The 72,089-nt window shown below is 48.3% G+C and overlaps 1 protein-coding gene across 1 annotated transcript; it reads right to left on the bottom strand.

Annotated features, from left to right (window-relative positions):
- Window positions 1-17,147: 17,147 nt before the first annotated feature.
- LOC123065939 (uncharacterized) lies at window positions 17,148-19,656 on the bottom strand. Its single transcript, XM_044489123.1, has 3 exons — window positions 19,220-19,656; window positions 18,993-19,119; window positions 17,148-18,169 (listed from the first exon to the last, which is right to left on the bottom strand). The coding sequence occupies exons 1-3, from the start codon at window positions 19,567-19,569 to the stop codon at window positions 17,384-17,386; spliced, it is 1,263 nt and encodes a 420-aa protein (XP_044345058.1). The 5' UTR covers window positions 19,570-19,656; the 3' UTR covers window positions 17,148-17,383.
- Window positions 19,657-72,089: the final 52,433 nt, after the last annotated feature.

Raw genomic sequence — 72,089 nt, 5'->3', positions numbered from 1 at the left:
ATATGTGAAAATCGTCTAAATACATTGTCTAAACTATCAAAAAACTGTAATTTCAGTTAAAATCATGTCAAAAGTAGCCATCTGCAGCAAGAACAGGTCTTAATCGAGTCATTGAAAGTTACAGCACCTCCACCCGTGAAATTTGCAGCCCAAACAAACACACCCTTAATGCAGCAACAAGGAACTCTTACGGCGATAGAATTGTGTGCAGTATGATGGGAAATAAGAAAGATGTTGGAACTGGTTGAGCATAGAAAATTATAGAAATGATGTTTGCCATCAGATTTAATTTCTATTGCAATTGATTAGTGAAGTGATCTGAGATTAGGTATTGCAATTAATTTCTATTGCCTGACCAATTCAACTCTTCTGTTTCAGGTTGCTTGGTGGCAAGATTTCTGCAAGTTATTAGGACTAATAGTAGTGCATTGTTTGGAACTGGGCAGAGTTTTCTTTTTTAGGGGCAGAGTTCTGTTAAGCAGGGTTCTAATTCTATTACTTGTTTGCTTTACTTGCCTTTTGGCAGAATTGTGTTGAGCAGAGTGTGATGTTGTTTTGTTTACCCAAATAGGGCGTTTGCTGCTACAATATCAAACAGGGCGTTTATACTTGCTTATCAGTGTTTCACTTCTGGTATAAAACGTCTACGTGGAGACATGGGGTGACGATGCTGACTTTGATGACTTGTAAACACTGAGGGGCTATGTGCAAAATATCATTGCAACCCAGCGGGCGTTTATTTGCAAACAGCACGTAGCAGTGATGGATGGATCTAGTCCGTACACATGGGATCCAACAGCCTGCGCTCAGGTTTTCAAGCTTACACTGAAAATTTGGTTTCCACCTGATATTGTCTCGTACCCGGCCAAGGTCGAGGAGCGGACACTTGTGCTAAGTGTGCTAAGGAGGACCAGAAGATGGAAGATCCAGTGCAAGTCATGGACATGGTGCTCTGACTGAATGAAGAATGGAAGTTGGTACAAGAGCGAGCGACGAGTTCCTCCATGCCTATACTGGTGGAGAAGTGGTGCCCACTAGACGAGGGTTTGGGTGAAGGCAAACGGCAATGGTGCAATGTCGAAAGCCCTGGACTTCGGAGCGGGGAAAGGTCCTATGGGACCATCATGGTGCGATGCGCTCCTTGCTAGGGCGCGCCATTTCTTTCCCTCTGTTGCTGACTAGGAGATGGCGGAACTAGTTGTAGAGAATGATTTGGTGCATTGATATCTTATTGATCGTGCACTAGGCATATATATATATATATATATATATATAGGTACAAGGGGTGCGACCGGTGTCTTGTGTCCCAAGATACAAGTACATACAGAGGGAGAGAGACACTACAGGTGGCATACAAAATCCGGACCTACGTATATGTACACATGGTCAACACGCCCCCCCCCCCGGCGCAGTCGAAGCGTCACCGATGATGCAAAGACTGGACCGAAAGCCCTCAAAAGTCGAGGTAGGTAGTCCCTTGTCATAACATCGGCGAACTGCTGATCGGTGGGGACATGTAGAACTCGAACACGACCAAGTGCGACATGCTCCCGGACAAAGTGAATGTCGAGCTCAATATGCTTCGTCCGTCGGTGATGAACAGGGTTGACAGTGAGGTAGACCGCGGAGACGTTGTCACAGTAGACAAGAGTGTCCTTGGGAACCTCACATAGCAACTCCTGAAGTAGTTGTCGTAGCTAGGAGCACTCCGCGATTGCGTTGGCCACAACCCTGTACTCGGCCTCGGCGCTCGATTGTGAGACCGTGGGTTGTCGTTTAGGCGACCATGAAATCAGAGAGGGCCTGAGGTAGATGCAGTAGCCGGAAGTGAAGCGCCGAGTGTCAGGACACCTAGCCCAGTCGGCGTCGGAGTAGGCGACGAGGCTGGTGTCAGGTGATGCCGTCAGGGTGAGACCCATAGCCGTGGTGCCACATATATACTGGAGAATACGTTTCACCAGAAACCAATGAGTGTCACGAGGAGCATGCATGTGGAGGCACACCTGCTGGACGGCATACTGAAATCTGGACGTGTCAGTGTGAGGTACTGAAGAGCATCGATGATGGAGTGGTAAAAGCAAGCGTCGAACGCCGGAGAGCCCTAGATGGTGGACACCTTAGCCTTCGTATCGACAGGCATGGTAGCAAGCTTGCAGTTAAGCATGTCGGCTCACTCCAGAAGCTTGAAGGCATAATTCTGCTGATGCAGGAAGAAGCCGGTGACACGGCGGACCACCTAAATGCCGAGGAAGTAGTGGAGGGCCCCCAAGTCCTTGAGGGAGAACTCAGTGCCAAGGCGAGCTATGGTCTGCTGAAGTTGCGCTGGCGAGGACGTAGTCAGGATGATGTCGTCGACGTACAGGAGAAGGTATGCGGTGGCGGTGCCCTGGTGATTAACAAACAGGGAGGCATCGGACAGTGTGGACTGGAACCCCTGTTGCAGAAGGAAGGTCGTGATCCGCTGGTACCAGGCCCGAGGCGCCTGCTTCAACCCGTAGAGAGAACGGGAGAGCAAGCACACATGGTCCGGATAGTCGGTGTCGACGAAACCAGTAGGCTCCTGACAAAACACCTGCTCGTCGAGATGGCCATGCAAGAAAGCATTGGACACATCGAGTGGGTGAACTGGCCAGGTGCGAGAGACAACAAGCTGGAGGACAGCGCAAATCGTGCCCTGTTTGACGACCGGGGCGAAGGTCTCGGTGAAGTCCACGCCGGCGCGGTGGTGGAAGCCGCGCACCACCCAACGCGCCTTTAGAGCTCAAGAGAACCGCCGGGGTGAGTCTTGTGGCGTAAGACCCACTTTCCAGTGATAACATTGGCGCATGGAGGCTACGGGAGAAGCTGCCGCGTATGGTTGCGCTGCAAGGTGTCGAACTCCTCATGCATCGCAGCAAGCCACTTCGGATCCCGAAGGGCTGTGAGGGCAGAGGTAGGGAGTGGGGACGGCGCCGAGGTAGACGCATCACATGCGTACTCATCGGAGGTGTAGCGCGTGCTAGGACGAAACATCCTAGTACGAGCCCGAGTAACCACACCAGTGAGAGGTGCGGCCGCATCCGGTGGAGCCAAGAGGGGGACCGGCGGGGAGGAAGTCGAGCCATTCTCTGAAGACTCTGAGGGGCCACCCGCGGCGGCGCTAGAGGCCTCGGTGACGGGGACGGCCGAAGGGGCTGCGGCGATGGGGGCGACCGAGGGGGCCGCGACGACAGGGGCACCCAAGGGGGCCTCGGCATCGGGGACGCCCGAGGGGGCACCAGAGCCCGCGGCGGTGGGGGCGCCCGAAGGGGCATCCACACTCGAAGCGCCACAGGAGGGGTGGCTGGCGCCAGAGGCGCGGGCAGGGCCGGGCCCAGTGCTCGGCGTGCCGACTCACCATAGGTGGTGGCAGGGGCGAGCCGCGCCGCGGGAGATGCCGAAGTGGACGGTACCTGCTGAAGTGGGAACACCAGCTCATCAAAGTACACATGCCGCAAAGTGAAGACGCGGTGTGACACTGGACCATAGCACCGGTAACCTTTGGTGTTGGGAGGATAACTGAGGAAGATGCAAGGAACCGACCGGGGAGCGAGTTTGTGAGGGGCGGTGGTCGCGGTGCTAGGATAACAGAGAAACCCGAAAATGCAAAGAACATCATAAGATCGAGCCGCACCAAAGAGGAGCCGGTGAGGAGAATAGTTGCAGCAAGGACGACACGAGCGGATGTTAATGAGAAGGCTGGCGGTCGCGAGAGCGTCCGGCCAGAACCGAGGAGGCGGGTTAGAGTGGAAGAGCAACGTGCGGACACAGTCATTAAGAGTGCAGATGACGCGCTCGGCGCAGCCATTCTGCTGTGACGTGTAGGGGCAAGTGAGCCGAAAAATAGTGCCGTGAGACGCAAGGAGATTGTGAACGGCAACATTGTCAAACTCTTTTCCGTTGTCAGTTTGCAAGGCAAGAATAGGACGATGAAACTGTGTGGTGACATATGAATAAAAAGTGTTGAGTGTGACGAGAGCATTGGACTTGCAACGGAGAGGAAATGTCCACACATAATGGGAAAAATCATCCAATATCACGAAATAGTATAGATAACCCGTGTTGCTTGCAACCGGGGACGTCCAAACATCACTATGCAATAACTGAAATGGAAAAGTGGAAATGTTTGTAGACTCACTAAAGGGAAGACGAACGTGCTTGCCAAGACGGCATGCCTCACAAGAGTGGTCGTCGACCTTATTACATGAGAATAAAAAACTCTGAAGAATCTAACGCAAAACTGTGGAGTTGGGATGACCGAGGCGGGCGTGCCAAAGATCGACACTAGTGGCGAGCGCGGTGGGACGGGTGGTGGTGCCGGCGGAAGGATTCACCGGGTAGAGCTCATCCCGGCTATCACATCGGTGGAGTACCATCCGTGTACGGGCGTCCTTCATAGAAAAGCCAACATAGTCAAATTCAACAGTGATAGGGTTCTCAGGAGCAAGGTGGAGACAAGGTTGGTAACTAAGTCAGGAGAGACAAGAACATTAGGCATATTAATAGGAGTAGAGGTTGAAGGAAACGACATATGACCGACATGTGTAATGGGTAAGGAGGAACCGTTACCAATGGTGATGCGAGTGGGAGTATGAACGGGAGTGGAATACGTGAGGTTACTAGGATGAGCAGTCATGTGAGCAGTGGCGCCCGAGTCCATGTACCAGCCACCGCCGCCACCATAGTTACTCAATGACGGAGCCGAATGCAGGGCGGCGAGGAGCACAGGATCCCACGGTGGCGGCACATGGGGCCGGTAGAACCAGCCGTAGGCAGGCGCAGGGGCGGCACCATAGCCGCCCGTAGCCAGCGATGCCGGGTAGGGGGCACCGTTGGGCGCAGCGAAGAACGCCTGGTGTCTCGTCAGGCAGGGCCCAAGAATGCCTGGGGTAGGAGCCCGAGGGACCGGCATCGAGTATGCGTGAATGACACCCGTCCACGGATTGGTGTCGTAAGTTCACGGTGGGGTGGCCTGCTGCTACTGACGAGGAGTCCCCCCCCCCCCGTGCGCCTGTGTTGCTACTTGCGGTCGCCGCCGCGGCAGTTGCCGCGCCACCCACCGCCACTACTAGGGAAAAGCCTAGCAGTAGCGTGGTTTATTGGCATATCGGTAGCGTGGGTACCCGCGCTACTGATACGGCGCTACAGCTAAAGCTTAGCAGTAGCGTTTGCTGGCACACGCTACTGCTACATCTACTTAGTAATAGCGCTTTCCTAGACAACCGCTACTGGTAATTACTAGTAGCGCTTCTCTCCGCCCGCGCTACTACTATTTTTCCGTATTCTATTTCTTTTTAATTTTAGGTCGTATTCATACACTTTTATACAATTTTTCATACAGTAGCAATTTAGAGATTGTTTTTACACTATAATGAGTTATTAAATCACTAGGTGAAAGAACTGCGGATTAGTTTCAATTAGATGGATCCTAAGTGTGGTCATGGATTATCACGATAATCCATGACTTGATCACTTAGGATCCATCCACTTAAAACTAATACGCGGTTCTTTCACCCAATGATATAATAACATACTCATCATCATCATCATCATCATCATCATATTAATATAAGAACTCTTGCATCATATCATCACGAACAACACTAGCTAATAATCATCATAGTTATTACTACCAACACTATTTAATCATCATATTCATAGCTAATCACCACCAACACTAGCTAATATTAATCATCATAGTCATCACCACTAACACTCATTTTAGCTAGCTAATCACTCGTACTGCTCTCTCTCCCTCCCTCCCTCTCTCAGGTAAAATAGCAAAGAACATGTGGAGCGCTCCTGATTCATCGTATTGAAGCATGCAGATGAACTTGTCTCCTAATTGTGGGTTGCGCTTCTGATTGCTGCCTCCAAGTACTTCTCTGTGATCCTTCATAATTTTGTTCCAATCTTTGACTATTAAGAATTGCTCGCTTCTAGAAATCCTGAATGCACTCATGTGCAATGTAAGAAGTCTTGGCCATATGCTAACCATGGACATGCGACCTTTAGCTTTGATCCACTGAGGCACAACTATCATCGGGAGTCCCTGTTGAAGAACATCGTAGTAACATACTTAGCAATGAAGTTTAGCTTAAAAAATATTGTATGCAAAAGATGCACTGAGGACAAATAGTAAAAATCTTACCATCTTTCCTAAATAGATGTGACCATAGTTCAGTACGAACACTATTGGTCGCACATTTTGAGTACTAAGATTTCTATGTCCAGGAAAATAATTTATCTTGACGGTATGAAGATCCTCAAGCCATGAAACCGAATGACTTGTCTCCTCGCAGTTTAGTTCAGCCCTGCGATAGTGGTAGGTCCCGCTGGACATGTTTGCTTGAATGGAAATAAGATGTCAATAAAAATAGTTGTCAAATATTTTTGAATAAACAATATCCAACACATAAATATGGTTGAGAAACTTACATAATGGTAGAACTGGAGGCGTCTGCACATCGACCCAGATGTCGATATTATCTTCAATATCTTCTTCCGGACGATATCAAAGGTGATAAGCATATCAGGATGAAATGCATAAGCCTTGCATAGTGTTCTCCATTATTTGCATTGAAAATGGGTGTAGGTGTCTGTATTGTATAATTTTGCGAGAAAAATATAACCATGCTCGGTCCTCAAGTTAACTCTTTTTACCTCCATAGTTTCCATAGTACTGAAACCAACCTTATCTAAGACATATATTCTTGCATGGCAGGGGATACGCTAGTAGAACAGTAAAAAAATTATAAGTTGAAGCAAAAGAAGCATAAGTCATGCTTAATTACGAAAAAAGACTTGTCGTTGTGACTTACTGTATCCACTTCGAAGGTGTCATCCAGCTTGATGCTAAAGCGCCTACCACCAACTAGGTGAGGCCTGTCGCACACACCGCTCTCGTCTTTGCAGTATTCGCACATACCGAATTTCTTTTCATCGTCAGACATTTCTTATGTTCATAGTTGAAACATTAATTAAAAATCGACCGAAGGCAACTACCAGGGAACTCAACACACATATCACTATTACTCAATATGCAACGGGTTGACTTTAGGTCTGTTGAGTCTTACTTCCTAAACTCTGATCCCACGTATATGGTGGGCACTCCCTCTCTAATATTGCGACCATTGGTGATGGTCGCTACTCCTCCTTTCCCTAGTGCATTACAAATATCTAGCACAAGTAAAAGAAGGAGAAGCGACCCCCACGACAACAGTCGGCATTCTTCTTCTCTCATATATGGTGGACACTCCGTCATTGATTTTTCGACCATCGATGATGGTTGCTAATCCTTCTTCCCCTAGTGCATAACAAAGGTCTAGCACAAAGAGAAGAAGTAAAAGTGACCCCCACGACAAAAATCGGCATTCTTCTCTCATATATGGTGGAGACTCTCCCTCATCGATTTTTGGATAGTCATGTATGGAGCCCTGACAGACTTAAAGTCAACTCGAAATGTCGTTTAGTTCTCTTTCTAGCAAATCCGGGGCACTCGATATTTCCTACATATTCTAGCACAAGTCATGCCTAAATTCACGGAAAAATCTGGCATGACCTTTGCTAAAATAGGACATATCGAGAGCCTGAAATTTGCCAGAACAGAAATGAATCAACACTCTGGCAAAACATAGGTCATTGGAAATGAATGAACACTTTGCACATGAGCATAAACTGGTGATCATTGCATTTCAATGGTTCAATATTGACAAAAACATTTTAGTATATCTTATAACTAAATACCCTAGTTCGGAAGTAGAAGAAGGTGGAGAAGGAGGAGGTGGACTTTTATCTCACCGACTCGGGTGTAGAGGAAGTGGAGGTAGCTCGGATGATGATCACTCCAAGGAGACACGACTAAGCCTGCATATTCCACCGAGTAAAATTTTAATTAGATCATCAAATCTCATATAGCATTCTTTGATGACAAAGTGATAATGACATAAAAAACAAACTAGTTTTATTAATTTTCTTACTAAATATAAACTAGTTCTATAGTAAAATTTTAATTAGATCATCAAATCTCATATACCTAAATTTTCTTACTAAAAATAAACTAGTTATATTAATTCAACTAGTTCAACTTAACACTTACTATAAGTAAAAATAAACTAGTTCTTACTAAACATAAATTAGTTCTTACTAAAAATAAACTAGTTCTACTAATTTAACTTGTTCAACTAAGCAATTAATAAAAATAAAAATAAACTACTTCTTACTAAAAATAAACTAGTTCAACTAGTTCTATTAATTTAACTAATCAATTACTGTAAATAAAAATAAACTAATTCTTAACAGTGGGCGGCCGGAGGAGGAGGGAGGAGGGGGCGGCTGGTGGAGGAGGGAGGAGGGGGCGGCCGGAGGAGGAGGGCAGTGGAGGAGGGAGGAGGGGTGCCCGATGGAGGAGGGAGGAGGGGGCGAACGGAGGAGGAGGGCGGTGGAGGAAGGAGGAGGGGCGCCCGATGGAGGAGGAAGGAGGGGCGGATGGAGAAGGAGGGAGGAGGGAGGAAGAGCGAGGAAGGAGTACCTCAGTGGATGTGAAGCACCAGATCTCTAGCGGTGGTGGCGGCGAACAACGGGGGCGCAGGGGAGAGAGTACTGAGTGAGAGGGAGAGTGAGGGGGTCTCTGTCACATGGGGGACGATAAGGTAGGAATAGTAGTAGCGAGTGTCTAAGAAAAGCGCTACTACTACGGAGAATAGCAGTAGCGCGCTATCTTTGTACGCGCTGCTACTAGGTGGGGCTAGCCATTATGCCCGAGTTCAAACTTAGCAGCAGCGCGTTTCGCTATTACATGCTGCTACTGAAAGGATTTTGTGTAGCAGCAGTGCCTCATTTTACCCAGCGCTACTGCTAAGATTATGTGTATAAGCTTTTCCCTAGTAGTGCACCCTACGGCTGCAGCTAGGGGGCAACGGGGGGCGCGGGCGGGAGGGAAAAAATCCCGGGGGCGGTGGCTGTTTCCGTGGCACGGGCGGGGTGGCCGTTGGCGGGGCGCTTCGTGAGTTGCCGAAGGCGAGGGCATGGTGCTGCACGCGCTTCTTGACCCCCTTCATCCGGCACTCCTCTAACCGCAAGTACGCCACAAACTTGGGAAGGAGGGCTCCGGCATCAAGGTGAGGTTGGAAGCGGCATTTCTGAAGTCCTCGTTGAGGCCGGCGGTGAGCATGCTGAGGAGGAGGTCGTCATCAACTTTGGCGCCGATCTCATGGAGTTCATCCGCCAACGTCTTCAGGCGGCGGCAGTAGTCTTTGATAGACTTGTCATCCTGATGACAGTCAAAAAAATCCTGCTGCAAAAAAATGCGGCACTGAATCTTGTTGTCTGTGAAGAGGCCGTTGAGCTTGACCCACACGACACGGGCGTCATCACCATCGCTCATGACCGTATGAAACAGGTCCTTCAAGATGGTGGTGAAGAACCACCAGATGAGCGTGGCGTCAATCGCGGTCCACTCGGAGTCGCCTGCCATGGCGCGGGAGTCGACGGTGCCCTCAACATGATCCATGAGATTGTTCCCGCAGAAGAGCAGCGAAAAGTACGTCTTCCATGCGAAGTACATGGAGTCGGTGGCATCGAGGACGACGGGGACGCGTTCGTGGATGTTGATGTCGCGGATGTCAGTGGGGTCCGGCCCGACGAAGGGATTGGAGTAGGTGGAGGCGTTGGATGACATGGCGGCAGCGTAGTGATGAGGAGGAGAGGCGGGGCTAGGGTTGGGTGAGGGTGCAGCGCGGCAGGAGGAGCGGCACGGCAAGGGGAGCGGTGCGGCGGGAGAGCGGCGCCGCAGGGGAGGGAGGGTGCGACTCGGAGGGGAGGCGCACGCGGGGAGAGGGAGGTAGCGGCGGCGTGGGGCGGGGGCGGCGGCTGTAGATGGCGGCGGTGGCGGCCCAAGGCGGCGGCAGCTAGGGTAGGCGGAAGCGGTTTTGGGAGAGGATCGTGATGCTATCTGATACCATGTAGAGAATGATTTGGTGCATCAATATCTCATTGATCGTGCACTAGGCACATATATATAGGTACAAGGTGTGCGACCGGTATCTTTTCTCCGAAGATACAAGTACATACAAAGGGAGAGAGACACTACATGTTAGGAGATGGATCTCGATCTAGTTTCTCACACTCACCAGTAGATTACAAAGTTTCACTTTGTCTTGGGGGAAGGCAAAGGAGACAGCAAAATCAAAAAGAAAAGTCGTGTCGTGCCGATGCCTGATCCTCCTGGATGCCAAACCAGCCTCGCCGAGCAGCTTAAGTAGTGTTCGCCCATTCAGGGCCCACGAACCTGCGGTTCGGGTGCCTGATCCGAGGTGGCCTGCAGATGACGTGCCCATACCCCTGATTGGTGGAGACGAGCCTTTCCGCTGCCACATCATTCCTTCGTGCTGACTTGACGGCGTTTGTGTGTGATGGGGCCGCATCTGAGATTGGATCGCTGACATCCCCTACTCCTTGAGAGCATGCTTGTCCCCAAGCTGCTACAGCCGGATACCTACCCTTGAGCGCGAGGGCATCTTCCCACGAAGCATTGAGCTGGTCTGAATCCGACCATCGCACCAGGTACTGTTCGTGGCGGCCAGCGGGGGTTTGCCTGCAACGTTTGTCCAGGAGCTCCACTGGAAAGAGTTATGCAGAAGGAAGAACCGGTAGTGTAGATGATGCAGCCGTACATGGTGCAAGTGCTTGGCGAAGCTAAGAAACATGGAAGGCGAGGTGGATGCGCGACTCCTGCGGCAAAGCGAGTTCATACGCCACTGGGTTGATCCTGCGCAACACCTGAAACGGCCCAAAGTATCTGAACAAAAGCTTATGATTGGCTCGGTGATGCACCGACGACTGTACGTAAGGTTGTAGCTTGATGAAGACGGCATCTCCCACTTGGAATTCTCTGACAGAGCGTTTTTTGTCTGCCTGAACTTTCATGATGTGGCGTGCCCGGTGGAGATGTTGTTTGAGAACTTGTTGCATGGTCTTTCGCTCCTCAACCCACTCTTTCAGCGCTGGAACTTTGCACACTGAAGCTGCCTCAATCCCCCAATGTCTTGGCTCATGGCCGTACAAAGCTTGAAATGGTGACATCTCCAGTGCCGAGTGATAGCTGGTATTGTACCAAAACTTAGCTAGGGAAAGAAACTAACTCAAGTGATTTCGACAGGCATGGATGAAGCATCTCAGATAAATCTCGAGGCACTGATTCACTCTTTCTGATTGTCCATCCGTCTGTGGATGATACAGGGTGCTCATCTTCAGTTCCGAGCCTATGCAGGTAAACAGCTCACACCAGAACTTGCTTGTAAACACTGGATCCCTGTCCGAGATGATGGCCTTGGGCAGACCGTGCAGCCTATACACATTGTCCAAGTAAGAGCGAGCTACCCTGGCTGCTGTGAATGGATGTTGGAGAGCTAGAAAATGTGCATATCGCGTGAACTTGTCCACCACGACGAGGATGCAATTCGCTCTGCCTGATTGTGGGAGGCCATCGATGAAGTCCATTGTCATAACTTGCCAGGCCCCTCTTCCGGAATTGGGATAGGTTCGAGCAGACCAGGGTATTTAACCCTCTCCGGTTTTGCTTGCTGGCAAACTATGCACTGCTGCACGTACTCTCTGATGATCTGCTTCATCTTCGGCCACGCAAAGAGCCTGCGTGTCAGGTCCCCGACTCGATGTCACATCGATCTAGCTGGTAACACCTCATATCACTTTGCGGCCTCACGCACGGTATCCCCACGGGTGTCGTCTTACCTTTTCCCGGGACCGTTTGCGCCTTTTGGCTCACGTATATGATAGTGTCGCTAGCATCCATATGATAAAGAGCCCGGGCTGACATGACTAGTCGTAAACCCAAAGTGGCACAGACTTACAGGGACAGGCATCCATGACCCAGCTTCGAACGTGTCGGTCATCAGCAAGTGGGTCCGGGCTGTAGCACTGGGCTAGCAGGACTCCGGTAAACCGGGCTGTAGCGGGCTAACAGGACTCCGGTACTCAAAGCGTGACATTTCCCCGAAGGGACAGACACAGGAACGAAGAAGGACACATGCCGGCCAGCCTAAGTGTTCCAGAGCAGTAGCAAGCTACCATGGCTCAGCGGTAACACTAGGAGACATTTCCCGGTAAGAGAGGCTACTAAAGATAAACAACTAGATAGTCAGATCCCACACATACCAAGCATTTCAATCATACACACAATATGCTCGATATGTGCAAATACAACGAAGCATCACAACATGACTCTACGACACAAGTACTTTATTTAGGGCTCAGAGAGCCATACATAACATACACACAAAGGTACGGGTCTCACGACGCAACATACAAGTCATACAATCATACAAGCCAACAGCGGAAGTAACTTGTCTGAGTACAGACAACTAGTAAAATAAAAGAGGCTTGGAAAGCCTGGCTATACTATGTGGTTCTTCACAAGCTCAGGGTCACCACCTGGGTCTTTTAGCCTACTCGTTGATGTCCACGTCTACATAAAACCCATCAGAAGGGGTTGCAGCGTCTTCTGTAAAAATGTAGAATATAGCAACATGAGTACAAAGGTACTCAGCAAGACTTACATCAGATCCTACATACATGCACAGTATCAAGAAGGGTTGGTGGAGTTATTGCAGCAAGCCAGCTTTGACTCTTGGCTAGACTATCCTACGATACTCCATTTGAAACAGTTTTGCGCACACGAGTCCACTACTCACCACTTCAATACACTACCGAGGATCCACCTCCGTCTTCCTACGGAAGAGCCATCCTCGGCACTCACACTTATCTTGAGGCTTTTAGTAGTTTCCATTTACTTGTCTATGAACTGTATAGGCAACCAAGTAGTCCTTTACCGCGGACGCGGCTATTCGAATAGATCATGTTAACCCTGCAGGGGGTACTTCTTCATACACGCTCTCACCACTTACCGTCGTTTACACGACATGTACTCGGCAACCTTCAAGCGGAAGCCCAACGTGGGTGTCGGCCACGACCTACCTAATCACCTAAGCCTCCAGTCCAGGTTTATCGCCTATTCAGGTTCCATCCGCAGGGAGTCCGGCCGAGGTTTCCCATACGGCCCCGAACGATGTGAACAGGGTTCCCGAGATACCTAACGGGTATTCGGTACACCCGGCCACGTACCTACCGCATCACAGCCCACCCCTACGGTCAGCGCTGTCCACGGCCTCCAGTAGGCTACAAACACCAGAAACTACTTGCAACTCCTGGACGGAGAACTAGGGTGAATAAGAAGTCGAGAGGGTCCATTGGTTTCGGGCCCAATGCATGGTAGTAGCTGATTCTTAAATCACACATACAGATCTCAGTGCTTAAGGTCGGCTTCAATGAAACAACCCACCATGTACTCCTACATGGCCTCTCATCGATACCTTTACCAAATCGTGTTCACCACACCACTCTCATTACCGACATAATCATTTCACTCTAGCCCATCACCCAGATGAACCAGACCTGACACGACTCTAAGCATAGCAGGCATAGCAAGGTAGGAACAACACATACATAGGGCTCAATCAACTCCTACACATGCTAGTGGGTTTCATCTAGTTACTGTGGCAATGACAGGTCATGCAGAGGAAATGGGTTCAACTACCGTAGCACACAGCAGTTTGAATCGCGTTGTCTTAATGCAGTAAAAGAGAGCAGGAGCGAGAACATGGGATTGTATCGATATGATCAAATGGTTGGCTGCTTGCCTGATGGTTCGTTGCACGGATACGGTTCTTCGTTAGGGTAGTCACGGTACTCCTCGGGGACAGATCCTGTCGCAAAGGATAACGATACACAGGCATCACCAAACAATGTGCAACAATATGATGCATGCATGAAACATGGCAATATGAGTGTGTTGGGCTAATGCAACTAAAGCCAGAAGGGTTTGAGCAAATTTGAATCAAAGATTCAAATTTCAAATTCAAATATGGCCTTTTAAAGTGCCTTTCCTTGTTCTGATTAAAACATCAATTTAACTTGTTTGATCATGCATGAAAATAGTACAGATGGATAGATTGGATTTTTCTGATCATTTTTCATATATAATTTGTCCAATTTGGAGTTACAGAATAAAAGTTATGAATTTTTGAAGTTTAAATAATATTCTGGAATTTCCTGATTTAATTTAAATCCAGAAATATCATTTACTGCGTCAGCCTGACATCACAGTGACATCAGCAGGTCAACAGAGCTGGCTCGGGTCAAACCTGACGTGTGGGGTCCACACGTCAGTGTCACTGGGGCTAATCCCGCGTTGACCCCGGGCTGGTTAGCTTTGACTAAGCCCTGGGCCCACTTGTCAGCGTCAGTAGGTGGTGGATTAGTGGTTAATCAACTAGGCCACGTCAGCTCGCCGGAGTTCTGGCCGGCGGCGACCATCAGTGCGGCGGCGATAGTGGTTTTGGTCGTTTCGGCCACCAAATGAACCGCGGAGGCCACCGGAGTGAAGCCGAGGACGACCCGCGGCTCTTGGCGGAGTCCGTTGGGGTCGGGGTGGCCGGAGTTGACGGCGGTGAGCTCGGCTGCGGCCGCCGGGGTTCGGTCGTGCACGGGAGTGGTGCTGGAGCTCGAAGTCGAGCAAAGTGAGGCGCTAGGGATGCTCTACTAGGTTCTGTGAACGCGTTGGACTCGCCGGGGTGACCAAATGGTCACCGGAGCTGCGTCGACGGCGAGCTCGGCGACGGCGGAGGTTCGGCCGTGGTGGAGATGAAGCTACGGTGAGGGAACGAGGGGGAGAAGAGGGGGAAACGGTGGCGTAGCTCACCGCGGTTGCAGTGGGCGTCGAAGCGGGCTCGGGGACGCGCTGGAGACGGCGAATTCGTCGGCGACGGTGGTCGGAGCCCGAAGAGGGGAACGGCGACGTGGCGGCGATGCAGGGCTTCCGGGGACTCGTGGAGCGGTGGGGAGGAAGAGGGAGTTGAGGCGGAGCTTCTGAGCTACTCGGGGGAGCAAGGGGTGGCCGGAGACAGTGGCTACGGCGAACGGCGGCGACGGTGTGCTTCGGCCGAGAGCGAGAGAGAGCGAGGGAGAAACGGGGGAGAGTGAGAGAGAGCAGGGGGGATCGGGACGGGCTGCGGACGTCGTCCACGCGGCCAGGAGGGCGTCGGCAAGCAGGAGGTGGCCGCGCGGCCGCGCGCGCGCGAGCACGCAGCAGCTTCGGGGCGTGGGGAGGAAGACGACGGGGAGCTACAGTGTTGGGCTGGGTCGGCTGCTAGCTGGGCCGGCCAGCTGGCTGGGCCGCACAGGTAAGTCTTTCCCCTTTCTTTTCTGTTTTCTGTTTTATTTAATATATCTGCAACTTTGTTGAATTAAATAAAATACCTAGGCAACTCCAAAATTCACCAAACTACTCCTGGTCCATAGTTGGATTATTTCCAACATGAAACATTTTAGTTTGGAGATATTTGAGCATTTAAATATTTTATATTATTTTAAATGCCCAAATTCAAATATCTATGATTTAATTCAAAGACCCTATGATGGCCTAGAAAAATGTGCACCACTTTTGTCAGAGGTTCTGAACCAAGGCTAAAATGATGGACATTTTAGAAGGGCATTTCAGGTTCATTGAAAAATTATTTTAGTAACCCTAGTTGGTTTCAGAGGGGACTGGGGGTTCTGTCATCCCCATTTCAAGTTTCTGATGAAAAAGTAAACATGATGCAACACTCTAATGCATGACTAGCTAGGGTGTGACACTGCGGAGGCGCCGATAAGTCACAGGAAAGTCGGAATGACCTCCAACTATGTTGTCATGAAAAGCACGTAGCATGGATTGCTGTAGCGCTGGAGATCCTCCTAGCCACAGCCGTTGTCGGAAATACAACAGTCCATGACAACCGAGAAACGGCCCTTCGGGTCTGCCTGTTGCGTGAACTGTTCCAGCAATTTCTTTGCATGAGGATTATCCAAGTAGCTGGTCCTGATCTCTTCAATCCATGAAGGTTGACAGACCGATATCGCCATGGATTGCCCTTGCTCGTGGTGACGACGGGACAAGGCGTCAGCTGCGCTGTTTGTGGTTCCATGCCTATAGCAAATTTTGTAACGCAGCTCCAAAAGTTTGGTGAATGCTTTTTGTTGCCAAACTGTCGACGATCGCGCTGATCGTCGAGGTGCACCAAACTCCGCTGATCCGTTCTTATCAGGAACTCATCATGATGCAAGTAAGGTCGCCATTGCTCTACTGCCATTAAAATCGCCAAACATTCCTTTTCATAGGTAGAGAGGCCTATGTGCTTGGGAGCTAGTGGTTTGTCTTGTGGGAAGGGAAAGGAGAAAGAAAAATCAAAAAGGAAAGTCGTGTCGTACTGATGCCTAATACTCCTGGATGCCGAACCAGCCTCGCCGAGCGGCTTAACTAGCGTTCGCCCATTAAGGGCCCACGAACCTGCGGTTCGGGTGCCTGATCCGAGGTGGCTGGAGATGACGCGCCCCTGCCCCTGATTGGTGGAGACGAGCCTTTGTCTTGTGGGAAGGGAAAGGAGAAAGCAAAATCAAAAAGAAAAGCCGTGCCGTGCCGATACCTGATTCTCCTGGATGCTGAACCAGCCTCGCCGAGCGGCTTAAGTAGGGTTCGCCCATTCAGGGCCCACGAACCTGTGGTTCGGGTGCCTGATCCGAGGTGGCCTGGAGATGACATGCCCCTGCCCCTGATTGGTGGAGACGAGCCTTTCCGCTGCCACGTCATTCCTTCGTGCTGACTCTGCGGCGTTCGTGTGTGCTGGGGCCGCGTCTGAGATTGGATCGCTGACATTACAGGTGCGGTATACAAAACCCGGACCACATGTACACATGTTCAACACTACTGGCCCGCCTGCCGCAGGGTAATCCGGCTGGCGATGGAAATAAACGTGTGGAAGCTCTTCCACGAGACTGATTCTCAGTCCGTGGTGAGCAAAATCAAAGACAAGGCGAAAGATTTCTCGCTTAATGGCCACCTGGTCAATGAGATGAAGTCCCTGCTCCATTCGTAGAAACTAACACAGGGACACCTGCGCACCCCTGCGCGTTGCTCTGATCCCCATCCTAGCTCAACACACAACACAACAGCAACGATGGAGTATAGTCGGAAACAGAAATCCATAGGGTGAATCGCTAGAAACAAACACAGGTACAGCAAAGGTTCTCCAACAAATTGTTCGGCAGAAGGAACTTTTACACAGTACTCATAATACGGAAATTAAAGATACATGCATGCCACGCCGCACAAACACACAAGTGTGTTCTTCGGGCAACAGTATACAACAGCAGCAGATTGAAACAACCACAAACTAAAATGTTCGGAAAGGTAAAAAACGACAAACTGAATTAATGGATAGGGTACTTGGATCGATCCGGCGGACGGACCGCCTCAGTTGAAGCCAGTGAGGTCCAGTGTGGCCTCGTCCTCGGACGTCTGGAACTCCCTGGAGGCCATCTGGGCCACGTCTTCGTCCTGATCACTGCTGCCACCGGCGCTGCTGCGGCCCGTCTCGCTGCCGTAGTAGCCGCCACCGGCGCTTCTGCGGCCCGTCTCGCTGCCGTAGTAGCCGCCACCGGGGTGCTGGGGGAGCGGGAACAAGTTAAGGTTCGTGCATGCAGCATGCATGCGTCCCTGGGCACTAAACATCTGCGGAAATGCCGGCTCTGGTCCATAGGGCAGCAGGTTGTTGCTGTAGGTCGGGTAGTAGTATCGCTCCAGCATCTCGCCGCTGTAGGCGTTGAGGTCCGGCAACGGCACGCTCAGGTTCATCATCCCTGCTTGCGATGATGACCCGGCCGCGTTGGCTGGGTGGAGGTACTGACCCATCCCCGGTGGGGTGGAGACGGCCAGCATTGCAGCGGCACCTGGAACGACCTGGCCGTCATACGCGACGCCGGCCAATGGAGACGATGGCGCCAGGTTCTCGTCAGCCATCATTTTGTCGCGGATGTACTCCTCGAGGAGGGTGAACTGGCCCGGGGCGGCCTGTTGGCTCGTCTTCTTCTTGAACCGGCGCTTGGACTTGAGGCTCCGCCTTGTCGCGTTCCAGTGATTCTTGACGGCGTTCTCCGACCGGCCGGGCAGGCACCTCGCGATCGACGACCAACGGTTTCCGTGGATCTTGTGCGCGTCGATCAGCACTATGTCATCCGCCTCAGTCCAGATGTGCTCCTTCTGGAATGTGATTATGTCAATCAAAAGTTAATGTCTCCAGATGATTGGCACAAGCAAGTGTAGTTGAATTGCATATCATATTGGACATATTAGTACTACGATAGTATATTCATTCTGAAACGGAAACGTGGTAGTTTTTCAAATTCGCCTTATTTTGGTAGAAATAAATTGCGTCGCTGAATCCTCGCAACAAAGCTCAATAATATATAGACATCTGAAGCTTGGCCTGGCCGAATGGCCTGGCTGAAACTCAGGAAATAGTAACAAATAATCATTAGAAATTGAATGGTTTTTTTCGAACGTCTTCAGACGGCAAGGTCCTCCAGCAATTCATATGCGTATAGAGATGAATTGATCCTGCCTACAAGGGAAACTGAGCTAAAACCCCATATGGTGCTTGGGGTTAATTAAAAAGATTGGTCGAAAACAAAGACAATAGGCGGCCACGCCGCTAAACATACACGATTTTGAGACGCTTGTGCATCTGCAATTCTGCAAAAAAAGATGTAGAACTAATGTGCTTCACCATTTTCTCCCTCCAATCTCTTCTCAAGGGCCACGGACAAAATTACTCACGCGAACAATTAGTGGCCTTGATGAAGAAATTGGCGCAGTTAATGATTAAAATAAAGTCATGCAGCATGACGAACTATTCATTCCTCACTTAATACCCACTCCCGAATTGTACGACCAAAAGTTCAGCATGCTTCGAACGTAGTAAAAACTAAACTAAGACAATTTAGATTTCCGAATCATATAGATCTATGAAAGATTTCCCATAATTAAAATCAGATCAAGACTATAAGCTGCGATGGTGCATCACCTTGATGCCGGGGCGCACGTGATTCGTCCATCGCTCACGGCACTGCTTGCCGATCCGTCCCGGGAGGTGCTCTGAAATGGTCGCCCACTTATGTTCGCCATGCTCATCGACCAATCTCCTGAGAAGTCTGCAAACAAGAAAGCAAATTGATCAATCAAGCAGAACAGCTTGCATGCCGCGAGATCAAGCTGCTCAAAAAATGACTCAGATTCAGCTGTTTCACGTACTCGTCCTCTTCCTCCGTCCACGGTCCTCTGAACGGTGTCGCCCCATCGTTCCTGGCGGCAGGTCTCTGTCGCCGGACCACGGGGATCTCCACCGGGACGACCTCAGCACCATAACCGGCGGCCGCGTGGGTCCCCTCCGGCATGATGAAGGTGGAGGGAGGCATGCCGAAGCCGGAAATGAGCAATCCCGTGTCGGGGAATCCTGTCGGAGCGCTGCCAGCTTGCTGGAAGTGGGAAAACCCATGGGCAGGGCTCAGGGTGTACCTTCCGAACCTGCCGTGCGCGTCCGCCGACATGGCTGCCACCGCCGCCAGCTCCTGGTTCAAAAGCATGTCCCCCAACGACGCCATCGCCGGAGGTCGGAACTCGGAAACAAGGGAGGAGGTCGGCGAAGGAGGGTGGAATTTCGCGGAATCGAGCGAGAGAGAGAGGGGAAGAGTCTGGCACAGGGAAGAAGGCAAGTCGATGTCGAGATGAAGATCCAGGGACCCGCATCATATAGAGCAGGAGGTGCCGCCTCAGCCTTTAATCTCCGGGCCCACGTTCATCCGACGGCAAGAAACCTTCCTAGAATATGACGTTCCAAGTACACACATTACACAGACCAGGCGAAGATGGGCCCTTGGATCCCATCTCTGTCTCTGGCGCCCCATGTAGACCAGGAGTAGCCAGCTTTCTCAGGAGGTCAGCTGTTGCGCAGTGGGCCCGGGCTGTCGGTGCATCTCACTCGAGCAAGCAAGAGCCAGTGATGACAAGTTTGTTACAGCTGACAGGGAGGCGCTGCTCCATACAAACTTCCAAATATAGGTATGTCCGTATGCGCATAAAGGGCTTTTGCCACTGAGATCCCAATGGCAACTCTTTTCAGTGGAATTCGATCGGTGTTGTGCACGTAAAAATTAGTAGATTTGCTGAGAATTAATTTCCTTACAATTAATATTCGACAAACATTAGCTCATTTTTATTTGCATTGTTACTGGTCCAGTGCCATAGAAAAGCCCATTCCGTACAAATAATTACTCCCTCTGTAAAGAAATATAAGAGTGTTTGGTATATCTTTACGGAGGGAGTACTTATGTGGAATTCCAATCAATTTCTATTTTAATCAATTCTTTGGTTTTCAAGTAAAACAATTTAATTATTGTTTAGTCCAGTTCCAATCAACTTCATGAACATTCCACACAAATAAATATTCCTGGTTTTTTATAAAAAAAATTATTTCAGAAATAAAAGCTCATGTACTTCATAGATAAGTAAAAAAATGAGTGTTAAACCTTTACAATGTCGATTTTGTATGATAAGCACCACAAAACGGATATTTTGCTTAGATTCCTACTAAAGAGTCATGTGAAAAGTGGTGTGTTGATCCTGTTGATTCTATGACCAATACAATTATATGTATCGAAAAAAGAGTGGATCATTATAGGCCCTCGGGATTTATGAAAACGACGAGTCAGAATATGCAACTTGTTCTTTTCGTGTCAACGACATCGCAATCACAATCCACGAAAGTGAAAAATATGTGTGACTTTTTCTTATCAATTATTGTTGAGTATCTATAGACTGATGCATATACAATTGTTATGACATTGCATATCGAAAAGAGCAATAAAATGGTATGATGAGCATTTTCGCTTGCTAATGAGAATGCAACCTACAAACATTTAAGGTATGCAGGTTTGTGGTTAGGAATTATTGCAAAGGTCTTTAGGTTACATATATTTTGGAACAAGTAATGGTAAACTGTATTGGTATGTCATTAATCTATTATATAGGCGCAACGGTAAATGTTATTGGTCTGTCGTTACTCTATGATATAGGCGCAACGCTAAACGGTATTGGTCTGTCATTACTATTGGATATAGGCGCAATGGTAAATGGTACCGGTCTGTCGTTACTCTATGATCTAGGTGCAACGATAAGCAGTATTGGTATGTCTTTACCCTATGATAGGCCCTGCCATGTTAACTGTCGTCTGGTAGGGAATAATGATGGTCATACTCGTGGTCGTGGCCCATGCTTCTTTCAGTTTTTCTTCAAGGACCTATATATGTATTTCGGTGGCTCACAATGTACTAATCGCTTCGCTCCCCCTGGTCATAGAAAAATGGCGATCAAGGAGACAATCAACTCCTCCCTCTTTGTGCCAGTGAGGCTATGGGTTATCTCCCCCTCCGGTCGCCACTCTGGATGGATGGCTGGGGAAACCCTGGCTTTCTGTTTTGGTTGTAGTTAGGGTTAGTATTAGTGTGTCCTACGTCGATGTTTGCATGGAGGTGACGTCTGTGCTTGGAACAAATTTTCCCCGATCTCAGCCTCATCTCGACGACGCCCCTGGTGGTGAACTCTGGGGAGCTGTGGGTACCTTATTCCACTGTTTTCTTTGTGTTATAGATGTGGTGGTGTTTATTATGTCTGTGGCGGATTCCATCTCGTGCGGTGTCGTCTTTGTTTGTGGGAAGCTGAAGATCCAAGTACAAAGTTGGAGGTTGGTGGGTGGCGGTTCCAGCATTCTGCTCCGACGACATGCGGCGCATCTGGTTTCAAGGAGTACATGGATGATCCCCAGCCAACGTGCCACAACGACAATGTCCTTGCCGGCAGCAAGCCTCTTCTTCAGCTCACAAAGCCCTCATGGTACGATGGTCCTTTGTCGCCTCTGAAGACGGCAAGTGGCGAGGATGGTGGTTGCTGAAATCCGCTTCGGTGGAGTTCTGTTGCAAATGTTTCTGGACATGCGTCCTCTCTCATTTCCTCTCATGGTTTTCGCGAGTTTGTGTTGTAATTTGATATTTGTTTAATGATATGCGGAAATTCTTAAAAAAATAGAAAAAACCTAGCACTATCAATGCTTGATCCCATATTTTCATGCAATATAGCAGGATGACGAAAGATGTGTCTACGGTCACACATAATTTCATATTTAAATTCGATCCACACATATAGAAAAGAGGGAAACCTAACTATAAATGACGTCCAAATTTGTGTCTTTTGTGTGTCTTTTACACTGTCCATAAACGAATGTTTCTTTTTTCCTTATATATTCGAAGTTTGGTATCATGTTTGTGGCACTGGAATTCTTGCCACGTCGCTGTGTAGGAAGTGAGGGGGGACGCGAGTGATGTTGACAAACACAATGATAAATTAATGTTATATGGATGCATGCATCGTCCTCATGCAGAAGCCGGAGGTAAATGCTCCTTTCTGGAAAAAAGAAAAATGACAGATTAATGTTTGCAGAAAAGAATTGGTTTTTTATTACATAATTTCAGTCAGTTAATCTTATCGCATCTTAACCGTAACTGCGACCGCATTACCAGGACAGTAAAACTGTATGGCTGACAGCCAGGCACCTTCGTGACGTGGTTGTGCAAAGCATGTGTGACGGGAGCGGGGCACGCTGCGTGAGTGAGACAAGGAGGAAACGCAAGGCGCATACGAGGCGAGATGCCGGTCACATAAAGAACTCAAAAAGGCGAAACGTCACACTGGAATCTGCCAAAAAGCACGCAGTGAGGCGCGGAGTATAACTAATGCAAAATGTCCTCAAGCAAACGCTCGAGCAGCCCGAAGGAGGAAGGAAGCTTCCTTCTCGTCTTTCTTCGGGACGGCACGCAACCCTCGGTTTGGGCCAAATGCGGTTATGGATGACATGTCCGGAAATAGGCCGAATGCATGTGTGCTCTGTTTTCCTCGGGGCCTATGCATGCAACCTTTTTTTACAAAAATAATCAGATCTATTATAAAAGCTTATCAAAAGTATAAAATATCTCAAACATAATAGAAATTACGTCGAGGATTCGAGACCACCGAACGACCACTACTGCCGCCAGAATGAGGCGCTGACGCTGCATTGTCATCCTTGTCGATGATAGACGGTAAGTCTTGGTGCCCGTGCCCAAGGACCAACGCCCTTAAGTTGCATTTGTCGCCGTTGAACTCTTGCATAGATGTGAAGCACCTGACATCAAATCTCGCCACATGGCGAGAAAAACCCTAACCTCACCAACAAAAGGAGACAGTAGGAATCTATGTCGGAGCTTCGTCAACTAACGAACTCTATGAGAAGCAGAGCCAAGACAAAATTGAAGAAGAAGCGTCGCCATCTGCCCGAGCGCCGCACCTACGAGGACTAAAAATACCTAACCTAAACTACTAAGCGGAGCGAACACACCGAGATTCCCTGTGACGCCCCCGACTTAATCGGCAGGGCGATTCCGTCGGGGATACTTCCCTCTGGGAGGGGGAAATCGAAGAAATCGTCATCGACAACAACCCTCTCATTATGGGAGGACCAATCTTCATCAACATTTTCAACAGCACCATCTCATCTCAAAATCCTAGTTCATCTCTTGTGTTCAATCTTTGTATCAAATCCTCAGATTGATACCTGTGGGTGACTATTAGTGTTGATTATATCTTGTAGTTGATGCTAGTTGGTTTATTTGGTCGAAGATTATATGTTCAGATCTATTATGCTATTCAGTACACCTTTGATCTTGAGCATGAATATGTCTCCTGAGTAGTTACTTTTGTTCTTGAGGACATGTGAGAAGTCTTCTCATAAGTAATCATGTGAATTTGGTATTTTTTCGATATTTTGATGATATGTACGTTGTGATTCCCTTAGTGGTATTATGTGAACATCCAATACATGACACTTCACCATCTTTGCGCCAAAGGAAATGCGTCAAAGCTTAAACTCTAGTTTATGTGCTATTCTGTAAGGGGCTGATTTGGATCCATATGTCTAATGTTATGATTAGATTTTATCTTAATTCTTCTTTCGTTGTTGCGGATGCTTGCGGGAGGGGTTAATTATAAGTGGGAGGCTTGTTCAAGTAAGGACATCACCCAAGCACCCCGGTCCACCCACATATCAAATTATCCAAGTAGCAAACGCGAATCAAACAAATATGATGAAAATAACTAGATGAAATTTCCGTGCATCCTCAAGAATGCTTTGCTTATTATAAGAGATTGTTCCGGCCTGTCCTTTGCTACAAAAGGATTGGACTACCTTGCTGCACTTATGTTACCTTTACTATTACTTGCTCGTTACAAATTATCTTGCTATCAAACTACCTGTTACCGACAATTTCAATGCCTGCAGAAATTACCTTGCTGAAACAGCTTGTCATTTCTTTCTGCTTCTCGTTGGGTTCGACACTCTTATATACCAGAAGGACTACGATTGATCCCCTATACTTGTGGGTCATCGCCTTTCCCAGAATCTACACTCAGTAAAGGTCAAAACCTAGATCTAGGTTTGAAGACCTTTTTCAAGAGCCCCACTGATAGACGGTCAGTAAAACCTGCGCGGGACACTTAAGTCAATTTCCTCTCTCTCTCTCTCTCTCTCTCTCTCTCTCTCTCTCTCTATATATATATATATATATATATATATATATATATATATATATATATATATATATATATATATTCCAGTCTGCATAGCCGCCGCCCCCCTTCGGTGCTCTCACACCCCCCGCTGACTCCCCCCTCCGGCTGCTCCCCCTCACCTGCGCTCCTCCCCCCTCCGGCCACCCCCATCGTCGTGCCCTGGACTGCGGTGACCCCCAACCCCATTGTCGGTGTCAAAACCGGTGGATCTCGGGTAGGGGGTCCCGAGCTGTGCGTCTAAGGTAATGGTAACAGGAGGCGGGGGACACAATGTTTACCCAGGTTATGTACCTCTCTATGGAGGTAATACCCTACTTCCTGATTGATTGATCTTGATGAATATGAGTATTACAAGAGTTGATCTACCACGAGATCGTAATGGCTAAACCCTATAAGTCTAGCCTATGATGATGATTGTTTCTTGTCTCTACAGACTAAACCCTCCAGTTTATATAGACACCGGAGGGGGCTAGGGTTATACAAAGTTGGTTACAGAGAAAAGGAATCTACATATCCGGATCGCCAAGCTTGCCTTCCACACAAAGGAGAGTCCCATCCGGACACGGGAAGAAGTCTTCTATCTTGTATCTTCATAGCCCAACAGTCTGTACCACGTATATAGTACGGTTGTCCGAGGACCCCTTAATCCGGGACTCCCTCAGTAGCCCCTGAACGAGGCTTCAATGGCGATGAGTCCGACACGCAGATTGTCTTCGGCATTGCAAGGCGGGTTCCTCCTCTGAATACTTCAAAGTAGATTTCAAACACAAGAATCGTGTCCGGCTCTGCAAAACAAGTTCCACACACAACCGCAGAGAGTATAATATTTCACGAGTCCAATCCACTGACAACTTTTTGTAGTGAGACATTATGTCATCACCCGGCCATTATTTTGAATCATTTTCTAGCCTGCCACCCCATGTTTTGAGAGGCGGTTTTTATTGGCACATCTTGTCAAAGCAGAGATCGTGTCCCCTTGTTATGGGATTTTCATCAACACGGGCGTGGGTAACCCAACCGTTCTGTTGGCATGATTCCTCGGGAATAGGCATGTTTTAAGGCTACGGAGGGGACGTTTGATATCCATCGCATAAAGGGGCTAAGGCCTGTCCTTTTCCTTCCACGCTAATCCTTTCCTCCACCTCCCCCCTCAAGTTCCAACACCCAAGGGTCAATCTAGTCGCTTCGAGCTTCCAGCCATGTGCGGACCCATCCTTCAAGGCTAGTGGATGGCCTCTTCTGTCATAGAGGAGGATATCTCGAAGCTCAGGGAGGCAAGATACTTGACTGCGGAAATCCTCCAGAGGCTTCCTGCTCAAGGGCAGGTTATTTCTTCTCCCAGATCCAATGAGAGGGTTGTGTTTATCTCTCACTTCCTCCGAGGGATTGGGTTTGCTCTTCATCGCTTCGTTCGAGGGCTCATGTTTTATTACGGACTAGATTTCCTTGATCTAGCTCCAAACTCCTTCCTCCACATCTCGGCGTTCATCATCACATGCGAGGCCTTCCTCCGTATTTCCCCACACTTCGGCTTATAGCTTAAGACCTTTAACGTGAATCCGAAGAAAATCGACAGGAAACAAGCGGAGTGCGGAGGTGCTTCAATAAGCAAGCTTACCACATCTCCCTAGCTAAAGGGCTCCTTCGCAGAATCTTCTGACCTATGGCAACGGGAGTGGTTCTACATTACCGAACCCCGTGGCAAAAAGTGGGCAGCCACACCTGCATTCCGATCTAGCCCTCCTTTACAGCTTGCATCGTGGATCAACAAGGGGCTGGACTGGGGATTTATTGATGAAGTGCAGACATTGCAAAGCCGCATTCGGAGCCTTATTGAAAAGGACACCGGTCTTACCAATGTAATCCAAGTAATGCTAGTCCGCTGGATCCTACCATGTCAGCGGCGTCCTCTCCGTATGTGGGAGTTCAACCCGGAAGTTCCACAGAACCTTCAACACTTCTCTGGCACAATGCTTAGAGGGATGTGGAAATTATTCTTCGGCACCCGAAAACAGTGGGCAGATACTACAGAAGATCTCGGTCTGGACTACAATCATCCGGATACCCCGGTGAGCACTTAACTCCCGAACACAGTTTAGTCAAATTCCTCATAACAATGTACTGATAAACCTCTACTCGGCTAGTGCTGGATAAAGAAGGCAACGAGAATTAGGTGTTCGGCTCCACTCCCCCAAAGACTCTGCTGATCCGGTGTTAACAAGGATGCTGGCCTCGACACCACATCAAGTGCCGGTGAGGAAAGATAAGGAGGAGAGCGAAGAGGCCCAAGGTGGCCTCCATTCTGGAGGCACACTGGGCAATTTGTCCGGGGAGATCGGAACTTCCACTTCCGGAGATGGAAGGGAAGGGAAAGCTGACATCCCTTCTCCTCATGGGAAGAAGCGGACCGCCTCCAAAGACTTGAAGAGAGAAGTTTCTAAGCGGGGGAAGATATCCCAGTCAAGGGGTGATGCTGACACGCAGTCACTCCGTAAAGATAGACCCTTGGCCGAACCGTAAGTGAACTAGGGCGTTTTAAACATATCCCATTCTTTCCTGGCTGTAAGGGTAACATTTTAAATGCATGTTTGCAGTCCGGTGCGCAGCCCTCCTCAACAGTCCTCCTCTTAGGGGGATCTTCTTCCGGAGATGATGGAGAGCGAGACGCCTCCACAGATCTCCCTGCCTGATAAGGCAGACGACGCCGAGGTGTCGTCCTGGAGGATCTTTCCCAATCAACAAGTGGGGCAAGGGGAAGCGAAGACTGGGACCGAAGGTAATACTTCGGCCGCCCATGGTCCGGAGTGTGCGCCCCCTACGGGGAACAACAATGTCCGAGGGACGACGCAACCAGTTTCGGATCCGGAGGCGCCAGATATATTGATGGACATGTTGCAACATGCGTCCGTCCCAGAGGAGCATCGTACCTTGATGGGTACGTTGGTTGAAAGAGTTCGGTCCGCGGAAAGCTGATTGAATGAAGCCTTTACGAGCCTACTAAGAGGCTTCGAGGTACGTAGTGTAATTTCAATTTTGTTATAAATGCAAATTGCACATGTGTATAGATAGTAGCCCCTGGGACTCTGGTTGACATCCAAAGGGAGGCAATCAGAGGATCAAAAATATATGCCCAGGAAATGATCTGACTAATTGAAACACAGGCTGTTACATCCATGGCAACTTCCCAAGCTATAGAGGTAGCACATCTGAAGCAGAAAGTTGATGTAGCGGATGATGACATCACTCTTATTAGCAGGCGGCTCGACGAGGCACAAGGTATGTCTTTGGGGCACTCAGTACATGCTAGTATTATAAAATGAGCGTGACACTGAGAATTTATATATGCATAACTGCAGATAGTGCCGCCGCAGTTGAGACCCTTCGGGCAGAACTTTCCCGGGCCAAGGAGCAAGCCAGGATGAGTAATGCGGCTGCCGAAAAGGTAGCCGCCGAATTAAAGGCTGAGGAGACTACTCGGTGTCAGTGCGAGGAGAGAATATCTTCTATGGCACTTGAGCTGAAGGATGCCACTGGCCGATGCCAAGTTCTTGAGAAAGATAACAAAGCCAAAGCGGCCGATCTTGACAAGGCCTTACAAGAGGCAAAGGAAGCCCGGTTTGAGTCTAGAGCGGCTCGGGAGGAGATCCGACAAACTGGAGAGATCACGGCTGGTAAGCCCTTTTTATTGCAAACTAAGTTTGGCGATCCAAATTATTCTCCGCTTAATCAACTATGGAGTTCTCCAGATGCCTTTATGGACCTGCCGAAGAGTGTTGCCGATGCGAATCAGTTTATCCACGCGTAAGAAGGACATGCGACAGAAAAGCTATTCTGGTTGCAATTTGACACGCCAAAGCGTCCACTGTTGAATGAACAGATGGCCCAATGGGCCGAGCTCCACAAGATGTCTGGAACTGCCATGAAAGACGTCGTGGTCCGGCTATGGCCGACTGAGCCCCTTCCGAATAGTTATTTTGGTTTGGTGAGGCGGCTTGTGGATGCGGCGCCGCGTATCGATGCTGTGAAGCAGTCAACATGCATAGAAGGTGCACGGATGGTCCTTGCCCGCGTTAAGACGTATTGGGCGATGATGAAGGCCACCAATATTGCAGCGCGAGATCCACCCGAGGGCGAGGACCATCATACGCCAGAGCATTATTTTGAGGCCGTCCTGGAGGGTGCCCGCTTGATAGAGGGTCAGTGCTCGAAAAATATTATGTTCGAGTAAAGTGTATCAAAATTGTAATAACAATATTATGATATATTTAAGGCTATGTTTTTATACTTTTTGCCCGAAAAGTTTTGGTGCCCCATGTGCGACCGTCTTTATATATATATATAATCTGAAAGTTTGCAGTCGTCGGCTTCAGCCCCCTCGCGTATAACGCGGGGGTGTTCGGAAAAGCACTTGATGACACTTGACCCAACGTCTCGGTCCATTAAGGAGGTGTTAGTGCGGCGAACTAGGCAATCGGACTATAGGGATTTAACACTTTCACTTAGCCATAGGAGTTTGACGGTGGGGCTACTATATAGCCCCTGGTATGTACGCGGTCACCAGAAGGACGGTCCTTCGTTTAATACGGAGGGAATAGCGAAGATTCCGATGAGTCATCAAGTGGTTGACCAGCTCTCGCCACATCATGACAGTCAGTTTTTAGCTTTCTCCACTGAGGTGCTCATCCGGACGAGCCAGGACACAATCGCAGTAGTTCTCCCTTTACTACCCTAGCCGATATAGCGGAACGAAAGGTAGTAAGCACGGGAGACGTGTGTTGATTCAATATCCGGCGTATCTCGTAGTAGGGGTCCTAAGCTAGGCATCTTGGAGCGATGGTAACATGGACACATGGTTTTACCCAGCTTCGGGCTCTCTTGAAGAGATAATACCCTACATGCTGCTCTTGATTGTTTTCATATGGGTGTAGTACAGAGTACATGTATCTACCACGAGATTGTAGTAATGAATATGAGATTGTCTATTGACTAGCCTGGCCTCGGTTTATATAAGACACCGGAGGCCTAGGGTTTAGGAGAGTCCTTGTCTTGGGCGCCAAGTCTTGTGGAGTCTTCCTTGTATGCGGCAGGAGCTGTCCGAACTGGCCCATGAGTATACGGCCATGGGGGTCCTCGGCCCAATCTAACTGATCGGAAGACGACATGGTGAGTACCCCCTAGTCCAGGACACCGTCAGTAGCCCCCTGAACCGGTCTTCAAGTTGGGGACGCTCCTCGATTCTTCCGAACTATTCTTGATCTTCGGTCGTCGGTCTTGAAAACTGGTTCAACAAATCTTCTCATCTTCGATCTTGAGGACCGCCAAAGTGCATCCGAAGAGTTTATACGTCGGGTATCCAAGGAGCCCCTTTAAGTTTTTGGCCTTTATCAATGCCTTGTTATTTTTATGCCATACCTCGGGTTTGGAGTTGTTCCCGGGCGGCAGTGTCCTCTTGCATCCGAGCTGCAACGCCAGACTGCATTCAAGGTATCTTTTGCATCCAAGCACCAACGCCGGACCATTTCCGAGCTCCAACACCGGAATGTATCCGAGCTCCACTGCCAGAATGTATCTGAGGAGTATTGTTACAGCCGAGCTCCAACGCTGAACTGCATCCGAGCTCCAACACCGGACTATGTCCAAGCTCTAACGCCGGACTATATCCAAGGTGTCATAGATCACCTTGGTTAAAAAAAGTTGAAGGAGTTTAGCCGAGCTTAATGTCGGAAATGCCCTCTACAAAGCCAGCCACTAGCATTCGAGTTTTATGCCGGACTGCTTCCGGGGTGTCTATTGTAGTTGATCACCAACACCGGACTGTATCCGAGGTGGTGCACCACATCGGCTATGGGCTGATTTTTATGAAGTTAATTCCGGATTATGCAATGTAATCTCTGCCGAGATGTATAGCCAGTAGCCCTCAAGGTGCGTGCTGGCCTAATATCCGGGATGCACCTGAAGGAAAAAATCAAACTGCTGACCCTAGTAGCCCCTGAGACTGAGGTCGATTCATAAAATCAGCCTAAGGGTCAATTCCTAGATCGGCAGCATACTTAGGAATAGAAACGCAGTGTGCAAAGTCCTCGAGACTCAGGTTGGGTGTGGCCGACCAACCTGAGGATAATAATATCCCCGAAAACTATATTGCACTTTAAATTTTCTGCATTGGATTGTCAATTCAGTAGCCCCCGAGACACTGGTCGGGTGGCGACATCAAATCAGGGGATCGATGTACCCCTTTAATATTTGTAAATGATAAGCACGAAGCCCAGTAGCCCCCGAGCCTTAATGTTGGCACGGGTGGCCTAATTAAGGATTGATGTCCGAAGTAAAATCACAAATCATGTGTAATGATTCTACGTACCCAAGTACTCTACATCATTAATACTCGAGTCCGCATTGTACAAAACTTTGTTGACCAACCATCGGCTTCAACCTCCTCGGCCAGTAGCCGGGGAGTGTTTGTCCCACTTTATAAAGCCTTGACAAGGGCAAAGATTTACGACAAACAAGGCAATCCGTCCATATGGTTTTATAAACAAAGGTACGCGGAGAGATATGTTATATTACTTTATAATGTAAGAAACATCTTCCAAAGGAAATAATCCCGCTATCGGTTTCTTTCTTTGGGTTGTCATGCCAACCATGATCATGAAACCACGCCTCTGATTAATGCAGGAGAAAATATTGAGGATTTAGTTCGGGGAAATTTCCCAAACTCTATGGTATTAATGAACCACAATTTTCACTTCCATCATTGCCGACCAATGTGATACTTTAAGATTGCTAGCTTTCGGCTTAACCCAATCTGAGGTACTAACTCGGATGACCCAGCAGTAACAATCACAGAGGTGTTCTCTTTACCACCTAGCCGAAAAATCGGGAACGTAGGAGTAAGCACAGGAGCCAGGCAACCCATCTTGGGGAAAATCTTAAGTCAAATTGATGCATATTTATGGATTTATAACGATGATTACGGAAGGCAGCCCTTGTATATTAAATAATGACACTTATTATAAAAAAGCTCATATAAATTTAAGAGCCCCCAAGTGAATTGGGTAAAAGAATTTTATGTATAATGATTGTATGTACCGAAGTACTCATATCATATCTGTGTTCACCCGAACTTTATACGCGTCTTAACCGACCATCGGCTTCTCCCTCTTCGGTCAAGGACCGAAAAGTGTTATGTACTCCACCTATTGAGAATATCGACGGTGTTTCCGATAACCAGGCAATCAGGACATAAGGCTGTAACAGACAAAGCGCGCTCAGGGAACTTATGCTATATCACCGACGAAGTGTAAGAAGCATCTTCAAAGAAAATAGTACCCCCACCGATACCTTTCTTCGGTTGCTCATTATTACTGTGAGACTTGTGCAATAGATTTTTTGTACTCATGAGTTCCGTTGTGTGCCGACCATTATTGAAAACAGTAAGAGCGATAGCTTTCGGCTTCACCCAGTCTGAGGTCCGGCTTGGATGACCCGATCATGACAATCACAGAGGTGCTCCCTTTACTCCCTAGCCGAATAATCGTGAACGTAGGGGTAAACACAGGAGCAAGGCAACCCAGCTTGCAAATCGCTTAAGTCAACAAGGTGCATATTATGGCGTAATACACGAACAAGGAACGAAGCCATACAAGTATAATCATATGCAAGAGGAAAGGCTACATAAAGGAAGCCCCCAGTTAAACGAGGTATTTGAATTTGTGTGTCACAAACAAGGTTTCAACAATGAAGTTTTTCACAAGCAACTTTTTGCCAAAAAAAGTATGATACTTGGTCGAATCGAACAAAATTTAAAACTGGTAGTTTTTGAGCATGAAAGTGACTTAGCTGGTTAATGTGTTCGGCATTGATGACGCGGTCCGAGCTTGGTGCGGGACAAGGTCTCGGCCCCAAAGCCAGATGTGGCCGAGCGAAGAGCTCGGCACTCCGAAGAGTTGAAGCCCCCAATCTAGCCGAGGTGATGGAGGAGGTCGCCGGGTGACACTAGAGTCTCCGGCCGAGTAGGTTGATGAAGCGACGATGCGGGGTTGCCAACACAGGGCAGCACTCCAAGGCGACGACACAATTTGGTCGATGGAGGTGGGCGTTGAGGACACCACGCCGAGGGGATAGTGCGGCCCGATCTAAGTCAATTGCCTGCATAGATAAAGTAGTGCAAGCTAGAGGTAATAATATATTTTTTAATATAAAAACCTTTACTTAATGAATTTAAGTAAAGTAAATAATTAAAGAAATATGGACTGAACACCAAGGTCGGCACGGCGGAGTGGCTGCGCGGAGATGTCGGCAGAGGGACGCGCGCCGAGGTGACCCCAAAACTTGGTTGACGCAGGCGGGATGATGACATCGGCCCGCCATGACACCGTCTACATGCATGAAGTAGCACAAGACAGATAATAATAACAAAATAAAGAAAATAAAATTTCTTTACAATTTTTTTATGTAAAATAAATTATTAAAGGAGATTTGGCCTGGCGCGATGCCGATGTGTCGCAAGGCGTCGGCGTGCCGAGGTGACAAAATCCGAATTCACTGGGTCGCCCGGGTTACGGAAAGATGAGTGCAGGAAAATGATGGCATATCGGATCGCCTAAGACAATGGCCTCAAGGTAGGCCAGACTGCAAAACCTTCAGTAGGAACAATCATCGACGAGCAAAAAATACTATTTGAAATATTATTAATATGCACAATGTGAATAACTAGAACAATTGCACCTGGTGATTTATCCAACAACATCCAAACTGATGGCGGATAAGGTGATTATGGACGCGGGACGTCCTGGCCGGAGTGCCTCGAAACTGCGTCGGGCCGACAAGTGTACAACAGGGTTGATTTGGATGCGTGGCTGCTTGAGTCCATATCGTGTACGGCTGTGGGACGCGTGGGGCGGCAGCAGCCCTGACGGCTGGGAGTCAGCGCTGCAGGAGAGCAGCAAAAGACTGATCCAAGACCTGCAAATCCGATGACAATGTGGAGACGCTGGCGCCTTGTTTTTCCCTTGACGTTACATGAAAAACCGGCTCCACCTTTAATCAATCAAACCTTGAAAAACGTGCTGCAAATTAGTACCAGTATATACTAGTAGTACTAGTACATTAGTATTTGTCTTATGCATGTTTGGTCGAAAGTAGCAGATGACAAGCAAACACTAGCAGATTAAAGAAAGGGAAAGAGAAGGAAGAGAGCCTCCATGTTGCTGCCGATCTTGGCGTCTGTCAGCTGGTCTGCCTCTGCCGCACTACGTGGGCAGTACGGGCGCACCTCCTCGGCTGGGTCACTGCCAATTAAATTGCACTTCTTTGTTAATTTTGAGGTTGACCCCAGTAGCAAGTCCCCCATCTATGCTGCTATTTACGAGTGTGTTGCGCTAGCCCGGATCCGACATACCACCAGAGATCCCGGATCCGATCTGATTGCAAACAAATAGCACAACGCGGCAGCGACGATTTTGCAGGAGCGAAAATTTACATGAAATAGATCTGACTGAAAAAATATCACCTGATCATCCCATCGATCCGCGGTGATCGCCCAACAGGCTCTCAATGAAAGCACCAATGTTGGTTCAATATCCGGCGTATCTCGTACTAGGGGTCCTAAGCTAGGCGTCTTGGAGCGATGGTAACATGAATACGGGGTTTTATCCAGCTTCGGGCTCTCTTGAAGAGATAATACCCTACATGCTGCTTTTGAGTGTTTTCATATGGGTGTAGTACAGAGTACATGTATCTACCACGATATTGTAGTAATGAATATGAGATTGTCTATTGACTAGCCTGGCCTCCGTTTATATAAGACACCGGAGGCCTAGGGTTTAGGAGAGTCCTTGTCTTGGGCGTCAAGTCTTGTGGAGTCTTTCTTATATGCGGCAGGAGCTGTCCGAACTGGCCCATGAGTATACGGCCATGGGGGTCCTCGGCCCAATCTAACTGATCGGGAGATGACATGATGAGTACCCCCTAGTCCAGGACACCGTCACCGGGCAACCCAACTATTGACCAAAGACTTGATTCGTAGATGATGCATATAAGGCCAAACTCGCGACGCCGAACACTCCTTACAGGTGTTCAGACTTTTCAATATATACCGGGCTGAATACAGCCCCTGGTAATAGACCCTGGTATCAAGGCACGTATGGCAATCCGACATGGGGAAAGAACCGCAAATGGTGAGAGCATAAATCTTAAAACGCAATACGAACTAAGTTTCTTCTATAACATCCACTTTAGTACGGCGAGCCGTATATTTACAGGCGATGTCGATATCTTTCTTGGACATTTTACATGCCAAGAAAGTATAAAATAAAAAGAGATAAAAAAAGGTTTACACAGAGTCTTAATCTAAAAAAGAAACCTTAATGCGGGGCCCTGCTGCACGTATGCGCATTTTTCTCCGTTGTGAAGTGTCCTTGAAGGGTATAGTGTAATGGCCATCTGTAAAAAGGGAAAAGACCAGGTAAAAGAAGCTGGTGTGGCCATAAGTAAAACTGGTTCGTTTCAATGAACCGTGAAATATATCTTTTGGAGTCCGAATAGGGTCGAGCCGAACCATGGACTTTTTGTGTGCATTGTGCCCCCGACGCCACCCCAGGAGTTTTGAGTGTATATTTATGTATACGTGGCACATGTGCTATCTCCTTATGGGTGCGAAGAATTTGGAGAGGTCATATGCGTTCTTAGAAATTTTTTAAAAGTATCAAGTTTGAGGAATTTGACCATGGGAGTCTTGAGAATTTCACTAAGCGTTCTTGACTTTGGTTCCAGAGTTGTATAGATTTGGCAATCCACACAATTGAGGAATCTTGAGGAAAAACATAGTTTAGAGAAACAAATCAAAGACAAATGCACCTGGGTGTTTAAGGGATTGGAAATTGAAGAATAAACACCTTTTGAAGATTTTGTGGAAAACATGAGAATCAAAGTAGGGCAGTAAAATCAGATCTTAATTACCCTAGACGAAGAACATGACAAACTCGGAGTGGAAGTGGAGAAGTTCGTCCGTTCAGATCTCCCACGCCCTAACTCGATGGTGAGAGACAACTACGGCAGCGATAGAGTGAAGATTTCCGCGGCCGGCACAAGTACGATGGCAACAAGGTCGAGGCAGTAAAGCTCTTCCTCACCAGATATGATGTAGTGTAGCGGCGGCGCTAGGTCTGAGAGCTCGAACAAGGAGAGGTCAAGCGGAGTAAATGAAGCCTGAGAAAGGGAGGGGGTATTTATAGCCACAGTGAAAAACTGCTCATCCGAAGAAATTGGACGAACGTGTCCCTGACCCTTGCCATCCTAGCAACATGTGTCACCCATGTACAGAGAGGTGAAGATCATGGTAGATCACGAGTGAGTAGTTTAATCTTGTCGTGGGATGCGGAAAGGTTTGAGCGACAAAATCTGAAAATACAGATATGAAAATTTTAATGCTTCGTTCGCAAATTCTTCAGCTGACAAGGACAAAGTGAAGATTTTGAATGGGTTTCAAATAGAACACACATAAAGAATTCGAGTACAGACTGGGTTGAGTTTAGCATAGAGGGGGAATGGGTCCGATCACATTCACTTAGAATAAAAAAAACTTGAAGAATTAGCTATAAATGAATGTTGTTGAGGACATGAACACTCATATATATATAGTGTCGGCATCCTGGATTCGGGGGTATCCAGTCCTGCCTGCCTGCAGCCCACCACGTGGCTCCATCGACGGCCTAGTACGACCCAGCTTCAACATCAACAACACAAGACCCTCGCGAGGAGCCAAGCCTCGTGAAGCGAGCGACGCCAAGACCCCCGAAGGAATCGGCCTCCTTAGGCTGGCTCCTGAGGGGCGGAGAGTTCTACCCAGGTTACCTCACGAGGCTCAGCTGACATAAGCCATGACAACCAAGGCCAAGCGGGCGCCAGGCGGGTGCAGAGCGTAGGTTTCCTCTTCGGTGCAAAGGAAGCAGGGCGCAGGTGCGGAGTCCCGAGGAACCAGCCAAAGGTTTCCATTCTGGTGCAACAAGACCAAGACCGCCAGGACGGCAGGAAGGAGGTCATCGACAAGCCCACCGCAGCATCACGACCAGAGGCTTTTCGCAGGCAAAGACTACTTTTGTCAGGATAGACTGTACTACTTGTCCCCTTTCTAATCCAGCCGTTGTGGGATCCCTTACCACTCATATTTGGGAAGAGTACCAAGGCCACTATAAATAGGACTAGCCACCACCATAGAAGGGAGGGGAGACGAAATAGAACAAGTAGAGCTAGCATACACCACACTAGCCAAAGAACACCTCACCTCCTGAGGCTTGTTCATCCATTGTACTAGTTATTCCTCAGCCCTTCGAGGCAATCCACCACACCACAATGGATTAGGGTATTACACCACAACGGTGACCCAAACCAGTATAAACTGTCGTGTCTCTTTGTCCCTTTGAGCTCGACATTCTAGGCTTAGGAGGATCGCGAGTAGGCAGGTTGGGTAGGTTGAGATCTCCGCACGCACCCTAGAGTTCGAACCTCTCAAGGCTTTGCGGATCCCTTAATTCGACATTTGGCGCGCCAAGTAGGGGTGCGTTGGATCCTCTCTTCCATCGATCGATCCACCACCACTCTGACACCTCCATGGCCGACGCGCCCCGGTCTCGCGCCGAGCGTCGGGCTGCAGTCGCCACCCGCGTCGCTCAGAGGGCTCCGGCGGGTGACGGATGTGCCCGGCGCGCTCCTTCTCCGGTGGTTAACGCCACCACGGGCCGTGATGGCCGCACTCCTACTCCATCACTGACCCCAGCAGCTTCGTCGTTCCACGCGCGTCGTGGCCAGGCGGATACGCAGGCCGCTCTGCTCATGGCGCAGGAGCTCCTTCGCTACCGCCCGGTCAGCAACCTCTACAAGGAGTGGCTCGAGCGGATCGCTGAGCTCGTCAGCGTTGCACATGGGGGCTCTACCGAGCCGGCTCGCTCGCTGCCTCAACAACCACCTGCAGCGGGCGACGTAGCGCATGGGGCTCCTCCACCACCTCCGGCCCAGGGTGCCATCGTCGAGCCAAGGCGTGTGGCTCTGCGGCGCGACCCGCCGCGTCCTGCGCCAGCTCAGGATGACCTGCCAGGTGGTGCAGCGGCCACAGGGGGAAGCGTGCGTGCTTCCGGCACCCCAGCACCAGGCCCGCGTACTGCCGCAGGAGGTGGCGGTGCGCGTCCACCAGGATCAGTTTCCACCCCCTCGAAGACCTCCGGTGGCCACGGCAGGATGCCGCGCATTCACTCCAGAGCTCCGCAACTTCATCTCGCCAAGCAAATTCAAGCCTGACCTGCCTCCACGCTACGACGGCATCGCCGACCCTACCGAGTTCCTGTAGCTCTACAAGCTGAGCATCAAGGCGGCCAACGGGGACAAGAAGATCATGGCAAACTGGTTCCCGGTGGCCCTCAAGGATGGCGCGCGTTCTTGGCTCCTGAACCTGACCAAGGGGTCGGTTTCTTCCTGGGAGGAGATGGGCAGGCGCTTCATCGCCAACTTCCAGGGCACCTGCGACCGTCCGCCGGCCGCGGGTGACCTGCGCCGCATCAAGAAGAAACCTGGAGAGACCCTGCAAAAGTATATCCAGCGCTTCAACAACGTTCGCCTCAAGATTCCCAAGGTGTCGGACGAGGCCATCATCTCCGTGTTCACCGATGGTGTCCGTGATGTCAAGATGAAGGAGGAGCTGGCCATCCACGAGGATCTCTTCACCGCTCTAGAGATGTTCAACATGGCGAACAAGTGCGCAAGGGCTGAGGAGGGCCGCCTCTCCCTCCTCGAGCTCCCTGAAGCTGATCCAAAAGACAAGAAGACCAAGACCAAGGACATGAAGCGCAAGGGGCCAGCCGTGCTTGCGGCCGAGCCAGAGACGAAGCGCGGCTGCGACCACCCCGAGTCATCTAAGAGCAACTGGTCGTTCTGCGTCTTCCACAATGTTCGCAGCCACAACACCAACGACTGCCAGGAGCTCAGGGCCCTCCAAGACAGGTGCCTCGATCGACTCCCCGAGCGCAACGATCGAGGCTACGATCGTGGAGGCGGCCAAGGTGGAGGACGCTGGGACGGTCGCGACCATCGTCAGGAGTGGCGCGACCAGCCTCGTGAGGACCGCTGGCAGGGTCAGCCTCGCGAGGGCAACTGGAGGGAGCAGCCTTGTGAGTATCGCCCTTAGGGCAATGCAGCTTTGCCTCCTCTGCCTCCACCGCCAAGAAGGAATGAAGATCACCACCAGGACGAGGGGGCTGGGGGCTTCCAGGAGCCTCGAGCCATTGCATGCATCTTGGGCGGCTCACAGGCCCCAGCTTCCCACCGCGTCTTCAAGCAGTTCGTGTGCGAGGTGAATGCAGTGCTCCCCAAGCCTGAAGCAACTCACCCTCTCAAGTGGTCCAAGTGTGCCATCACCTTCGAATCCTCATACCGGCTCAAGTGTGCGGCCACTGCTGGCGCGCTGCCCATGCTCTGTTCCCCCGTCATCAGCAACGTGGTCGTCACCAAAACTCTCATCGATGGCAGAGCGGGGCTCAATTTTCTATCTGTTCAGACATTCGACAGGCTCCAGGTGCCATACTACTAGCTTCACCCCATCAAGCCATTCTCAGGAGTGACCGATTGTTTGACACACCCGATCGGGCAGGTTCGCCTCCCTGTCACCTTTGGCAAGCGCAACAACTACCGCACTGAGCTCATCGACTTCGACTCACCGACATACGCTTGCCCTACAATGCCATCCTAGGGTACCCAACACTGTCCGAGTTCATGGTAGCCATGCACCATGGCTACAACGTCCTCAAGATGCCCGGAAGCGGCGGCGTCTCACGGTCGCCTGTCAAGAGAAGGATGCAGTGTGCCCCCTTGAGCGCGCCTTCCAGGCTACAGCAGTTGAGAACCCCGAAGACAAGGACAGCGCCCTCCCTCCTGAGGTCGCCCCCAAGACGAAGAAGCTGCAGCTGGGACAGGGGTCTCGTGAGGAAGCGCCACTCAAGGACGCAGCGCTGAGCCTCACGCCTCCGGACGCGGCACCTTCACCCATCGCATTGGAAGGCCCTCCCAGCGCTCCTCTCAGGCTGGTCTTGGGGGCTCTCCTTTGGAGGGCCTCAGATCTAGCCAATGTCACGAGAGGGGAGCCCCGACACTATGTGGAAGCGCTCTTCAGAGCATGCTTCCCAGGAGAAGGCAGCAGGCGTGAGGCACCAGGCATTCAGGAGTTCATCAGCAAGGCAGTCGAGGAGATTCAGGAAGGAAGGGTTCTGCAAGGCGATCGTTGCCTGCCGTGTGGCACAGCTCACTGCCCTGGCAAGGGTAAGGAGTTCCGCGTCTGCATCGACATCCCCGAGCTCAACAGGGCCGCGTCTCGGTAGCTCATGTGGCTGTCTCGTGTCAGCCAATGCGAGGGTTTGCCTCATAGCTACGTCTGCATGCCGTTCGGCCTGGCGGGCGCGGCTGAGGCGTTCCCGTGCTGCATGAGGGACGCTCAAATGGCCTGCAAGGCCAGGCACCAGGCAGTCCTAGCGGAGATGGAGGAGCACCTTCAGGAGCCTCTCAGTCCCTCCGAGTCTCTTGAGGCTCGGCACCATAGCGACTCATGAGGAAAGACTCCAGTGGCGCGCATTTTTTGGCTACTTCAACAACTCCTCAGCAACGGTACAAGGTGACGTCTCTCTAGTTCGTTCAGTTTGGGGGCGCCCCTCAGGCTGCATCATCTCCAGGCCGTGTGGGTCTAGCTCTACGGCATGTATTGTTTTGCATTCACCAGGACTATCTAATCATTTCTGTGAGTTTATCTATGATTGTCACTCCACAACCACCGCCTCACGGCCCTTCATGTGTGCTGACTAATACCATTCTCGCATTGCTGCATGATACTCACATCGGCACGGCGATTGTGCTTGGGTCCGTCCCTACAACGCTAATAAACCCGGGGGCCGAGCTCTGGTCGCGGCACGCTCCGTGTACACCACCTTGCCAGGCCCTCGGTGCCCTTGTTTCACGCCCCTTACTTCGGACCCGCTTCATAGAGGTTCCGGTTGTTGGAAATATGCCCTAGAGGCAATAATAAAAGTATTATTATTATATTTCCTTGTTCATGATAATTGTCTTTTATTCATGCTATAACTGTATTATCCGGAAATCGTAATACACGTGTGAATATATAGACCACAATATGTCCCTAGTGAGCCTCTAGTTGACTAGCTCGTTGTGATCAACAGATAGTCATGGTTTCCTGGCTATGGACATTGGATGTCGTTGATAACAGGATCACATCATTAGGAGAATGATGTGATGGACAAGACCCAATCCTAAGACTAGCACAAAAGATCGAGTAGTTCATTTGCTAGAGCTTTGCCAATGTCAAGTATCTCTTCCTTTGACCATGAGATTGTGCAACTCCCGGATACCGTAGGAATGCTTTGGGTGTACCAAACGTCACAACGTAACTGGGTGGCTATAAAGGTGCATTACAGGTATCTCCGAAAGTGTCTGTTGGGTTGGCACGAATCGAGACTGGGATTTGTCACTCCGTGTAAACGGAGAGGTATCTCTGGGCCCACTCGGTAGAACATCATCATATGCGCAATGTGACCAAGGAGTTGATCACGGGATGATGTGTTACGAAACGAGTAAAGTGACTTGCCGGTAACGAGATTGAACAAGGTATTGAATACCGACGATCGAATCTCGGGCAAGTAACATACCGATAGACAAAGGGAATTGTATACGAGATCGATTGAGTCCTTGACATCGTGGTTCATCCGATGAGATCATCGTGGAACATGTGGGAGCCATCATGGGTATCCAGATCCCGCTGTTGGTTATTGACTGGAGAGCGTCTCGGTCATGTCTGCATGTCTCCCGAACCCGTAGGGTCTACACACTTAAGGTTCGATGACGCTAGGGTTATAAAGGAAGCTTGTATGTGGTTACCGAATGTTGTTCGGAGTCCCGGATGAGATCCCGGACGTCACGAGGAGTTCCGGAATGGTCCGGAGGTAAAGATTTATATATAGGAAGTCCTGTTTCGGCCATCGGGACAAGTTTCGGGGTCATCGGTATTGTACCGGGACCACCGGAAGGGTCCCGGGGGCCCACCGGGTGGGGCCACCTGCCCCGGGGGCCACATGGGCTGTAGGGGGTGCGCCTTGGCCTACATGGGCCAAGGGCACCAGCCCCAAGAGGCCCATGCGCCTGGGGAAACCCTAAAGGAAGAGTCCCAGCAGGGGAAGGCACCTCCTAGGTGCCTTGGGGGGGGAGGACTCCTCCCCTGGCCGCCGCCTCCTTGGAGATTGGATCTCCTAGGGGCTGGCGCACCCCCCCCTTGGGATCCCTATATATAGTGGGGTAGGAGGGCCTCCCAAACACACCTTATGCCTTTGGTGCAGCCCCTCCCTCTCTCCCAAGTTACTCTCCTCCTCTCCCGTAGGTGCTCGGCGAAGCCCTGCAGGATTGCCACGCTCCTCCATCACCACCACGCCGTTGTGCTGCTGTTGGATGGAGTCTTCCTCAACCTCTCCCTCTCTCCTTGCTGGATCAAGGCATGGGAGACGTCACCGGGCTGTACGTGTGTTGAACACGGAGGTGCCGTCCGTTCGGCACTTGATCATCGGTGATCTGAATCACGACGAGTACGACTCCATCAACCCCGTTCACTTGAACGCTTCCGCTTAGCGATCTACAAGGGTATGTAGATGCACTCCCTTTCTACTCGTTGCTGGTCTCTCCATAGATAGATCTTGGTGATATACGTAGGAAAATTTTGAATTTCTGCTACGTTCCCCAACAGTGGTATCAGAGCTAGGTCTATTGCGTAGATTCTTTGCACGAGTAGAACACAAAGTAGTTGTGGGCGTTGATGTTGTTCAATATGCTTACCGTTACTAGTCCAATCTTGTTTCGACGGCATCGTGGGATGAAGCGGCCCGGACCGACCTTACACGTACTCTTACGTGAGACTGGTTCCACCGACAAACATGCACTAGTTGCATAAGGTGGCTGGCGGGTGTCTGTCTCTCCCACTTTAGTCGGATCGGATTCGATGAAAAGGGTCCTTATGAAGGGTAAATAGCAATTGGCATATCACGTTGTGGTTCATGCGTAGGTAAGAAACGTTCTTGCTAGAAACCCATAGCAGCCACGTAAAACATGCAAACAACAATTAGAGGACGTCTAACTTGTTTTTGCAGGGTATGCTATGTGATGTGATATGGCCAAAAGGATGTGATGAATGATATATGTGATGTATGAGATTGATCATGTTCTTGTAATAGGATGCACGACTTGCATGTCGATGAGTATGACAACCGGCAGGAGCCATAGGAGTTGTCTTTATTTTTTGTATGACCTGCGTGTCATTGAAGAACGCCATGTAAACTACTTTACTTTATTGCTAAATGCGTTAGTCATAGAAGTAGAAGTAGTCGTTGGCGTGACAACTTCATGAAGACACGATGATGGAGATCATGATGATGGAGATCATGGTGTCATGCCGGTGACAAGATGATCATGGAGCCCCGAAGATGGAGATCAATGGAGCTATATGATATTGGCCATATCATGTCACAACTATATAATTGCATGTGATGTTTATTATGTTTATGCATCTTATTTGCTTAGAACGACGGTAGTAAATAAGATGATCCCTCATTAAAATTTCAAGAAGTGTTCTCCCCTAACTGTGCACCGTTGCTACAGTTCGTCGTTTCGAAGCACCACGTGATGATCGGGTGTGATAGATCCTTATGTTCACATACAACGGGTGTAAGACAGTTTTACACAGCAATACACTTAGGGTTAACTTGACGAGCCTAGCATGTACAGACATGGCCTCGGAACACGGAGACCGAAAGGTCGAGCATGAGTCGTATAGTAGATACGATCAACATGAAGATGTTCACCGACGTTGACTAGTCCGTCTCACGTGATGATCGGACACGGCCTAGTTTGACTCGGATCATGTAATCACTTAGATGACTAGAGGGATGTCTATCTGAGTGGGAGTTCATAAGATGAACTTAATTATCTTGAACATAGTCAAAAGACCCTTTGCAAATTATGTCGTAGCTCGCACTATAGTTCTACTGTTTAGATATGTTCCTAGAGAAAATATAGTTGAAAGTTGATAGTAGCGATTATGCGATCAGTAGAAAGCTCATGTCCTTAATGCACCGCTCAATGTGCTGAACCCCAAACGTCGTTTGTGGATGTTTCGAACATCGAACATACACGTTTTGATAACTACGTGATAGTTCAGTTAAATGGTTTAGAGTATAGGCACCAAAGACGTTTTTCGAAATGTCGCGGAACATATGAGATGTTTCGAGGGCTGAAATTAAGATTTCAGGCTCGTGCCCACGTCAAGAGGTATGAGACCTCCGACGATTTTCTTAGCCTGCAAACTAAGGGAGAAAAGCTCAATCGTTGAGCTTGTGCTCAGATTGTCTGAGTGCAACAATCACTTGAATCGAGTGGGAGTTGATCTTCCAGATGAGATAGTGATGTTTCCCCGAAGTCATTACCACCAAGCTGCTAGAGCTTCGTGATGAACTATAACATATCAAGGATAGAGATGATGATCCTTGAGGTATTCGTGTTGTTTGACATCGCGAAAGTAGAAATCAAGAAGGAGCATCAATTGTTGATGGTTGGTGAAACCACTAGTTTCAAGAAGGGCAAGGGAAGGAAGGGATACTTCATGAAACGGCAAATCAGCTGCTGCACCAATGAAGAAACCCAAGGTTGAACCCAAACCCGAGACTAAGTGCTTCTGTAATAAGGGGAACAACCACTGGAGCAAGATTACCCTGGATGCTTGGTAGATGAGAAGGCTGGCAAGGTCGATAGAAGTATATTGGATATACATTATGTTAATGTGTACTTTACTAGTACTCCTAGTAGCACCAGGGTATTAGATACCGGTTCGGTTGCTAAGTGTTAGTAACTCGAAATAAAGGCTACGGAATAAACGGAGACTAGCTAAAGGTGAGCTGACGATATGTGTTGGAAGTTTTTCCAAGCTTGATATGATCAAGCATCGCACGCTCCCTCTACCAAAGAGATTGGTGTTAAACCTGAATAATTGTTATTTGGTGTTTGCGTTGAGCATAGACATGATTGGATTACGTCTATCGCAATACGGTTATTCATTTAAGGAGAATAATGGTTACTCTGTTTATTTGAATAATACCTTCAATGGTCTTACACCTAAAATGAATGGTTTATTAAATCTCGATCGTAGTGATACACATGTTCATGCCAAAAGATAGTAATGATAGTACCACCTACTTGTGGCACTGCCACGTAAGTCATATCGGTATAAAACGCATGAAGAAGCTCCATATTGATGGATCTTTGGGCTCACTCGTTTTTGAAAAGTTTGAGACATGCGAACCATGTCTATTGGTGAATATGCATGAAGAAACTCCATGTAAATGGACCGTTTTGACTCACTTGATTTTGAATCACTTGAGATATGCAAATCATACCACATGGGCAAGATGAGTGAAAAGCCTCGGTTTCAGTAAGATGGAACAAGATAGCAACTTGTTGGAAGTAACACATTTTGATGTGTGCAGTCCAATGAGTGCTGAGGCATGCAGTGAATATCGTTATGTTCTTACTTCACAGATGATTCGAGTAGATGTTGAGAATATTTACTTGATGAAACACATGTCTGAATTATTGAATGGTTCAAATAATTTCAGAGTGAAGTAGAAGATCATTAGAGGATAAAATGTCTATGATATGATCATAGAGATGAATATCTAAGTTACGAGTTTTGGCACACAATTAAGACATTGTGGAAATTGTTTCACAATTAATACCGCCTGGAACACCATAGTGTGATGGTGTGTCCGAACATCATAGTTGCACCCTATTGGATATGATGCATACCATGATGTCTCTTATCGAACTGCCACGATAGTTTATGGGTTAGGCATCAAAGACAACCACATTCACTTTAAATAGGGCACCACGTAATTCCGATGAGATGACACCGTATGAATTATGGTTTAGAGAAACCTAAGCTGTCATTTCTTAAAGGTTTGGGGCTGCGACGCTTATGTGAAAAAGTTTCAGGTTGATAAGCTCGAACCCAAAGCGGATAAAATGCATCTTCATAGGACACCCAAAACAGTTGGGTATACCTCCTAATTCAGATCCGAAAGCAATATGGATTGTTTCTTGAATCGGGTCCTTTCTCGAGGAAAGGTTTCTCTCAAAAGAGTTGAGTGGGAGGATGGTGGAGACTTGATATGGTTATTGAACCATCACTTCAACCAGTGTGTATCAGGGCACAGGAAGTTGTTCATGTGGCACCTACACCAATTGAAGTACAAGCTTATGATAGTGATCATGAAACTTCAGATCAAGTCACTCCCAAACCTCGTAGGGTGACAAGGATACGTACTACTTCAGAGTGGTACAGTAATCTTGTCTTGAAGGTCATGTTGCTACACAACAATGAACCTACGAGCTATGGAGAAGCGATTGTGGGCCCAAATTCCGACAAATGGTTAGAAACCATGAAATTCGAGATAGGATCCATGTATCAGAACAAAGCATGGACTTTGGTGGACTTGCCCAATGATCGGCAAGCCATTTGATAAATGGATCTTTTAAGAAGAAGACGGACGTGGATGGAAATGTCACCATCTATGAAGCTCGACTTATGGCGAAGAGTTTTTTTTCACAAGTTCAAGGAGTTGACTACGATGAGATTTTCTCATCCGTAGCGATGCTTAAAGTCCGTCGGAATCATGTTAGCATTAGCTGCATTTATGAAATCTGGCAGATGGATGTCAAGACAAGTTTCCTTACTAGTTTTCGTAAGGAAAGGTTGTATGCAATACAATCAGAAAAGTTTTGTCGATCCTAAGGATGCTAAAAGGTATGCTAGCTCCAGCAATCCTTTTAAGGACTGGAGTAAGCATCTCGGAGTTGGAATGTATGCTTTGATGACGATCAAAGATTTTGGGTTTATACAAAGTTTATGAGAAACTTGTATTTCCAAAGAAGTGAGTGGGAGCACTATAGAATTTCTGATGAGTATATGTTGTTTTGTTGATCAGAAATGATGTAGAATTTCTAGAAAGCATATAGGGTTATTTGAAAGGTGTTTTTCAATGGAAAGCCTGGATTGAGCTACTTGAACATTGAGCATCAAGATCTATAAGGATAGATCAAAATGCTTAATAATACTTTCAAATGAGCACATACCTTGACATGATCTTGAAGGTGTTCAAGATGGATCAGTCAAAGAAGGAGTTCTTGCCTGAGTTGTAAGGTACGAAGTTAAGACTTAAAGCTCGACCACGGCAGAATAGAGAGAAAGGACGAAGGTCGTCCCCTATGCTTTAGACGTAGGCTCTACAGTATGCCGTGCTGTGTACCGCACCGAAAGTGTGCCTTGCCATGAGTCAGTCAAGGGGTACGAGAGTGATCCATCAATGGATCATAGGATAGCGGTCAAAGTTATCCTTAGTAACTAGTGGACTAAGGAATTTTTCTCGATTATGGAGGTGGTAAAAGAGTTCGTCGTAAAGGTTACGTCGATGCAAGCTTAACACCTATCCGGATAGCTCTGAGTAGAGAGACCGGATACATATAATGGAGCAATAATTTAGAATAGCTCCAAGTAGAACAGTTGTTTGGAATAGCTCCAAATAGAGCGTGGTAGCTGCATCTAGGAGATGACATGGAGATTTGTAAAGCACACACGGATCTGAAAGGTTCAGACCCGTTGACTAAAAACCTCTCTCACAAGCAACATGATCAAACATAAAACTCATTGAGTGTTAATCACATAGTGATGTGAACTAGACTACTGACTCTAGTAAACTCTTGGGTATTAGTCACATGGCGATGTGACCTGTGAGTGTTAATCACATGGCGATGTGAACTAGATTATTGACTCTAGTGCAAGTGGGAGACTGTTGGAAATATGCCCTAGAGGCAATAATAAAAGTATTATTATTATATTTCCTTGTTCATGATAATTGTCTTTTATTCATGCTATAACTGTATTATCCGGAAATCGTAATACACGTGTGAATATATAGACCACAATATGTCCCTAGTGAGCCTCTAGAAGACTAGCTCGTTGTGATCAACAGATAGTCATGGTTTCCTGGCTATGGACATTGGATGTCGTTGATAACAGGATCACATCATTAGGAGAATGATGTGATGGACAAGACCCAATCCTAAGACTAGCACAAAAGATCGAGTAGTTCATTTGCTAGAGCTTTGCCAATGTCAAGTATCTCTTCCTTTGACCATGAGATTGTGCAACTCCCGGATACCGTAGGAATGCTTTGGGTGTACCAAACGTCACAACGTAACTGGGTGGCTATAAAGGTGCATTACAGGTATCTCCGAAAGTGTCTGTTGGGTTGGCACGAATCGAGACTGGGATTTGTCACTCCGTGTAAACGGAGAGGTATCTCTGGGCCCACTCGGTAGAACATCATCATATGCGCAATGTGACCAAGGAGTTGATCACGGGATGATGTGTTACGAAACGAGTAAAGTGACTTGCCGGTAACGAGATTGAACAAGGTATTGAATACCGACGATCGAATCTCGGGCAAGTAACATACCGATAGACAAAGGGAATTGTATACGGGATCGATTGAGTCCTTGACATCGTGGTTCATCCGATGAGATCATCGTGGAACATGTGGGAGCCATCATGGGTATCCAGATCCCGCTGTTGGTTATTGACTGGAGAGTGTCTCGGTCATGTCTGCATGTCTCCCGAACCCGTAGGGTCTACACACTTAAGGTTCGATGACGCTAGGGTTATAAAGGAAGCTTGTATGTGGTTACCGAATGTTGTTCGGAGTCCCGGATGAGATCCCGGACGTCACGAGGAGTTCCGGAATGGTCCGGAGGTAAAGATTTATATATAGGAAGTCCTGTTTCGGCCATCGGGACAAGTTTCGGGGTCATCGGTATTGTACCGGGACCACCGGAAGGGTCCCGGGGGCCCACCGGGTGGGGCCACCTGCCCCGGGGGCCACATGGGCTGTAGGGGGTGCGCCTTGGCCTACATGGGCCAAGGGCACCAGCCCCAAGAGGCCCATGCGCCTGGGGAAACCCTAAAGGAAGAGTCCCAGCAGGGGAAGGCACCTCCTAGGTGCCTTGGGGGGGGAGGACTCCTCCCCTGGCCGCCGCCTCCTTGGAGATTGGATCTCCTAGGGGCTGGCGCACCCCCCCCTTGGGATCCCTATATATAGTGGGGTAGGAGGGCCTCCCAAACACACCTTATGCCTTTGGTGCAGCCCCTCCCTCTCTCCCAAGTTACTCTCCTCCTCTCCCGTAGGTGCTCGGCGAAGCCCTGCAGGATTGCCACGCTCCTCCATCACCACCACGCCGTTGTGCTGCTGTTGGATGGAGTCTTCCTCAACCTCTCCCTCTCTCCTTGCTGGATCAAGGCATGGGAGACGTCACCGGGCTGTACGTGTGTTGAACACGGAGGTGCCGTCCGTTCGGCACTTGATCATCGGTGATCTGAATCACGACGAGTACGACTCCATCAACCCCGTTCACTTGAACGCTTCCGCTTAGCGATCTACAAGGGTATGTAGATGCACTCCCTTTCTACTCGTTGCTGGTCTCTCCATAGATAGATCTTGGTGATATACGTAGGAAAATTTTGAATTTCTGCTACGTTCCCCAACACCGGTCTTTCCTGTCATCTAACCTACAGGTTCATCTGGCGGTTAGGGCCACGGGTCGGCTTGAACAACCACCATCTAGCCTCGTGAGTCGCTTGCGTGTTAAAGGGGGGCCTCCCGAGAACCGCGTCTTGGGGGCTCCTACTGGCTCTCCAGCCCTCACCCCCTGGCCTTGACCATGACATCATGACCTGCCATACCAGCGGCAGCTGAGCTCGCTCGAGGGCTGGGTCCCGAGGACGTAGAGCACCTAGGCGAGCGAGGCAAGAAGGTGGCCAAGGCAAGCTGCGCCTAACGATATTGCAGGCGCGAGGGCAAGTGTCATCTCCCTAACGGACCTAGACACCAAACAGATAAGTCTCGGCTCGTTACATCACCAGTTTTGCTCCCCGTACGCCCTGCCTCGCAGTTCCATTTTGGTAGTTCTACTCCCCTTCTTGATTTTCTGTGCAGCTGCTTACACGCCAAAGGGGACCTCGTGAGCATCGCGTCTCACGAGCTCTTACCGGACCTTGGGCCGCTCACCTCCTAGCCTTGACCACGGCACTGCTACGTGGCATACTAGCGACAGCTAAAGCCTTCCTGGGGACTGGGTCCTATCGGCGTACTGCGCCATGCTGTCTAGGGAAAAGAAAAGGGAGGAACCTAGCCGAACTGGAATACGTTTATCCATCACGAAATCAAAAGAGACAACATTGCTATTAAGTGCATTCCAATCCTTACAAGTCCCACGGAGGCTGATCTTCATTTCACGCAGGAAAATCAACTACAAAGCCCTACGGTATCATTGACGATGCCGGGCGGCAGCCGCAGCTACGCTGTGGCCTCGGCAGGAGCTCGGCGGCACGTAGCTATCGTCGCTCGACTCCGTAGAATCACTGGGCTCAGGAGAGTCGCTAGATTCCCAGGAGTCATCATTGCTACTGGACGAAGCGCCAGAGGGAACAGCAGCAGGTCCAGCACCCGCTCCGACATCCCTCGAGCTGCCTCCTCTGGGGCAGCACTCCAGCCATTCTCCCTCCTCGTTGAAGACCTTGAACAACAGGGTGGCCGCGCCATCATACTCGAAGTGGATTGCCAGGGCTCCCTCCATGCAGCAAGCCCGGGCAATCTCACCCCATCCTCGAGTCATGAAGACGTCTCCGGGCGGCACCACCTCGACTTTCGCTCCGGTTGCCGACCTGCGGCACCCAGTGTGCTGCAGCCACAGCTCAATCGGCCCCCTCGGAGGCAGCTCGTTGGCGAAGAACCACGGGAGTTGGATCTAGGTGTCGAGGGGCATCATCACCCACACCACAAACTTGCGCGAGCTACCCTCGGCATGGGTCCGTGGTGCGGGCGACGGGTCAATGGCAGCCCTGCCACCTTCGCCAGGCGTCTCTCGTCGGTGCACTCCTTTGTCCTGAGCGCAAGCGTATATGGGAAGAGGGAAGCCAGGCGGAGGCCTCGATTGCCAAGGCCTAGTCACCTCTCGCCCCTTCTCACCTCTTTGGCAGGATAGGATCGGGCCCCTCCCGAGGGGTCTTCCCCTTCTCAGCTGCGGAATACCTTCTGATCGGCACCATGGAAGGAAGATAGAGAAGAAGAGAAGTAGACAGAAGCAAGACGAAAGAAAGATGGGCAGGGGCTCCGGCCACCCGCACATTTATAGCCGGGAGAAGCTAAATTGTCGGCCGCCCACGATCTCCAGTAATGATGATTCTCTCTGCATGCAGTATGCAGTTGTCAAGTCAAGCAGTTGCCGAGGCAGCATGGGGAAGCGGAGTCGCCCACGTCCCGTTAATCGCCACGCGCCATCAAGGCCGCAGGCGGTTAGGGCCCGCAACGCTCCGCACTTGCCCTTTGGCTTCGCCTAGAAGCCAAGTCCGAGTGCACCTTGGGTTCGGGGGCTACTTTCGGCGTCCGGGATTTGGGGGTATCTAGCCTTGCCTACCTGCGGCCCAGCACATGGTCCATTGATGGCCTGGTATGGCCCAGCTTCAACATCAACAACACAAGACCCTCACGAGGAGCCAAGCCTCGCAAGGTGAGCGACGCCAAGACCCACGAAATAATCAGCCTCCTCAGGCTAGCTCGTGAGGGGCGGAGAGTTCTATGCAGGTTACCTCACGAGGCTCAGCTGACGTGAGCCATGATGACCAAAGCCAGGCGAGCGCCAAGCGGGCATGGAGCGCAGGTTTCCTCTTCGGTGCAAAGGAAGCAGGGCGCAGGCACGGAGTCCTGAGGAACCAGCCAAAGGTTTCCATTCTGGTGCAACGAGACCAAGACCGCCAAGACGGCAGGACGGAGTTCATTGACGAGCCCACCGCAGCGTCACGACCAGAGGCTTTTCACAGGCGAAGACTACTTTTGTCAGGATAGACTGTACTACTTGTCCCCTTTCAAATTTGGTCATTGTGGGATCCCTTCCCGCTCATATTTGGGAAGAGGACCAAGGCCACTATAAATAGGACTAGACACCACCATAGAAGGGAGGGGAGACGAAATCATAATAAGTAGAGCTAGCATACACCACACCAGCTCAAGAACACCTCACCTCCTGAGGCTTGTTCATCCACTATACTAGTTCTTCCTTGGCCCTTCGAGGCAATCCACCACACCAAACTGGATTAGGGTATTACACCACAACGGTAACCTGAACCAATATAAACTACCGTGTCTCTTTGTCCCTTGAGCTTGACACGCTAGGCTTAGGAGGATCGCGAGTAGGCAGGCTGGGTAGGTTGAGATCTCCGCACGCACCCCAGAGTTCAAACCTCTCAAGGGTTTGCGGATCCCTTAATACGACATATAGGCAATGAATAACATCCGAGAAGTTGAAGAAATTGCAAAGTTAATGAATTTGAAAATTGAAGAATTTGCAAAAATGAAGAAAAACTCAAATTGCAGAATTTCAACTTTTGTTGGTGGCGTGACCCACCGTATAAGAATGATGATTTCAGACGCCGCATACAATTGTCGTAGGGATCTAAGAATCAAATTCTTCGTTAATTTCTTCACACTTGGAGGGTTAATCTTCATTGATTGAAGAAAACTGTTACTTCGTGTGTTGCACATCTAAGTCATCAATTTTGCATAAGTGTTAGGATGTGTGTCCTTTTCAAAGAACATTAAAAGATTCTATGATATTTAGCTCACACTGCAACTTGCTAAATCTCTTCTCATCCAAGGGCTTTGTGAAGATATCCGCTAGTTGTTCTTCAGCCTTCACGTGCTCGATGGAGATCTTTCCCTTTAACACATGATCTCAAAGAAAATGATGACGAATCTGAATGTGCTTAGTCTCCGAGTGTTGAAATGGGTTATGAGCAATCTTGATGGCACTCTCGTTGTCGTGGTAGAGTGGCATATTCTTCATATTGATGTCTTAGTCCTTGAGGGTTTGCTTCATCCATAGTAATTGAGCACAACAAGAACTGGCAGCAATGTACTCAGCTTTAGCAGTAGAGAGTGATATGCAGTTCTGCTTCTTTCAGGACCAACATACCAAGGATCGTCCGAGGAAATGGCATGTGCCTGATGTTGACTTGTGATCCACTTGATCACCAGCATAGTCAGAGTTAGAATATCCAATGAGATCAAAAATTGAGCCCTTGGGACACCATAATCCAAGTGTTGGAGTGTGAGCTAGATATCGAAGAATATGTTTCACAGCCTTATGGTGTGATTCCTTCGATGTAGCTTGAAAACAGGCACATATGCAACCACTAAGCATACTATCTTGCCTAGATGCACATAAATACAATAAAGAGCCAATCATGGAGTGGTATACCTTTTGATCGAAGTCTTTAACATTTTCATCGGTGCATAGATGGCCATTTGCGGGCATAGGGATTTTGACGCCTTTGCAATCTTGCATGCCAATTTCCTCAGCACATCCTTGAGGTATTTCTCTTGAGATATGAAGATGTCGTTGCGTTGTTGATGAATTTTAAGACCTAAGAAGAATTTCAATTCTCCCATCATAGACATTTGAGATTCCTCACTCATCATATAGGCAAATTCGTGACTGTAACATTGGTTAGTACAGCCAAAGATAATATCATCAACATATATTTGGCACACGAATAATTCATCATCATAGGTTTTGGTGAAAAGAGTTGGGTCAAGTGAACTGGGTTTGAAGCCTTTCTTCATGAGGAATTCCTTCAAGGTATCATACCACACCCGAGGGGCCTGCTTGAGGCCATAGAGGGCCTTATTGAGTCTAAAGACTTTGTCAGGATGCTTAGGATCTTCAAAACCTGGTTGTTGAGCAACTTATACTTCTTCTAGAGCTTACCATTAAGGAATGCACTTTTCACATCCATTTGATATAAGGTGATATTATCATGGTTAGCATAAGCAAGCAATATGCAAATAGCCTCAAGTCTAGCAACAGGTGCAATAGTTTCATCGAAATCAATTCCTTCAACCTGTGTGTAGCCTTGAGCTACAAGACGAGCCTTATTCCTCACCACAAGGCCATTTTCATCCTGCTTGTTGCGGTGGATCCATTTGGTACCGATGATATTGTGCTTGCGTGGGTCTGGTCGCTTGACAAGCTCCTAGACATTGTTGAGCTCGAATTGATGTAATTCCTCTTGCATCGCTTGAATCCACTCAGGCTCCAGAAACGCCTCGCCAACTTTGGTGGGCTCTGTGATAGAGAAAAAAGCAAAGTGCCCACAAAATTTAGACAAATGTGAAGCTTTTGAGCGTGTGAGAGGACCTGGTGCATTGATGTCGTCGATGATTCTCTCAATTTGCACTTCATTTGCAATGCGAGGATGAGCAGGTTAACGACTTTGAGTGGGCTCAGCATTTTCTTCAGAGCCATTTTCCTCAGATGCACCAGCATGATTTTCTTCACATTTTGAAATGACTTCTTCAGAAGATTCTTCAGTGGGTATGACATCCTCAGTAGCCTTGAACTTGATGGATTCCTCGGGAGACATTTCATCTAACACAAGAGGTAGGTGCTCTCTTTGCGAGCCATTAGTTTCATCGAACCACACATCTACAGTTTCAACAACCTTGTGGTGAAAGGTGTTGAAGACTCTGTAGGTGTCCGAGCCCTTTCCGTAACCAAGCATAAAACCTTAATGTGCTTTCGGTGAAAATTTAAAATTGTGATGAGGATCTCTAATCCAACATTTAGCACCAAAGACTTTGAAGTAACTCACATTGGGTTTCTTGTCAGTCAGGAGTTCATATGAGGTCTTTTTGAAGAATTTGTGAAGATATACCATGTTGATGATGTGGCATGCGGTATTAATTGCCTCAGGCCAGAAACGAGGAGGTGTCTTGTATTCATCAAGCATAGTGCAAGACATCTCAACAAGAGTCATGTTCTTGCGCTCCACAACACCATTCTGCTAAGGAGTATAAGGGGTAGATAACTCGTGATTAATACCAAGTTTATCAAGATAGTCATCAAGACCAGTATTCTTGAATTCGGTCCCATTGTCACTCCGTATGTGCTTGATCTTCACACCGAAATTCATCGAGGCCCTTGAGGAAAATTGTTTGAAGACTTCCTGCACTTCAGTTTTGTAAGTGATGATATGCACCCAGGTGTAACAAGAATAGTCATCAACAATAACAAATCCATATAGAGATGATGCATTTGCCAGTGTGGCATAATGAGTAGGGCCAAAGATATCCATGTGAAGCAATTCAAAAGAACGAGTGGTAGTCATGATAGTCTTAGAGGGATGCTTGGACTTGGTCATCTTTCCAGCCTCACAAGCCCCACACAGATGGTCTTTGAGGAATTTGACACCCTCGATGCCAATGACGTGCTTCTTCTTCGTGAGAGTATGTAAGTTCCTCATGCCATCATGACCTAGTCATCGATGCCATAACCAGCCTTCTAAAGCTTTTGCAGGTAGACATGTGGCAGGCTGTGGTACTACAGAGAAATCGACAATATACAAGTCTCCTCTCCTAAAGCCTTTGAAGACTTTGGAATTGTCAGATTCCATAAGCACAATGCAATGATATTTGCCAAAGACGACAACCATATCAAGATCACAAAGCATTGAGACAGACATGAGGTTGATCCTAAGGACTCGACAAGCATGACTTAGTCCATGTGTCAATCCTTTGAGATCGCAACCCTACCTAGACCCAATACCTTGCTTTTGCCTTTGTCAGCATAGGTGATATGGTTCAGATGCGATGGAGATAAAGTAGTGTCCATCAATAAGTTCTTGTCACCAGTCATGTGATTTGTACATCCACTGTCGAGGACCCACTCAATAGCTTTGGGTTGATCATCCTGCAGATGAATTAGTGCATCTTACGAACTCATATACTTCATCAGTGAAGAATATGACATCAAATTCGTCGATTGAATTTCATCAAGCAGTACAACAGATATAGCAGTATAAGGACATGAGAAATGAATATTCATTTCTTCATGATTAGCTTCTGTCCTTTCAAGCATATTCAGGTCTCCAGCAAATTCTTCAGACGTTACGTCCGTCTAGAGACCTGGCCCTGCATAAGAGATTAGTTTTTTTTCTTCACCACCCACATCTGGAGGGGTAGCAAGGAGTTCATCATTCTGCAAGCTCCATAAGAGAAAGGTGGCATTGAAGTCAGTGCACTTTGTTTCACAGAAGAGGGGTTAGAGTAAGCATTGAATAAGCAGAGAAATTCTTCGAGGACTTAAGAACATAATGAATAGAATAATAATGCACATATTCATAGCCCTTAGATTTTCCCTGCGAAATAGAAGCATTGGCACGATAATGATCATATGAGGATTTGGATCCATATGAGGAAATTGATTCACGTGAGGAATTTGGTCATATGAGGACTTGGATCCATATGAAGAATTTGATCTGGCGTTCCTATTCTTCATAGGTGGTGTCATGGGATATTCACCTGAAGACTTTCAAGGCACCTTTTGGGAACCCAGATTTTCTTCATAGGGGGACCGTTCCTGCAGTTAGTTCCAACATATCTAGCAAATACTTCACCATTCTGATTTTTGAACAGTTTATAGTTGGAGTCAAATGACTCATCAGATGAATATGAAGATTCACATCTAAAGCCAGATAAAGTGGATGGATCTATGGGAGGTCCTTTTTTTGAACATTATAACAGCAGGAGAGGCTCCTACTCTTGCTTTATTGAATAAAGGAGTGGTTACAATTTACATTTTGTACATAGCCCTTGGCTAAGAGGGGGAGGGGACAGCAGAGAGAAACTACAACTTTATACAGAGGTACCCTAGTGTATTGTCAAGGTTTGGATCAGCCCCTTTATAAATGTAACAACCTCCCCCTAAGTCCTATAAATTAGGATTTCTAAGTCATTCTTAAACATCATCAACCAGTCAGCATGAGATGGCACCTCCCCATCAAACACAACTTTGTTTCTTTGCTTCCAGATGTTCCATGCTACTAGTATAGCGATTTCTTTGAAGGCAGGTTTGCGCCAAATTGTAATTGAGGTCTGAAACATTATCTGGATATCATCATTTGCTCCCCAATCAACTCCAGTTAAATCCCAACACCTCTTAGCAAATTGACAGTCATAAAAAGATGCTTGTTTGTTTCCAGATCAGAAGTGTTACACATCCAACAAGAGTGGTTCTCTCTGATATTAAAGTGTCTTCTTAGAAGCATATCTCTTGGGTTGACCTTGTCCATTAGCATCAACCAAGCAAAAACTTTGTGTCTCATGATGCATTTTGACTTCCGTATTGAGGTTACAAAACTAGGCGCAGTCACATTTCGGAAGAGAAACCTATAGAACTTTTTGGGTTTATATTGCTCATCCCCCCAACAAAGAATCCATTCATCGACACCTAGATGATCAAGTGTCATGGAGTTAACCACATGCATGATATCATCTAGTTCAGCTCTAGCCTCAATGGATAGGGGTAGATGAAACAAAGATGACACGTCTGAATTTGATTGGAATTGAGCTAGCGATAAATCCTCAACATGAACATATGAAAACAAATGATTATGGGAATCCATGAGAACTGTATCATTATGCCAGAGATCTTTCCAAAAAAGAACCGTGTCCCCAGCCCTGGTAGACATGATGTGATACCTCTGTATATATCCATTAGCAAAAAAACATGCTTCCACCAAAAAGATCCACATGCTGGTTTTGCATGGGGGCACCTTGATCATAATATGCATTCCAGATTAACATAACCCAGGGAACATCAGCCTTGTGAATGAATTTATGCACATACTTTAGAAGCGGTGCCTTATTTTGGGCTTTGAGATCCAGAACTCCCAAACCACCTTTTTTCTTAGGTCTGTAGATTAAACCCCAAGCGGCCAATGAATGAGTTTTTGCATCTCAGTCCACTAGTTTTATCCAAAGGCAATGGTGTCTTGCCTAATCAAAATTATCAATTAACTTTAGAGGGATTTTGAGAACACACATGGCAAACGAGAGCAGAGATGAGAGTGCTGAATTAATGAGTTGCACTCATTCACCATAGGAGAGACAAATGGTTGTACCTATTAATCTCCTTTCAATTCTATCAACCAGTGGCACTAACTCTGTCACAATTGGTCGCGTGGTGCCTACAGGAAGCCCCAAGTATGGGAACGACATGCTTCCAACTTGGCAACCAATCTCTAGCGCTAGACGTTGTGCTTTCTCATCATTCACATTTATGGGCATTAACTGAGATTTTCCGTAATTAATTTTTAGCCCCATTGCCCTAGCATAGGAGTCCAGAATAGCTTTTATGGTGTGCAGTTGATCATTTTCGGCCAGTAGCACAATGATCGTGTCGTCGGCATATTGAATAACTGGAATGGGAGGTCCTTTCGCAGCAACCCATGAAATTTTGGGATACTGCTCAGGTTTCCAATAGGTCCCATCAACATTGAGTTTCCTCTCAAAGGCAATACCCTCTTTCCTAGGGTTCCTGTTGAGGAACTACTTTTTAAGCACATCACAAAGAGCCTGATGCTCTTTGAGGCTTTTGTACATGCCTGTCACATACAATTCCTTCAACCCTGCATTATCGTCAGTGATACTTGTGGTATCCTCAGATGAGGAATTTGTGACCACAAAGACAGTTGAAGAATTTGCAGCAATAGAAGCATTTGAACTTTTAGGTGAAGAATTAGCAGATTCACATTCAATGCATTTCAAGCATGGTGGAATGAATTCATCCTGAGCGGAACTGATCGGTTGAGCACCCAATGAATCATTTTCCTTCTGAAGATCTTCATAACTCACGCTTAGCTTCTCAAGATCTTGCTTTCTTTGAAGAAATTCATAAGAAAGCTTCTCATGATCAGCTAAGAAAGTGTTATGATGACTTTGAAGGTTATCAAACTTAGTTTGAAGTTGCTCAAGATTTTCAGTGAGAGTTTGAGTTCGATCCATTTCCTCACCCAACATGTCATCACTTTTGTCTAGCAAATTTTGAACCTTTTCAAAAGCCTTTTGTTGTTTGACGGCAATCTTAGCAAGTTTGGAATAACTAGGTCCAAAATCATCATCAGGTTCATCATCACTAGATTCAGATGAGGAATATTCAGGTACCTTTGCACCTTTTGCCATGAGGCATGGTGCTGAAGATGATGGTTCAGGTTCAAAAGTCATCGTTTTGAAAGATTCCTTGAACTCATCAAACCAGGGGTCATGACGAGTTCGATGACCTTCATAGACATTAGAGATTTGGTCCCAGATAAGCTTCGCATTGCAAAGATGCATAATGAGCCTGAACTGATTTTTGGATAGGCAGGAGCAGATGATATCCTTCACCATGGTGTCCAGCCGAGTGTACTTGCGAATATCATCAGCATGCACCATCTTGCATAGATCGGTAAGGCCAATCTCAATGATGGTCCATAGCTCGTTGTTCATTTCCATGAGGCACTTCCTCATCATGGCCTTCCACTTGGGATAATCATGACCGTCAAAGATGGGGCATGTCACTTTCTTCATACCTACGATCAACATAACTAAAACTCTAGGTGGTTAAACCAAAATCACACAGAACAAGGGAGTACCTTGCTCTGATACCAATTGAAAGTGTGAATAGGCGATTTTTATAAATTCTTCATTGAGGAAATTCAATTTGAGGAATTTCCTAAGCAATGAACAACAAGCAGTAGAATAAGTACTCAGGTGCATGCATAACAAAGCAGTAGCATAGTCATCATGATGAAATGAAACATACAGTGAGCACAGGTAGCATGTAAACAGGACAAGTAGGCTGAAGACAAAGTGACGGAAGAATTAGGGTTGAGGAAATTGAGAAAGTCTTCAAACATTAATGATCAATTCCATCAACACATGAATGAGGAAATGAAAGGGTTGAGGAAATAGAACCAGTAGCTTGGTGAATATGATGATTTGGTAGACCAGTTCCAGCTGTTGTGACAGTCGTACGTTTGGTTGTAGCGGCTAGGTATTTAAACCTATGGACACACAGTCCTCCCTATATTCTCCTTGAGCTAAGATCACACGGACATCGCCCAATCACTCGTGGTAAGTCTTCAGGTGACTTCCAAACCTTCACAGACTCGGCCACTCTGCGATCTGAAATTCCTCTTTGATGCTCTAGACCATGACGCCTAACCGTCTGGAGGATGCATAGTCCTCAAACATAACAAGCGCCAATTACACACAGGAACAATCTCTTCAGTGATGCTCAATCACTTTGGGTTGTAGGTGTTTGGGTTTGGGTTTTTCTTCACTTGATGATTTTTGCTCAAAGTCCTCGGAGGATGGATGCTCTCAATGACAAGTGTCAGTTTCTCTCGGAGCAACCAACCAGGTAGTGGTTGTAGGGGGGGGCTATTTATAGCCTAGGAGCAGCCCGACATGATAAGACATAAATGCCCTTAAATGATATGACCGTTAGGTGGGTAGGATATTTTGGGACAGCTGGCGCGTAGCATAGCAACAGTCGGAAATTTGAGCTCTCAAATTCCTCAGGGCTATCATGTTCCTTACTTATAGGCAATCCGCATTGGCGAATTCCTAACTCCTCGGTCAAAACAAATTCCTCAGAGAACAAAAGACCGTCATCTCTGTCACTGAAGAAATTGACTGAACTGTATGAGATTTCCAATGGCTTCACTCGAAAGGATTGGGTAGGTGTTGGATTTTGAGATGAGCATCACTTGGAAAGTGTTTCCTTAGTTTTACCTCGAACCTCTTTAACAGTATGGTGTTTCCTATGACTCAAGAAAGAGAAAATGAAACTACAAAAACAAAAGTCTTCACACTTCATAATCCTCACATCAATATCGAAGTCTTGAAGGTCACACCAATTTCCTCAGTTTCAATGTCTTCAAGAAAACCAAAGTCTTCAACTGAAGACATTCATTTTTAGGGGTCTACTTTCTTCATAAATATCAAACTCCTCATAGACTTATGGAACTTGTGTAAATTCACAAACACATTAGTCCCTTAACCTATAAGTCTTCAATACATCAATATCACTAGGGGGCACTAGATGCACTTACAGTGACATAGTTATGTGGCTGCTGATATGGACTTGGATTGCCACTTGCGATGCTTTTGGGTATATGAGTGATGAATTCTTATGTGGATTATGTATGATGTGTTATTTTAACCTTGCATTCCTTCTTTGCCTCCTCTTCTCTTTCTTTGTAGATGAAGTGGTATGCGGTGTACAGAGGTAGGTGTCCAGGAGTCTATGATTCATGTCTGCATGCAATGAACAAGTGCTTCACTACCTAGGCAGCTCCCATGACATTCAATAGTGGATAGGAGGCACATAATCATTACAATTAGTATGTGTATGACTAGAAGAGACACACTGAATTAGACAATGGTGCAAGCCAGAAACGCCTTATCAGGTTGTGTGGATTAAAGAATTTGATAATTCTCTTTCAGTTTGTCCTAATTGTGGTGTTGCTTTTATCATGTCGTCGCATGTGGACATGCCACTTTCTTGTTTAGTAAGTAGGCACTTGTGCTAAAGAACTACTTTGTGACTTCAAACGAAGCTTGTGTGAACTATTTATATATGCCTATGTGAGTTTGTTGTTAAGCTTGGGTGGACCATTATAAGCCCTTACTGAGATTGTTGTTAACAATGTGACTTCCTACATAGCTTGTGTTTGCATATATGTTTTTGCCGCAGCTATCGATGAAAAAGAGGCAGAAACAACACTGGCAACAAATCTTTACGGAGAGCAGTGCTAGGAAGACCTATCTTTACCGAAAGCGACTCTCGCAAAGCGGCATGCCCGCTAGCAGTTTGGTCGTGACTTTGCCAAGAACAATGCTCAGCAAAAGGTAGTTGCTGGAACTTGTCTGCTATAGTTAAGCCGAGCAAGACACTCGGTAAAGACCTGCTAGAACCATCGGCCATGAGGTCACTCTATTTTGCCAAGACGTACTTTTTGGCTCTCAGCAAACTCTTTGCCAAGTGTCCGGTGGTTGGCTCTTAGCACAGTTCTACTTGCCTGGGAAGTGTATGTTGGGTGGTCTTCCGCGAGAACAATCCTCGACAAAGGCTTTCTGTGTATTTTTGGCACTCGGCATAGTGTGCTAGGTTTGTGGTTTGTGGCAGGCGGGTATGGTTTCCTCCTCTGACATCTTAGTCATGCGGGGTGCCAGATCTGGAGTTCGATTATGTGTCTAAGTGTTTCCTTGGTCTGACTCGTTCAACGGCAATGACTTCACATCTATTGGCGAGCCACCTTGGAGGTCCACAAAGCTGCATATCAATGATGGATCCTCGTCGAGATCGGGTTTGGAGGTGATTCGTCACTTTTTCTTTGATGGCTGCTATGGTGGTGCTAGAGATAGGTGACTTGTGTTGGTGTCAAGCTCGGAGGATGATGAGGATACAGACCTGGGGTAGGGTCATAGGCCTGACCTATACGTCCTACCCAAGGTCACTACCCTAGAAGATAAAAATACCAAGAGACAATAGGAGAACGCTAGTCGAATACGTCGAGTGCAATCCACTTGACAGCCATGTCACTCGGAGGTCCTCCTCCCTACCATCACTCGACCATACAGAGAGTCACTTGACCTATCAAAGACCAGGATTCAGAAGGGACCACAACGGTCGGACATTCACTCCGTAGTCTGTATAAGCATTAACAGCACTTAAGGCTGGCGTTACCAGTAATGCCCCTACTTTATGTACATTAAGCTCCTTGTAATGGAGGTTGGATGGGGTCCTTGCGCACTCTATATAATCCACCCCCCTGCTCTGGGACAAGGGTTCGCACCCCCTGTAATACCACACACATAATTCAATCGACTGCCTCCGGGCATCGAGACGTAGGGCTGTTACTTCCACCGTGAAGGGCCTGAACTCGTAAACCTCGTGTGTACACCTTCACCATAGCTGGGATCTTGCCTCTCCATACCTACCCCCCTTTCTACTATCAGTATTAGGACCACGACAGTTGGCGCCCACCTTGGGGCAGGTGTCTTAGCGACTTGTTGGTGAAGTTGCAAGTTTTACCTATCATCATCATCATGGTTTCCGGCGGTGGATTGGCTGAGGGCCGCGAGATCCGACTCGGCTCGCTCGTTTTCGTCGTCGATGACTCCGCGTGGCTTCAAGAAGCTCCCCTGGACATTGAAGTGCTCCCCGTCCGAGGGGCGATGCACTTCCGCGCGTGTGTTCGCGGCGTCCTTCTCTAACAGTCGTCGACCCAGTATCAGTCGGCTCCAACGATGTTTTCACCCCCCGCTGTTCGCCACCGCAAGCGATCCGGTCGGTCGCGGCTCCAGCAGTTGGTGAAGCACGTGGTGGCTCGGCATTCAGCCACCCATCAAGTCGCGGCAATCGAGCCCGATGAAACTCTCCACGGCATGTTCGATCTATCGACTAGCTCCGTGGAGACCGCATCCGAGTGCGATAGCAGTGACCCTGTGGTGGAAGTCTTAAATGGTCGACAGGCCTCACATTCCGCCTGGTTTTCGCCGTGAGGACGGCGAAGATGGAGGCGGCGATCCGTCGCGCGTCCACGAGGAATACCGACCCGAATCCCTCTCTTCACAGCAGAGGGAAGAACTTCGTTGCTGCAACATGGATGCACTCCACACGCCCATCATTGGAGAAACCCCTGAGGCTCGGGCCTTGGAGGAGGTGCGCCTAGCCAATTTGGCTGAGCGCACTCGACTGGATAACCTTCAGCTTGCTCTCGACAAGCGCGCTTAGGAGAGGATCCATGAGTCCAGTCGATGACAACTTTTTCCGCCTTCACGTAAGGTATACCGATTCAGAACCTCGCAGCTGCGGCCCGAATAGCAGAGTCGATCCAACCTTCCCAGTCGGAGGCTGGCAGAGGGCTGATGCAAATCTGGGCCTTGCTCTGGGCAGCAGGAGAGCAAAACATAGCAGTATCTCAGTTGTGGAATAGGATTCAAAGCAGATCCGTTGTAGCGGACACAGTCCAGTTGACCCACAGCCCAAGATCACCCCCGCGGCGTGAGGGCCGTGGACAGTATGATCATCCACTCAACCGCGACAATCGTGGTCAGGGACCCACGCCTCCTCAAAGGAGTGCGTCATATGTGCCTCGGCGGAATGATGATAGATGCCGTGACGGTGGCGAGCGCAAAGCCTCAGTCGACCCGAGAGAACCAGGCTTCGATGCGAGATCCATCCTCGTTCAGGGCCTGGTTGATCGGAACAGAGCGCACAAAGAAGACCCTGGCAGAGATTGTCCCAATGGCAGCAGAGTGCATGTATCCGGTCCGGAGTGTTTCAGCATGGTCATCAGGGCGGCAGTGATTCCTCCCAACTTCAGGTTGGCGACCAGAGTCAGTAAGTTCACTGGAGAGTCTAAGCCTGAAACTTGGTTTGAGGATTACCGAGTGGCTGTGCAGATTGGTGGTGGAAACGATGGAGTGGCAATGAAGCATCTTCCTCTGATGTTGGAAGGGTCAGCCCGAGCGTGGTTGACTCAGTTAGCTTCGAACAATATATACATTTGGGAGGAGCTGGCTTGAGTGTTCGTCAGAACCTTCAAGGGCACGTGCAAACGACCAGCAGGATTGACCGAATTGTAGCATTGTGTGCAGAAGTCGAGTGAGACCTTGAGAGATTTCATTCAGAGGTGGTCCACTTGGCATCACACTGTCGAAAATGTTTCAGAGCATCAAGCAGTGTGCGCCTTCAAAGAAGGCGTCAAATACAGAGAATTAGTCCTAAAGTTTGGCCGAACTGGTGATATGACCCTAACTCGGATCATGGAAATAGCCACTCGGTACGCTAATGGAGAAGAAGAGGATCAACTCCGTAGCGGAAAGGGCAAGCCAGTCGGCCAAGAGATCGATGGAGGTAATTCCAGTCGGAAACAGAAGCGTAAGGCCGAACCCGCAGCACCCGGTGAGATCGCAGCGGTGGCTCAAGGAAAGTTTAAGGGAAAGCCTAAGGGGCCCTGGCCCCCTAAGAAGGTGAAAGATCAGGCAGGAAATGATGTGCTGGATCTACCGTGTCACATCCACATGAAGAAAGATGAAGAGGGGAATCTAATTTACCCTAAACACACCACTCGACAGTGTCGGCTCCTGATCCAGCAGTTCTGCGGAGATCAACCTAGTGAGAAAGGGAAGGAGTCGGACAGAGACGAGGATGAGGAAGAAGATGATGGTTACCCCAAAGTCAATTCAACCCTGATGATTTTTGATGATGTTGAGAGCAAGAGTCAATTGAAAGTCATCAATAGAGAAGTGAATATGGCCGCTCCGGCGGCGATGACCACATACCTGAAATGGTCTCAGACAGCCATCTCGTTCGACCAGTCTGACCATCCTACTCATGTATCCACCCCTAGGAGACAAGCACTGGTGGTCGACCCCGTGGTTGGGGGCACTAGACTGACTAAAGTACTGATGGACGGTGGCAGTGGTTTGAACATCCTTTATGCTGAAACCTTGAAGGGGATGGGCATTCCGATGTCCAAACTTAGCGAGAGCAACAGAGTTTTCATGGTGTTATCCCTGGAAAGAAAGCCGAATCACTCGGCCAGATTGCCCTCGACCTGGTTTTCGGTGATTCCAAGCATTACCATAAGGAGAAGTTGACATTTGAAGTCGTGAATTTCCAGAGTGCTTATCATGCCATTCTAGGTAGGCCAGCCTATGCACGTTTTATGGCTCGACCATGTTATGTGTATCTCAAGCTGAAGATGCTTGGCCCCAAAGGTGTAATCATAGTTACTGGCAATCGACAGAAGGTAGAGGAATGTTTCCAGAAAGGTTCCAAAATTGCCGATGCATAGATGGCAGCAGTTGAATTCCAAGAGTATCAGAAGAATGCAGATCCGAGTGATTTGCTCCGAGCCAAGAAGCCTGCTACAGATTCTGCATTTCAGTCGACTGGTGAAACGAAACTGATTCATATTCACCCGACCGATCCCAATGCTGCACCGACTCATATATCAACAACACTCGACAGCAAATAGGAAGAAGCGCTCATCCAGTTCCTCCGTGAGAATGGGGACATGTTTGCATGGAAACCCTCTGACATGCCAGGTGTACCCAGGGGACTGGCTGAGCACCATTTGCCTGTCGACCCCAAGGTAAAACCCGTCAAAGAGCACCTTCGGCGTTCCGCCGTGCAGAAGAGGAAAGCAATTGGTGAAGAAGTGGCTCGGCTGTTGGCAGCAGAGTTCATCCGTGAAATCTACCACTCTGAGTGGCTGGCCAACGTAGTCATGGTCCCTAAGAAGGATGATTCACTTTGCATGTGCATTGATTTCAAGCATATCAATCGGGCCTGCCCGAAAGATCACTTGCCCCTTCCTCGCATCGATCAGATTTTTGACTCGACTGCGGGGTGTGAGCGTTTGTCTTTCTTAGATGCATATTCCGGGTATCATCAGATCCGACTGTATGGTCCTGATGAAATAAAAACAGGTTTCATCACCCCATTCGGGTGCTTTTGCTATGTCACCATGCCTTTTGGTCTGAAAACTGCTGGAGCCACATTCATGAGAATGATTCAGAAGTGCCTACTCACTCAAATCAGTCGGAATGTGGAAGCATACATGGATGACATTATGGTCAAGTCTTGCAAAGGTTCCGACCTATTGACTGACCTTGCAGAAACCTTTGCCAACCTGAGAAGGTACGATATCAAGCTTAATCCGTGAAAGTGTACATTCGGAGTTCCAGGAGGAAAATTACTCGGTTTTCTCGTTTCCGAACGAGGCATCGACGCCAATCCAAAAAAAGTTGATACCATCCTCCGAATGAAGCGCCCTGTGCGAGTGCATGACGTTAAGAAGCTAACTGGTTGTTTGGCCACCTTGAGTCGATTCATTTCTCGTCTTGGTGAAAAGGCATTGCCTCTTTACCGACTGATGAAGAAATCGGATAAGTTCGAGTGGACTGAGGAAGCTGATGCAGCATTTGCAGAGCTCAAAACCCTGCTGTCCACCTAGCCTGTGCTCGCTGTGCCAATCAACAAATAGCCTTTACTGATTTACATTACAGCCACTAGACAAGTTGTCAGTACAGTACTCACGGTCGAGCGGGCAGAGGAAGGAAAAGCTTACAAAGTTCAGCGCCCAGTTTACTATCTCTCTGAAGTTTTGACTTCATCCAAGCAACGATATCCACACTATCAGAAGCTTGTCTATGGGATATACATGACCATGAAGAAAGTTGCACATTATTTCTCTGATCATTCCATTATGGTCGTCAGCGACGCAACACTTTCGGAGATCCTGAATAATAGAGATGCAACTGGTCGACTGGCCAAATGGGCGATTGAAATCCTTCCCCTAGATATCAAGTTTGAGGCAAACAAGGCCATCAAGTCCCAGGCGATCGCAGATTTCCTTGCCGAGTGGATTGAACAACAATTGCCGACTCAAGTTCACTCGGAGCATTGTACTATGTTTTTTGATGGCTCCAAGATGTTGAACGGTTCAGGTGCTGGAGTAGTACTGGTATCCCTCCGTGGAGACAGGCTTAGCTATGTTCTCTAGATCCACTTTGATTCCTCCAATAACGAAGCCGAATATGAAGCACTTTTATATGGGTTGCATATGGCCATTTCAATCGGCGTACGTCGCCTTATGGTCTACGGCGACTCGGATTTGGTGGTTAATCAAGTGATGAAGGAATGGGACGTCCGGAGCCCGGCCATGACTGGTTATTGCAATGCAGTAAGGAAGATAGAAAAGAAGTTTGAAGGGTTGGAACTTCACCACATACCCCGACTGAAAAATCAAGCTGCAGATGAGTTGGCAAAGATAGGTTCAAAAAGAGAGGCCATTCCCGTAATGTGTTTTTGGAACATATTCATTCCCCCTCAGTTCAGGAGGATCCTTTCACCGAAGTGTCACCACAGCCCAAGAGCGCCACAGATACGACTGAAGTCGAAGTCCCAGCCGCGGTCGACTTGATCATGGAGGTTTTGGTCATCACCCCCAACTGGACAGTGCCGTACATTGCATACATTCTTAGGAAAGAGCTTCTAGAGGATGAAGAAGAGGCTCGACAGATCGTCCGTCGGTCTAAAGCCTTTACCATGATGAGATGTCAATTGTTCAGAGAAAGTGTAACTGGGGTCTGTCAGAAGTGCATCACGCCAGAAGAAGGTCGAATGATCATCAATGATATTCACTCGGGGACCTGTGGTCACCATGTGTCTACTCGAACCATCGTGTCCAAAGCATACCGAGCCGGATTTTACTGGCCACATGCCAATGAGATGACAAAGGAGATAGTGGACAAGTGTGAAGGTTGCCAGTTTTACTCCAACATGTCCCATAAACCCGCATCAGCTTTGAAGACTATTCCACTCGTCTGGCCTTTTGTTGTTTGGGGATTAGACATGGTTGGACCCCTGAGGACTGGCAGGAGCGGATTTACCCATGTGCTAGTGGCAGTCAACAAGTTTACCAATTGGATCGAAGCTAGGCCCATTAAAAACCTTGAAGCAAGTACTGCTGTGAGTTTCATCACAGAATTGATATTCAGATATGGTGTGCCACACAACATCATCACGGACAACGGATCGAACTTCGACTCTGATGAATTCAGAGCCTTTTGTGCCTCCCAAGGTACGAGGGTCGGTTACGCTTTGGTCGCTCATCCTCAGTCGAATGGGCAAGCTTAGCGAGCGAATGGATTGATTCTCAAAGGACTGAAGCCCCGGTTGATGTGTGACCTCAAGCATGCAGCAGGAGCTTGGGTTGATGAGCTCCCATCAGTGCTTTGGGGACTGAGGACAACAACCAATCGGTCTACTGGACGGACTCCATTCTTCTTAGTCTACGGAGCCGACGCCGTACTTCTGAGTGATTTGCTCCACAACGCACCCGAGTCAAACTCTTCTCAGAAGAGGAAGCAGAGAAAGCTTGGCAAGATGCAGTCGACCTCTTGGAGGAAGAAAGAGAAATGGCCTTGATCCGGTCGACCATTTATCAGCAAGACTTGCATCGATTCCATGCCAGAAACATGAGGGGTCGACCATTTCAAGAAGGAGACTTGGTTCTCCGAGTGGACCAGCAGAAGCCACACAAGCTCGCCCCTGCTTGGGAGGGCCCTTTTGTCGTCACCAAGGTGCTCCACAATGGAGCATATCATCTCTTCAACGTCGAGCACAACAAAGATGAACCACGCGCTTGGAATGCGGAACTGCTCCACCCTTTTTACTCTTAAGTATTTAGACTGATGAGATGTTATAAGAAGTACCTCTTAGTTTGGCTATCAAAAGACATAATTTTACAGCCTTCCGAATGATTGTTGTTTATTTCTTTCGTACGTGTCGCCTTAGCTGCGAATCTGTTTCGTAATATGAAGTGATAAAAATCCTACCGAGTGGTGAGTCTACCTCTCACTTGGGGGCTTAGTTGCAGTCCAGTACTCACCTAAGTTTAAGAAATCCTACCGAGTGGTGAGCAGCCCTCTCACTCGGGGGCTTAGCTGCAGTCCAGTACTCACCTAAGTTTGAGAAATCCTACCGAGTGGTGAGAAACCCTCCCACTCGGAGGCTTAGCTGTAGTCCAGTACTCGCCTAAGTGTGAAAAAAGTCCTACAGAGTGGTGGGCAGCAATGCGGGTCGACCATAGACCCCCCCCCCACCCCTCCCCCGGGGGCTGCACCATCAAGAAGAAGGACGAGATTGTGTGCACTATCAAAGGCCCGCCCAATGACTGGTCCCTTGCGGATGCCAGGAATGTCAAGACCATTGTTGAGTACCTTGCTGATGAGCTGATCAATGCTGCCCAAGGCTCTTCCAACTGGTCGACTGCCGATCCTTCCTCAGCACCTCAATCAAATAGAGAAAAACCGTTCCAAGAGAAGCATGGATTCCACTCAAAGATAAATTCAAAGGTTCCTAACCGCAGATTAAAAGTACTCGGGCGTCAGGCCCGAAAGAGTTTTAAAGATTACAAAATCACTCGGCATTCCGAGGCAAATAGAAGTGGGGCATAATGTTTTTTCATCACTCGACGGGAGAAGGACTGGCTGGATCGCAGAAGCTGTCAAGGTTGATGCTGTCGGTGATGCGGGTAGCTGCCTCAAGGAAGGTGTCCATGAAGTCTTGGAAGGAATGCTTCTTAGTATTTGCTACCTTGAGGGCCGCCAGCTTCTCTTCTTTAGCTTCCTTGCAGTGCACTCGAACTAATGACAAAGCGACGTCAGCACCACAGCGAGCAGAAGACCTCTTCCACTCTTGTACTCGGCCAGGAATCTGATCCAATTGAGTAATCAGTGACTCGAGACCTTGGGAAAGTTCTGTCTGAGGCCAAAGTTTGGCGTCTCGGGTCATCGCAGCCTTCAGCCGAGCCAGATAGTCAACAGCGTCGTCCAAGCGTGATTCCAATCGAAGCAAGTTCATCACAACTTCATCTTTCATGTGACAGTTGATGGGGTCGAGACCTGTCTCGACCCGCCCGGTCTCAGCTTCAAAGTCCTGACAAAGTTCTGTTCCATCGCAAAAAACAATGAGTCGACAGTATTGCATAAATTTCAGTCGACGACATCTACCTAATCAAATAGTCATACCTTCAAGATTCAAGACAAGCTTCGCCGCAAGATGTTCCAGGTAGAACTCCAGCTTGCCCGTTTTGGCTCGGAGGCCACTGACTTCAATGGTCAGGTTCTCCTTGTCCTTCTTCAGTTGCTCGACCACCTGATTAGCGTCCGAGATGGCAGTCTTCAGCTTTGCGTTCTCCTCCTCCAATTTGCCGACTGAAGCCAGCTTCTGGCCCGCCAGCATCGTCTTCTCATGTGCTTCCTTCTGAGCAGCGGCAAGGTCCAGGTCCTTCTTCTCCAAAGCCTCCTTCATTCTCTCTAAAGAAACAACACTTTTCAGACGAGCCTGAAGTTGGCGGTTTTCACTACGCACATCTTCTTGTGTGAAGTCACTCGGTTCAAAGAGACTGAATGAAAAGCAGTGGAAAGCGCAGATTGCTAAGCAGACAAGCAAGTCAAATGGTTACCTCCCATGATGCCCGTCTCTTGTTGAGCATTCTTGAGATTCTTCTTTGCGAGTTCAAGGTCAAGTTCAATGCTGATATGCTTCTTCTTTAATTCAGAAAGCCGAGCTCCAAAATCACAAGACCTCTGCAGTCAGCAAGAGTGATGCGTTAGTCGACAGAAATAAGAGACAGCGACAGAGAAAAGTTACTCTTAGACTACTGCCGAATTAAATATTCAACAGTAGTCTCGGGGACTACACCCAGTGGGTGCACTTAGCGTGCCCGCACTGGTTTAGATCAACGCTCAGCAGGGTCTGCCCAGCGTGAGTTCAAAAAAAATGGCGAGATACATTCTAAAGACCTCAGTCGACTGCAAGCAGTCGACCGCGGTCTCGGGGACTACACCCAGTGGGTGCACTCGGCGTGCCCCCACTGATTCAGAAAGTCTACTAAGATTCAACTCAAGTCGAGTGACATGGAAAATTTCCCAAGCTCTAAGCAAAGAAACACCCCAGTGGGTGATCAGATATAAGAGAACATTCGAAAGTTCAGTCGGAGTTTTGCTAACTTGAACATTGGCCTGAAGGGCAGTACTGGCATTGTAAGCCACCTGGCTAGCCTCGTGCATCACCTTCACCTGCTCCATCACAAGGTTCACCTGGCGACGAGCTTCCCTAGCGGCACTCGGCGAGTCATCCGGAGTCTGATATGCAGCAAAAAGTGATCGCTGCAGAGCAGCCGGAGCAGTCGCTAGGTCAGAGGCATGGGGTTGCACTGGAGCAGCAGGAGTCGGTGCAGTCGAGCCCGACGGACGATCAGTTGTCAGCGGGCTGGCGAATGTGATGCTGGTCCGAACAGGCTCTCTGGAATGTTCGACCACCTCCTCGAGCACCGGCATCGACTGATGGACCTGAACTTCAAGCCTCCTCCTGCCAGAGCTCCCACTCCTCTTCCTCCTATCATGTAGAGGCACATCTTCTTCGTCATCAGGAAGCGCAACAACTTCTTGCAGAACTACAGAAAGAGAGAAATGTCAGAAACTCTGCTGATTGGCAATCTACTCAACTTAATGAAGCTTGGTCGAACGGACTTACCAACTTGTGAGATGGCCTCTTCATCTCCTGGCGCCTTGTCGATGTCCATGTCAGTGGCAACCGAGGTGGGACTGGAAAGACACATGAATCAGTTGGTCAAAACAAGAAAATCTTCAGTCGACCTACGTAAACGCAAGCGAGATACTCATCCTAAAGCAACAGGGACATCCATCTTGATCCGCGGAAAAGTCTTCCGAGCCTTGGGAGGAGCAACTTTGGGCTGCTTGGCCACCTTCTCCGTCAGCTCCGGGGTCGACGTCCGAGTGTGCTTCTCAGTATTGGCACTCGGAGCCACGCTCTTCTCGCGCCCGCCAGACAGATCATGTTGCTG

The sequence above is a fragment of the Triticum aestivum genome, chromosome 3B (genome assembly GCF_018294505.1).
Source record: "Triticum aestivum cultivar Chinese Spring chromosome 3B, IWGSC CS RefSeq v2.1, whole genome shotgun sequence".
Taxonomy (NCBI): Eukaryota; Viridiplantae; Streptophyta; class Magnoliopsida; order Poales; family Poaceae; genus Triticum; species Triticum aestivum.
The sequence above is the reverse complement of the archived record's forward strand: the minus strand, read 5'-3'. Positions and strand labels throughout refer to the sequence as shown.

What these genes read in the sequence shown, in the direction of transcription:
- LOC123065939 (XM_044489123.1), bottom strand. Translation starts at nt 19,569, where the DNA reads ATGGCGTCGTTGGGGGACATGCTTTTGAACCAGGAGCTGGCGGCGGTG. An exon ending in TGGACGGAGGAAGAGGACGA is followed by an intron (nt 19,120 to 19,219) that starts GTACGTGAAACA and finishes TCTTGTTTGCAG; the next exon opens with ACTTCTCAGGAGATTGGTCG. An exon ending in ACGTGCGCCCCGGCATCAAG is followed by an intron (nt 18,170 to 18,992) that starts GTGATGCACCAT and finishes ATCACATTCCAG; the next exon opens with AAGGAGCACATCTGGACTGA.